The sequence below is a fragment of the Mobula hypostoma genome, unplaced genomic scaffold (assembly GCF_963921235.1).
Source record: "Mobula hypostoma unplaced genomic scaffold, sMobHyp1.1 scaffold_45, whole genome shotgun sequence".
Lineage (NCBI taxonomy): Eukaryota > Metazoa > Chordata > Chondrichthyes > Myliobatiformes > Myliobatidae > Mobula > Mobula hypostoma.
The window spans coordinates 546,646-618,734 of record NW_026948238.1 but is presented as its reverse complement, the minus strand read 5'-3'; the positions used below and the strand labels follow the sequence as shown (position 1 = coordinate 618,734).

General features: G+C 44.5%; 2 protein-coding genes across 5 annotated transcripts; one reads left to right on the top strand and one right to left on the bottom strand.

Annotated features, from left to right (window-relative positions):
* Positions 1–2,456: 2,456 nt before the first annotated feature.
* Positions 2,457–21,611, bottom strand: LOC134342117 (zinc finger protein 850-like). Of its 4 annotated transcripts, none has more exons than XM_063040053.1 (3): positions 21,484–21,611; positions 18,487–18,636; positions 2,457–8,121 (listed from the first exon to the last, which is right to left on the bottom strand). In XM_063040053.1, the coding sequence occupies exon 3, from the start codon at positions 7,816–7,818 to the stop codon at positions 5,116–5,118; it is 2,703 nt and encodes a 900-aa protein (XP_062896123.1). In that variant the 5' UTR covers positions 7,819–8,121; positions 18,487–18,636; positions 21,484–21,611; the 3' UTR covers positions 2,457–5,115. The 4 variants fall into 4 exon arrangements, with proteins under 4 accessions (XP_062896123.1, XP_062896127.1, XP_062896125.1 ...); XM_063040057.1 differs by having other exon boundaries at positions 18,487–18,632; positions 21,484–21,588; XM_063040055.1 differs by lacking the exon at positions 21,484–21,611 and adding an exon at positions 21,215–21,470.
* A 4,464-nt stretch (positions 21,612–26,075) lies between these two features.
* On the top strand, positions 26,076–43,739 carry LOC134342118 (zinc finger protein 850-like). Its single transcript, XM_063040058.1, has 2 exons — positions 26,076–26,599; positions 40,560–43,739. Exon 2 carries the CDS (start codon positions 40,968–40,970, stop codon positions 43,014–43,016), a length of 2,049 nt encoding a protein of 682 aa, XP_062896128.1. The 5' UTR covers positions 26,076–26,599; positions 40,560–40,967; the 3' UTR covers positions 43,017–43,739.
* The last annotated feature ends 28,350 nt before the right edge of the window (positions 43,740–72,089 follow it).

Sequence of the window (72,089 nt, the reverse complement as noted above, 5' to 3'; positions counted from 1 at the left end):
CCCGTGTTCTTTGCAAATCAATTTTGACAAGTTTTCTCTCATTCCTCTCTAATTCTCTTCATTTCACATCTGACTTTAGCTTCTCCTTCTCCAATGTCAACAGTACAGCACAATACAGGCCCTTCAGCCCACAATGTTGTGCCAACCCTCAAACAACTGCCTCCCATATAACCCCCCACCTTAAATTCCTCCATATACCTGTCTAGTAGTCTCTGAAACTTTACTAGTGTATCTGCCTCCACCACTGACTCAGGCAGTGCATTCCACGCACCAACCACTCTCTGAGTAAAAAACCTTTCCAATGCTTCCACATCCTTCCTATAGTGAGGCAACCAGAAATGGACACAGTACTCCAAGTGTGGCCTAACCAGAGTTTTATAGAGCTGCATCATTACATCGTGACTCTTGAACTCTGTCCCTCGACTTATAAAAGCTAACACCCCATAAGCTTTCTTAACTACCCTATCCACCTGTGAGACAACTTTCAGGGATCTGTGGACATGTATCCCGAGATCCCTCTGCTCCTCCACACTACCAAGTATCCTGCCATTTACTTTGAACTCCATCTGCCACTTCTCAGCCCACTTCTGCATCCTATCAATGTCTCTCTGCAATCTTTGACAATCCTCTACACTATCTACACCACCAACCTTTGTGTCATCTGCAAACTTGCCAACCCACCCCTCTACCCCCACATCCAGGTCATTAATAAAAATCACGAAAAGTGGAGGTCCCAGAACAGATGCTTTTGGGACACCACTAGTCACAATCCTCCAATCTGAATGTACTCCCTCCACCACCACCTTCTGCCTTCTGCAGGCAAGCCAATTCTGAATCCACCTGGCCAAACTTCCCTGGATCTCATGCCTTCTAACTTTCTGAATAAGCCTACCATGTGGAACCTTGTCAAATGCCTTACTAAAATCCATATAGATCACATCCACTGCACTACCCTCATCTATATGCCTGGTCACCTCTTCAAAGAACTCTATCAGGCTTGTTAGACACGATCTGCCCTTCACAAAGCCAAGCTGACTGTCCCTGATCAGACCGTGATTCTCTAAATGCGCACATATCCTATCTCTAAGAACCTTTTCCAACAGCTTTCCCACCACAGACGCAAGGCTCACTGGTCTATAATTATCCGGGCTATCCCCACTACCTTTTTTAACAAGGGGACAATGTTCACCTCCCTCCAATCCTCCGGTACCATTCCCATGGACAACGAGGGCATAAAGATCCTAGCCAGAGACTCAGCAATCTCTTCCCTCGCCTCGTGGGGCAGCCTGGGGAATATTCCGTCAGGTCACGGGGACTTATCTGTCCTATTGTATTTTAACAACTCCAACACCTCCTCTCCCTTAATATCAACCTGCTCCAGAACATCAACCTCATTCATATTGTCCTCACCATCAAGTTCCCTCTCATTGGTGAATACCAAAGAGGAGTATTCATTGAGGACCTCGCTCACTTCCACAGCCTCCAGGCACATCTTCCCACCTTTATCTCTAATTGGTCCTACCTTCACTCCTGTCATCATTTTGTTCTTCACATAACTGAAGAATGCCTTGGGGTTTCCCTTTACTCTACTCGCCAAGGCCTCCTCATACCCCCTTCTTGCTCTTCTCAGCCCCTTCTTAAACTCCTTTCTTGCTTCCCTGTATTCCTCAATAGACCCATCTGATCCTTGCTTCCTAAACCTCATTTATGCTGCCTTCTTCCACCTGACTAGATTTTCCACCTCACTTGTCACCCATGGTTCCTTCACCCTACCATTATTTATCTTCCTCACCGGGACAAATTTATCCCTAACATCCTTCAAGAGATCTCTAAACATCGACCACATGTCCATAGTACATTTCCCTGCAAAAACAACATCCCAATTCACAGCCGTAAGTTCTAGCCTTATAGCCCCATAATTTGCCCTTCCCCAATTAAAAATGTTCTTGTCCTCTCTGATTCTATCCTTTTCCATGATAATTATAAAGGCCAGGGAGTGGTGGTCACTGTCTGCCCACTGAGAGATCTGTGACCTGACCCGGTTCATTACCTAGTACTAGATCTAGTATGGCATTCCCCCTGGTCGGCCGGTCCACATACTGTGACAAGAATCTGTCCCAGACACACTTAGCAAACTCTGCCCCATCTCAACCCTTGGAACTAATCAGGTGCCAATCAATATTAGGGAAGTTAAAGTCACCCATGATAACAACCCTCTTATTTTTGCAGCTTTCCAAAATCTGCCTCCCAATCTGCTCCTCTGTATCTGTGCTGCTACCAGGGGTCCTATAGAATACCCCCAGTAGAGTAACTGCTCCCTTCCTGTTCCTGACTTCCACCCATATTGACTCAAAAGAGGATCCTGCTACATTACCCACCCTTTCTGTAGCTGTAATAGTATCCCTGACCAGTAATGCCACCCCTCCTCCCCTTTTTCCACCCTCTCTATCCCTTTTAAAGCACTGAAATCCAGGAATATTGAGAATCCATTCCTGCCCTGGTGCCAGCCAAGTCTCTGTAATAGCCACTACATCATAATTCCATGTATGTATCCAAGCTCTCAGTTCATCACCTTTGTTCCCCAAACATAACTGATCCCCAAGTGGATTCAACCATGAGCTGCTCTACAAAACCATCTTGTAGGAACTCTAGGAATTCCTCCTCTTGAAACCAACACCATGCTAATTTTCCTAGTCACCTGCATGACAATCCCCCATGACTACTGTAACATTGCCCTTTTGGCACACATTTTCTATATCCTATTGTAATTTGTGGCCCACATACTTACTACTGTTTGGAGGTCTCCATACAAATCCCATCAGGGATTTTTTTTGACATTTGCTGTTCCTTAATTCTACCCACAGATTCTACACCTTCCAACCCTCTGTCACCTCTTTCTAATTTTATTTAATATTTTACAAACAGAGCCGTAGAACCCCACTACCAGCTTGTTCTTTCAAGAAACATGTAAGTATCTGGGAATCAACAGGACCTGCAGATGGTAGAAATCTAGAGAACTACACACAAAGTGCTGGAGGAGCTCAGCATGTCAGGCAGCATCTATAGATGGGAATCCTCATTTCGGGCCAAGACCCTTCATCGGGACTCTTGATACCCACGTCTCTGGAATATCCACAAGCAAAGAAAATAGGAAGTCATAGTCATAGTGATACTTGACAAAATTGAGTTCAAGGCTTTAAAAAAACCTGCCAAACAGACCTCAAAGTTAACAAATACAACGAAGGCAGTAAACACTTTCATCAATACCGACATTGACTTTTCTATATAAAAATATCTTTGTCCCATTTCAATCAGTAAAATTTACAAAGATAAATAAGAACTTTAGAAAAGCCTATTTACACTCAAGCACACTTAGATTAACACTACCTTCGACAGAAGGAGGAAGAGAAATAACACACATGAAATAAAAAATCACACAACAGTAAGTGTATATTTTCAACAAAAGTGAACAGGATTCAGCACTCCATGTGTGTATATGCAATCGTGATAAGAAATACAGACCAGAAAACTTAAATGAGAGGCCAACTCAGAAAAATGAATCATCACGATTGAAGAAAACATTAACCAGTGGAATGAGTATGACCCTCCATGGGAGACATCCCAATGATCTGAGCAGACGAGATGGTGACAAGGAAGCATCGAGCACCTGACTGAGAGTTGGAGACCTCTTCCCAGAAACAGAGGGGTTCCTTGCAGAAATACAGGACAAGGTGGTTAACAAAAGGGGAAAAAAAAAACTCGAAAATACATGAAATATAAACAAACAAGGCAGTAAGTGCAGAAAATGCCAAGAGAAACCAGACACGATTCAACACATTCCAGGATCCTGCAGCAGTTTAATGCAATTTGATCACTTACAAAGATACAATCAAGTGGCAAATATCATTCACCAAACTCTTGCTTTAAAATACAAACTCATGAATGCCCTCCATCACTCCATAAAGGCACCATAAATTCAAGCCAGATCCAGTTTTAGAGTCAAAACCATACAAATTATATGAAAATCAAGACATTTATTCAGATAGGACAATCCATAATAACCATTCAGATATAATATTACAGTATAAACAATCAGGAACAACTCCTTCAATAGATAAAACCATTCCCAACACACACATGTCCCTCGACCAGTGGAGCATCTCACCACAGGTATTGTTTGTGTCATCAGTCAGACAACCGAAAGATTTTCTCTGTCAATCAGCTTCCAAATGTTGTTACTCTGTCATTCATTGCCACGACCCCGCTACTGATTCCCTTCTCCTCATCATACGTTCTTACCCTGACCATCGTCCAGAGCCCCAAACTCTGCCCTGTGCAGACCTGCCTCTGGTTTCTGACCCTACTTCACTGAACATCCAACTAATGGTTTCCCATTTTGATTTCAGTCTTTAGAGGACAGTGGTGTTTTCCAACAACCTTTTAGAAGCAGGGAAAATGACCCATAATGTGGAAGTGAGCCATGAATAAGGAGGTTATCTACCAATGTCATTCTTCCTCAGCCCAGAGATTAGAAGGGTGAAGAACATCTCAAACAGAACTGCAGTCAGCTTGACTTCTTCAGACTGCAGAGAGTTCAAGGGAAACCTCTTCACCCACAGAGTGGTGACTGTTTGGAACCCATCCCACAGGGAGAGAGAGATGAACAACAAGGGAGGATTTAAAAGACCGTCGTGGAACAGAATCACTGGCAGGGTCCAGCCGGCCTGAGTTGCATCTTTACTCTACATTAGGTGTGTTATAAATTCACTAAGTACCGGAGACAGACTTCAAAATAGAACTGATGTATTTGTCACAGACCCAGAATATTAAACTCCAGTCCCATTAAAGGTGAATGTGCAGCAGAAGAAACTCCTCTCATGCCCAGTGACCAAGATGCAGAACTGGGTGTGGTGAGCAGCAGCAATAATTGCAGAGTTCAGCACCGACAGTCACTCTCAAAATTGCATTCAGCAATGGTGATGGACAAATATCCAGCATGCAGCTCATTGAAACTTTATCCCCAGTGTGAGCCCCGTAGTGTGTCACAAGGTTGGATTACTGAGTGAATCCCTTCCCACAATCACAGCAAGTGAATGGCGTCTCCTCAGTGTGAACTCAATGATGCACATTTGGTGGACATGGCTGAGAGAACCTCTTCCCAATGTCTGAGCAGGTGATTGGCCTCGACCCGGTGAGAACTGACTGCTGTCTCCGTAGGTGAGATAATAAAGTAAATCCTTTCCCACAGTTTGAGCAGGTCAATGGCCACTCGTCACTGTGAACTGACTGGTGTGCCAGTAGTTCGGGTGACAGAGTGAATCCCTTCCCACGGTCTGAGCAGGTGAACGGCTTTTCCCCAGTGTGAACTCGTTGGTGACTCTGTAGGTCGGATGACTGAGTGAATCCCTTCCCACAGTCTGTGCAGGTGAATGGCTTCTCCCCAGTGTGAAATCGCTGATGTCTATAAAGGTTGGATGACCGATAGAATCCCTTCCCACAGACTGAGCAGGTGAATGGCCGCTCCCCGGTGTGAACTCGCTGGTGTGCCATTAGGGTAGATGACCGAGTGAATCCCTTCCCACAGTTTGAGCAGGTGAACGGCCACTCCCCAGTGTGAACTGACTGGTGTGCCAGTAGTTCGGATGACTGAGTGAATCCTTTCCCACAGTCTGAGCAGGTGAACGGCCTCTCCCCAGTGTGAACTGACTGGTGTGCCAAAAGAGAGGATGACCGACTGAATCCCTTTCCACAGTCTGAGCAGGTGAACGGCTTCTCCCCAGTATGAACTCGCTGGTGTCTCTGTAGGGTGGATGATTGAGTGAATGTCTTCCCACAGGCTGAGCAGGTGAATGGCCTCTCCCCAGTGTGAACTGACTGGTGTCTCAGTAGGTGAGATGACAAAGTGAATCCCTTCCCACATTCTGAGCAGGTGAATGGCCTCTCTCCAGTGTGAACTCGCTGATGTACCTTCAGCTTAGATGAGCAAGTGAATCCCTTCCCACAGTCTGAACAGGTGAGCGGCCGCTCCCCTGTGTGAACTTGCTGGTGTGCCATCAGAGTGGATGACCGAGTGAATCCCTTCCCACAGTCTGAGCGGGTGAATGGCCTCTCCCCAGTGTGAACTCGCTGATGTCTCTGGAGGGTGGAAGAGTGAGATAATCTCTTCCCACATTCTAAGCAGGTGAAATTCCTCTTTGCAGTGTGAATTGACTGGTGTCTCAGCAGGTGAGATGCCTGAGTGAATCCCTTCCCACAGTCAGAGCAGGTGAACAGACACTCCCCAGAGTGAACTGACTGGTGTCTCGGTAGCTGAGGTGACAAAGTGAATCTCTTCCCACAGTCTGAGCAGGTGAACAGCATCTCCCCAGTGTGAACTCGTTGGTGGCTCTGTAGGTCGGATGACTGAGTGAATCCCTTCCCACAGTCTGTGCAGGTGAACAACATCTCCCCAGTGTGAACTAGCTGGTGACTCTGTAGGTCGGATGACTGAGTGAATCCTTTCCCACAGTCTGAGCAGGTGAACGGCCTCTTGCCAGTGTGAACTGACTGGTGTGCCAATAGGGAGGAGGACCGACTAAATCCCTTTCCACAGTCTGAGCAGGTGAATGGCTTCTCCCCAGTGTGAACTCGCTGGTGTCTCTGTAGGGTGGATGACTGAGAGAATGTCTTCCCACAAGCTGAGCAGGTGAACGGCCTCTCCCCAGTGTGAACTGACTGGTGTCTCAGTAGGTGAGATGACAAAGTGAATCCCTTCCCACAGATCGAGCAGGTGAATGGCCTCTCTCCAGTGTGAATTCGCTGATGTACCTTCAGCTTAGATAAGCAAGTGAATCCCTTCCCACAGACTGAGCAGGTAAACGGCCGCTCCCCGGTGTGAACTCGCTGGTGTGCTATTAGGGTGGATGACCCAGTGAATCTCTTCCCACAGTCTGAGCAGGTCAATGGCCACTCGCCACTGTGAACTGACTGGTGTGCCAGTAGTTCAGATGACTGGGTGAATCCCTTCCCACAGACTGAGCAGGTGAAATCCCTCTCTGCAGTGTGAACTGACTGGTGTCTCAGTAGGTGAGATGACGAAATGAATTTCTTCCCACAGTCTGAGCAGGTGAACGGCTTCTCCCCAGTGTGAACTCGTTGGTGACTCTGTAGGTCGGATGACCGAGTGAATCCCTTCCCACAGTCTGTGCAAGTGAACGGCCTCTTCCCAGTGTGAAATCGCTGGTGTCTATGAAGGTTGGATGATCGATGGAATCCCTTCCCACAGATTGAGCAGGTGAACGGCCGCTCCCCGGTGTGAACTCGCTGGTGTGCCATGAGGGTAGATGACCGAGTGAATCCCTTCCCACAGTTTGAGCAGGTGAATGGCCACTCCCCACTGTGAACTGACTGGTGTTCCAGTAGTTCGGATGACTGAGTGAATCCTTTCCCACATTCTGAGCAAGTGAACGGCCTCTCCCCAGTGTGAACTGACTGGTGTGCCAATAGGGAGGATGACCGACTGAATCCCTTTCCACAGTCTGAGCAGGTGAATGGCTTCTCCCCAGTATGAACTCGCTGATGTCTCTGGAGGGTGGATGACTGAGTGAATGTCTTCCCACAGACTGAGCAGGTGAACGGCCTCTCCCCGGTGTGAACTGACTGGTGTCTCAGCAGGTGAGATGACAAAGTGAATCCCTTCCCACAGTTCGAGCAGGTGAATGGCCTCTCTCCAGTGTGAACTCGCTGATGTACCTTCAGCTTAGATGAGCAAGTGAATCCCTTCCCACACACTGAGCAGGTGAATGGCCGCTCCCCAGTATGAACTCGCTGGTGAACCATTAGGTCAGATGACCGAGTGAATTCTTCCCCACCAATTCAGCAGATGACCAGCCTCTGCCCAGTGTAAACTGACTGGTGTGTCCACAGGTGGGAAGACTGAGAACAGGCGAATGGCCTTGTCCCAGTGTGAACTTGCTAATGTACCTTCAGTTGAATTGACCGAGTGATTCCCTCCCCACAGTCTGAGCAGGAAGGATGATCGAGTGAATCCTTTGCTCCACTTCTTCAATATCTGGACAGGGACAGCAAAACTGGTGTGTTGTTCTCGAGATTCTTGTAGATAAATTCCTTGGTGTTTTTGACCTGAAAAAAGATTTACAAAATCCATCAGTGGGGAAGGACAACATTTCGGATGAGATCACTTGAGTTGTCAAGGTGTGATCTGACATCACACTGTTACAGTGAAGTTCAACCCAAATTGGAGACAGAAATCATCTTCTAACTGGGCACAGTGCTGGTATCTGGAATGACCATCAATTCCCTGATGCTCTTCTTCTCTCTATAAGAATGGGGCATTTCTGCCATCTCCTATCTGTGACCTGGCTCAGTTTGACTCTCTCCATTGGTATTATTCCCTGTTCCCACTGAGCTGCATGGGTTCCTGGCCCCACAGTAGCTGAAACACTCTCACACAAATAGCCTTTGTTAACTTGCAGCTGGGATTTTCTTTTATGTACTCTTAATTTAAAGTGCCACAGTTTTAACGCCATGTAAATATCTCCTGCTGAAATGTATGGTTGGTCTGCACAGTTGTAAAAGGAATTAGAGTGAATATTAGTATTATTTAAGGTTCTTGTTGCAGTCATAGAAAAGTACTTTATGGAAACAGACCCTTCAGGCCATCTAGTTGGTGCCGAGCTATTTAAACTGTCTACTCCCATACCTCTACCATCCAGGTACCTATACAAACCTCTTAAATTTTAAAATGGAGCTCACATGCAGCAGTTGTGCTGGCTGTTCATTTGACACCTGGATGACCATCTGTGTGAAGAAGTTTCCCCTCATGTTCCCCTTAACGTTTCACCTTTCACCCTTAACTCATGGCCTCTGGTTGTAGTCCCACCCAATCTCAGTGGAAAAACCCAGCTTGCATTTACCCTATCTATAACCCTCAGAATGTGATATACCTCCATCAAATCTCCCCTCAATCTTCTACGTTCCAAGGAATAAAGTCCTGACAACATCAACATAACATCAATCTCCTGTATTCAGTACTTTGGTTTATGAAGGCTAACGTGCCAAAATCTTTCTTTCCATCCTAATCGAACTGTGACACCACCTGCCATGAATTATGGACCCGTATTCCCAGATTCCTTTCTTCTACAACTCTCCTCAGTGCCCTACTTGTCACTGTGTAAGACCTACCCTGGTAGATCCTACCAAAGTACAACACCTCGCACTTGTCTGCATTAAATTCCATTTTCAATTTCTCAACCCATCATTCAGCTGGTCCAGATCGCACTGCAAGCCATTATACTCTTCCTCGCTGTCCACGACACCACCAGTCTTGGTGTCATCCATGAATTTGCTGATCCAGTTAACCACACCATCATCCAGATTACTGATATAGATGACAAACAGCAACAGATCCAGCACTGATCCCTGTGGCACACCACTAGTCACAGGCTTCCGGTCAGAGAGGCAACCATCTGCTACCACAGTCTGGCTTCTCCCAAAGACAGTGTCTCATCCAATTTACGATCTCATCTTGAATGCTGAGTGACTGAACCTTCTTGACCCACTCCCATATGAGACTTTGTCAAGTGCACGTAGACAACATCCACTGCCTTGCCTTCATCCACTTTCAGATAACTTCCTCGAAAGACTCCATAAGATTGGTTAGACATGACCTACCGTGCACAACGCCATGCTGCCTGTACTTAATCAGTCCACATCTATCCAAATACTTACATATCCGGTTCCTGTACATACATTTCAATAACTTTCCCCCTACTTATGTCAAGCTCACCAACGTACAATTTCTTAGTTTATTTTTAGATCCTTTCTTGAACAGCGGAACAACATTGGCTGTCCTCCAATCCTCCAGTAACTCACCTGTCACTTAGGATTATTTAAATATCTGTGATTGGGCCCTGACAATTTCTGCACTTGTCTTCTGCACGGTCGTAGGGAACAACTTGTCAGGCACTGGTGATTTATCCATGGTAATTTGCCTTAAGACAGCAAACACCTCCACCTCTGTAATCTGTACAGGGTCCATGAAGTTGATGCTGCTTTGCCTCACTTCTATAGACTCTGTGTCCATCTCCTGTGTAAATATGGATGCAAAAAATATCTCCCACATCTATTTTGTCTCCTCAGATGGATTATCATTCTGATCCTGCAGAAGATTAATTTTTTCCCTTACGATCTTTTCTCTCTTTACATATCTGCAGAATCCCTGAGGATTCTCCTTCACGTTGTCTGCTGGGGCAACCTCATGCCTTGTTTTATTTCTTTCATAAGTGTTCACTTGAATTTCCTGTACTTCATAAGTACCCCATTTGTTCCTATCTGCCTGTACCTGGTATGCACCTCCTTTTTATTGATCTGGGAGATGAAAGCCAAAGGGGTGATAGAGCTGCATGGTGGGAGGTGGGGGCAAGGGGGTGACACTAAAGTTGCAGGGGAAATGGGAGCCTGAATAACAGAACAGATAGTGGAGGGGTTGTGGAGACAGATGTTGTTCAGTTCTCAGACAAAGTCAGGAATGAAAAAGTTGAGCATGGTGCAGTGAATATGCTGAGCCCTGTATATTTCAATACAACGAGCAGTGTAGGAAAGGCGGATGTGTTCACGGCATGGATCAACACCTGGAATTATGACACTAGGATCTGGCAACTGTGGACTGGGACAGGCTGCTTTATGGCAAAGGTGTGCTTGGTAAATGAGAGGCCTTCGAAGTGAAATTTTGATCGTACAAAGCGGGTATGTGCTTCTCAGAATAAAAGGTAAAGATAGAAACTGTAGGGAACCTTGGTTTTCAAGAGATATTGAGACCCTGGTGAAGCACAAATGGAGTTGCAGAACAGGGATAGGCAGGCAGGTTCTTATGGAGTATAAGAAATGCAAGAGAACACATCAGAAATAAATCAGGATGGCTAAAAGAAGGCATGAGGTTGCTGGCACAGAAAAGATGAAGGATAATCCTCAGGGATTCTAGAGATAGATTAAAAGCAAAAGGATTGCAAGGCACAAAGTTGGTCCTCTGGAAGACCGGAATGGCAATCACGTGTGGAACCAAAGCAGATGGGGGAGATCATGAATATTTTTTCATCTCTATTTACTCAGGATATGGACAAAGGGTGGAAGAGCAGCATTAAAATCATGGACCCTGTACAGATTAAGGAACAGAAGTTATTTCGCTGTTCAAAATAGAACATAGAAATCTACAGCATATTCCAGGCCATTCAGCCCACAATGTTGTACCAACCACGTAACTTACTCCAGAAACTGCCTAGACTTTCCCTAGCGCATAGCCCACTATTTTTTCTAAGCTCCATGTACCTATCTAAGAGGCTGTTAAAAGACCCTATTGTATCTGCCTCGACCACCGCTGCTGGCAGTGCATAGTCCCATCACCTCACCAAGGATCTCACGTTGTCTGTACATACCGGCGGTGTTGTGAGGAAAGAATAGCAGCACCTCTTTCACCTCAGACGGTTGGAGAAGTCTGGGATGGGAACATTTTACACACCTGTCGCTGTAAATGTCCTGAATAGTGGGAAGTTCACATCTGCAGATGCGCTGGGCTGTCCGCACTGCTCTCTGCAGGTTCCTGCGACTAAGGGAAGTACAGATCCCATACCAGGCAGTGATGCAGCCAGTCAGGATGCTCTCAATTGTGTCTCTCAGTGAAGAAGTTCCCCCTAATGTTACCCCTAAACCTTTCCCCTTTCACCCTAAAGCCATGTCCTCTCATATTTATCTCTCCTAATCTGTGGAAAAAGCCTACTCGCATTTACTCTGTCTATGCCCCTCATAATATTGTAAACCTCTATCATATCTCCCCTCATTCTTCTTCTTATATGTATATAATTGACCAATATTGGTAAAAACTGTGTAGGAACACAAACCTGTCCTGCTGGGGTGATACAAAAACCTAGGTCGGGGTCTTTCTGGCACCCCATCTGGGAACACAGTTTGCGCTGCTCCTCAGAGGCGTCCCCCTGAAAAGTACGTACCTCCCGCATGTCTGGGTAAACTGTTCTGCTTAAGTCACGGAGCAGTGGGAGCAAGGAACGAGCTGCCATCTGACGTGGTAAATGTGGGCTCACTCTTAAGCTTTAAGAATAATTTGGATAGATACATGGATGGGAGAGGTCTGTAGGTTATGGACTGGTTGCAGGACAACGAGACAAGCAGAATAAAGTTTCAGCACAGACGAGAAGGGCTGAATGGCCTGTTTTCTCTGCTGTAGTGTTCTGTGGTTCTGGGAAAGGAGGGAATGGTTGGTAACCTGTACTCTGCACACCGGGTACGACTCCCTTACCAGGTGAACCCTCCTCGTGTCTACAAGTTGATTTTATTGAATTGCCAAGAATACATTGCTACAGATACTGCTTAGTTATTATAGATGCATTTAGTAGATGGATTGAAGCTATTCCAACTACCAATAATACTGCTATGACTGTTATGAAGGTATTATTATGGGAAGTAATTCCCAGGTACTGAGATACTGAGGTCTGACAATGACCCACACTTTGTGGTGAAGCTAAACGAAGAGGTATGTAACAAACTAGCTATGAAGCAACAATTAAACTGTGTACACCACCCACAGGCCGCTGGCATAGCAGAAAGAGCCAACGGCACTCTGAAGAGTAAATTGGCTAAACTAACAGTGGAGACTGGACTCACTTGGTTGAGGGTCCTACCGTTAGCCCTATTTCACATGAGGGTTACCCCACAGGGGAAAACAGAGTTGTCATCAGCTGAAATCTTTTACGGACGGCCCATGAGGACACCCTGGGGACCAAGACCTTGTGTACCATTGCTCCCAGAAAGTCTACTAGTAAAATTGGATTTGCATACCCTGGGGGAAGAGATGGGGAAATATATATGCCAACTAACCAAAATTCTCCAAGCATTACATTCGCAGGTACGACAGACTTACAAGGAAGAGAACTACCCCACAGAGAGGAGGGACTATCCCACCATAGAACTTAGGAATTTTGTCCTGATCAAGAACTGGGATCGAGGGAAACTCGGACCTCGGTGGAGAGGACCACATCAGGTGTTACTGACCACTCCCACGGCTGTGAAACTGAAGGGGCAATCTCGGTGGATACATCAAACAGACTACAAACATGTTACTGAAGGAACTGAGTAGAAGGACTCTCTCGGACTAAAGGAGAATGTATTGGGTGATGGTGGTATTCGTGTTTATGTTCCTGAGAGGGCTCACCCCAGCATCCAGGAGATCCCATGTTAACACCTTTCTGTCTCTCTGTCACACCTGTGCCAAACAGGTAGAACTAGGGGCCTGCTGGGTTTGTGCCGAAATTCCCCAGCATAGTAAAACTATGATTCCAATGTCAGTAATCCCGCTCAACCAGAGTGAGGAACTCTCAGCCTGGGCTTTCTCAAATAACACCCGGGGAAGTGAGGTGAGGAACTGTGGTTCAGTCAGAGATGACTGTGGCTGTCAGTGTTTTGAGGGACGGTATCTCAGGCCCCCACCAAACGGAACTTTCTATACAGGGAAACATGCATCCTGGCCATACTTGCAGGTGCCCAGCAGCGGAGAGGAATAACTGAGACTGAGCGATTTTGGATGATCACTTTTCTGGCGAGCTGGCCAATAATACTGCAGGGGTCCTGACAGAAACACAGGCCCTAGTAACAGAAATATCCACTGACATGATTGCAATCTGGCAAACAGCCCTACAGAATCGTAAGGCTTTAGATTTTATCCTGGCTGAGAAAGGGGGAACCTGTGCTATTATTGACACAGAATGCTGCACCTATATCCCTGATGACTCTACTAACATTACATCCCTCTCCGAGCACACTGCCAAGGAGATTGATAGCATCAAGAAAGTAGGGCAGGATTTACACCGGTTCACTGAAGTGTCAAAATGGTGTCTTCGAAGGTCTGTTCAGTAATACGTAGGGCGAGATATTGCATTATGGCCTAATAGTTGTACATACCTGTTGTATGCTGTTTTTACCCACTGATAAGTCAATGCTGTACTCAGTTGCTTTCTCTGTAAAAAATTACTGCTTTGTTGATCATATTAAGATCAAAAGGAGGGAATGATAAAGTATGTAAAAGGGTTAATACAACCTTAAACAACAGCAGCCTGTTTTTCTGAAAGAAACTGCTGATGATCAACAGATGTGCTAAGCCGTGCTGAGCCATATTTCTTCTTGAAGGTAGCTGGCTAGGGTTTCAGGATGCTTTATCTCCCTGTGCACTCATGCCCTGTAGAGTCCGGCCCTGTAGCTCAGAAGGGTAGGGAAAAGAAGAGGAGGGCAGTAGTAATAGGGGACTCGATATTAAGGGGGTCAGATAGGCAATTCTGTGGACGTAGTCCAGAGACCCGGATGGTAGTTTGCCTCCCTGGTGCCAGGGTCCGGGATATTTCTGATCGTGTCCAAGATATCCTGAAGTGGGAGGCAGAGGAGCGAGAGGCCGTGATATAGGGAGTTGAGAAGAAGGACCGCAAAGCTAGTAATCTCGGGATTACTGCCTGTGCTACGCGACAGTGAGAGTAGGAATGCAATGAGGTGGAGGATATATGCGTGGCTGAGGGATTGGAGCAGGGGGCAGGGATTCAAGTTTTTGGATCATTGGGACCTCTTTTGGCGCAGGTGTGATCTGTACAAAAAGGGTGGGTTACACTTGAATCCTAGGGGGACCAATATCCTGGTGGGGAGTTTTGTGAGGGCTACTGAGGTGACTTTAAATGACAATGTTTGGGGAGTGGGAATCAAATTAAAGAGACTAGGAGAGAGGAGGTTAGTTCACAAACAGAGAAAGCTAGTAGACAGTGTGTGAGGGAGGATAGGTAGAGGACAGAGATCGGGAACACTCAGACCGAAGATGTAGGGAATAAGGAAGAAAAAGATAACAAAGTTGTTTGCTCCATTAAGGATAAACAGAGAGTAAGAGGTGGATGTTTCTTAAATGCATCTATTTTAATGCTAGGAGCATTGTAAGTAAGGATGAGCTTAGAGCATGGATTGATACCTGGAAATATGATGTTGTAGCTATTAGTGAAACGTGGTTGCAGGAGGGGTGTGATTGGCAACTAATTGTTCCAGGATTTCGTTGCTTCAGGTGTGATAGAATAGGAGGGGCAAGAGGGGGAGGTGTTGCATTGCTTGTCATATAAATATAACAGCGGTTCTCTGGCAGGATAGATTAGTGGACTCATCCAGGGAGGCTATTTGGGTGGAATTGAGAAATAGGAAAGGTGTAGTGATGCTTGTAGGGGTGTATTATAGACCAGCTAATGGGGACCGAGAACTGGAGGAGCAAATTTGTAAGGAGATAGCGGATATTTGCAGAAGGTTGTGATTATGGGAGATTTTAATTTTCCACACATAGACTGGGAAGCCCATTCTGTAAACGGGCTGGATGGTTTGGAGTTTGTCAAATGTGTGCAAGATAGTTTTTTGCAGCAATACATAGAGGTACCATCTAGAGAAGGGTCATACGGTGGTGGCTGGGAACAGATCCAAGTGTAAGACACAGACACTGAAGTACTAGGGACAGGACTAGGATACAGGGCGATGGCCAGGACATTGACAGGAAAACCAGGAACCTGGAACAGGACTGGACAAGAGAGCTAGGAGCCCGGGCTTGGACTCCGAGCCAGAGACTGGACAAGGACCCAGTACCTGGGTCTTGCTTCTGGCTCGGACCCCAGAATTAGGCAAGGACGAGGCTGGAATCCTCAGGCTTGAGGCTAGAGGCGAGGCTTGGCAGGAGACAGGAGGCTGGAGTTTTCAGGCTTGAGGCTAGAGGCTAGAGACTTGGCTTGGCAAGAGGCTGGAGTCTTCAGCCTTGAGGTTATAGGCGAGGCTTGGCAGGAGGCAGGATGGACTCCAAGCCAGAGACTGGACAAGGATCCAGTACCTGGGTCTTGCCTCTGGCTCGGACACCAGAACCAGGTAAGGACAAGGCTTGGCAGAAGGCAGGAGACTTGAGGCGAGGCTTGGCAGGGGGCAGGAGCCTTGAGGCGAGGCTTGGCAGGGGGCAGGCAGGAGGCTGGAGTCTTTAGGCTTGAGGCTAGGAAGGCTCCTCCTGAGCAGGGCGCGGATCACCAGGAGGCATGGGACAGGAAGGGACAGAACCAACCCCAGGTAACGGCAAGACAGCCTGGCTTACCCGATGGAGGCAAGGGACAGGAAGGCTCAGAACCAACCCCAGGTAACGGCAAGACGGCCTGGATTATCTGGGCGGAGGCAAGGGACAGGAAGGGAGCTAGGTACATGGTGGCTCCAGGACAAGACAGCAGGCGAGACGAGGCGAGAGTTACCAGCAAGACAAGGCAAGGCTTCTGGCAAAGCAAGGGGAGACGAGAGTTACCAGCAAGACAAGACAAGGCTTCAGGCAATGCAAGGTGAGATGAGAACTTCAGGCGAGGCGAGAGTTACCAGCAAGACAAGGCAAGGCTTCAGGTGAGGAAACAGAAGGCAGAGGAAGAGATACAAGGAGTAAGGACAAGATGTAGGGAATAAGGAAGAAAAAGATAACAAAGTTGTTTGCTCCATTAAGGATAAACAGAGAGTAAAAGGTGCCCATGTGGTTCCATTGTTTAAAAAGGGTTCTAAGAGTAAACCTACCAATTATAGGCCTGTGAGTTTGACGTCAGTGGTGGGTAAATTGATCGAAAGTATTCTTCGAGATGGTATATATAATTATATGGATAGACAGGGTCTGATTAGGAACAGTCAACATGGATTTGTGCGTAGAAGCTCATGTTTGACAAATCTTATTGAATTTTTTGAGGAGGTTACTAGGAAAGTTGACGAGGGTAAAGTGGTGAATGTTGTTTACATGGACTTCAGTAAGGCCTTTGACAAGGTTCCACATGGAAGGTTAGTTAGGAAGGTTCAATCGTTAGGCATTAATATCGAAGTAGTAAAATGGATTCAGCAGTGGCTGGATGGGAGACGCCAGAGAGTACTAGTGGATAACTGTGTGTCAGATTGGAGGACGGTGTGTAGCAGTGTGCCTCAGGGATCTGTACTGGGTCCAGTGTTGCTTGTCATATATATTAATGATCTGGATGATGGGGTAGTAAATTGGATTAGTAAGTATGCAGATGATACTGGGATAGGTGGAGCTGTGAATAATGAAGTAGGTTTTCAAAGCTTGCAGAGAGTTTTAGGCCAATTAGAAGAGTGGGCTGAAAGATGGCAGATGGAGTTTAATGCTGAAAAATGTGAGGTGCTACATTTTGGTCGGACTAATCAAAATAGGACATACATGGTAAATGGTAGAGCATTGAAGAATGCAGTAGAACAGAGGGATCCAGGAATAATGGTGCATAGTTCCCTGAAGGTGGAATCTCATGTGGATAGGGTGGTGAAGAAAGCTTTTGGTATGCCGGCCTTTATAAATCAGAGCATTGAGTATAGGAGTTGGGATGTAATATTGAAATTGTATAAGGCATTGGTGAGGCCAAATTTGGAGTATTGTGTACAGTTCTGGTCACCGAATTATAGGAAGGATGTCAATAAAATTGAGAGAGTACAGAGGAGGTTTACTAAAATGTTGCCTGGGTTTCATCTCCTAAGTTACAGAGTTAGGTCTTTATTCTTTGGAGGCTAGAAGGTTGAGGGGGGATTTGATAGAGGTGGTTAAAGTTATGAGGGGGATAGATAGAGTTGACGTGGATAGGCTTTCTCCATTGAGAGTGGAGGAGATTCAAACAAGAGGACATGAGTTGAGAGTTAAAGGGCAAAAGTTTAGGGGTAACACGAGAGGGAACTTCTTTACTCAGAGAGTGGTAGCTGTGTGGAATGAGCTTCCAGCAGAAGTGGTTGAGGCAGGTTCGATGCTGTCGTTTAAAGTTAAATTGGATAGATATATGGACAGGAAAGGAATGGAGGGTTATGAATCAAGTGCAGGTCGGTGGGACTAGGTGAAAGTAGGAGTTCGGCACAGACTAGAAGGGCCGAGATGGCCTGTTTCCGTGCTGTAATTATTATATGGTCGTGCGTAGAGATAGGACAGCTTCAGTCTGTTCTGTGTGTGTAAGCCATTATGACTATTTTGTAATTTGTCTTTAGGGGCTGTCATGTAGTAAATAACTTTGGCTCCAGGATCTCTTGTGTGGGGCATATCTGAACGGATATATCTGTGGTGTAAGGGGAATTGTTAGTCAGTTAGTGAATTGGGTGGGAACAGTCACAGACTGTTCCTGTTTGAACAACTAACTGAGTCAGCCCCGCAGCTTGGAATAAAGAATTTGTACTTATACAGTCTCTGAGTGACTTTATCCATATTCAACTTCAATAGAATGGGAGTGGTTTCAAAGGGCTGGGCTGCTGGAAGCACATTACCAGACCTGGAGTGATTGCAACTGGGTCTGACAGAGGTATAATTGGTACCTCTGGGCACATTCAGTCTCACTCCAACTATTTCCTACCTTCCTTTGCACAGGTATGTAATGTAATGTCTCAAGGTCCAGTGTTTGAGTAAATGAGACTCACCAAACTTTCTCCTGACTGAATCACTGGGTTCTCTCCAGTTGATGCTCTCAATCCTCGGGCTGGTTCACTTGTTGCTGTTCCCTCGTCTTCAGTCGTGGTTTGCTTCCAGTTGGGGTTTTTCTTCCAATAAATCTCTCACCGCAGGTCTAACTTTAACAGGAAAGATAATGAAGCTCATTAACAGTACAAAGAAGAACCAAACATTTCTGCTTCATGTTACTAAGAACAAAACGGACTCAAATTTAAACGTTGAAGGGAGATATAATGATCTCAGTGAACAATCTTTTATTGTCACTCACACTTCACAAAACGATATGGGATAAGAAGGAGCCATCATTCAGTCATGGTAAGACATAAGACACAAGACACAGGAACCCATCTGGTCTGCCCCACCACCCAAAATGGCTGATTGTTATTCCAACACCATATTCCTGCCTTCCTCCTGTAACCCTGAAGCTACTTAGCAGTCATGAATATATTAATCTCTGTCATAAATACACCCAAATGGCAGACTCAACCAGCCTCTGCGGCAACAACTTCCACAGATCAGACACCTCATCTTAGTTTTTAAGGGAAGCCTCTTTATTCTGAAACTGTGCTGTCAGATCACAGACTCTCCGTCTAATGGAAACAACCTCTCCATGTCCACTGTATCCAGGCTTTTCAGCATTCGGTAGGTTTACTCAACTATACATCCCCCACCAACCCCACCGTCCCTCTGAACTCCACTGAGCACAGGTCCAGAACCATCAAATGCTCCTCATAGATAAAGCTGATCATTCCTGAGATAATTCTTATAAACCTTGTTATCAACAACTGTGCTGAACACATTTCCAGGAATAACAGACAAATTGGTAGCAGGACAATTTACAGGGAAAAGTTGTGCTTTCTTTACTGTTCTACTGTCACAGAACAAGCCATTTCCATTCCCAGCTTAAAACAGGTCCATTTCAGGAAGTATAAACCATTCCAGGGTGAATGTAATAAAAAGAAACTGGAATTACCAGAAATGCTCAGCAGGTAAGGAACAGCTGTGGGGAGAGGACCAAACATTACAATTCGGGTTAATAACCTTTCATCAGAATGACTGCGAACATTTTCAGCTTTCAGTGCAGATCTCCAGCAACTTGAGATTCTGCTTGATTTTCATTGAGTGACAGACAGGTGACAGTGAGGGGAGACATTTCCAAACACAGTTTGAACATCAAACTCACGGGTCTATTTCTACTGTTGTAAACACGGAACAGCCCATTTACTCATAGCCTCTCCCTGTGAGGATGGAATAGGAACTAATCCTCTCCTCAGATTAGCAGTCATTGCTTCCAAAGGAACTCCAGAAACAAACATCTGATCCCAGAACAGAAATACTCGCTCAACACCTCATAACCCAAGCAGCTCGATCCCCGGGTCCGTTTTACCGGGATCAAAAACTGTGATATCCCAGGACCCAACCTCACAGAGTCACACAGCTGAACCTGCCAATCACCGACCCTGAGAGTCTCACATATCATCCCCATATCTCACACTGTGTAGTGCAATCTGGGATTTCCCCACAACCATTGTCCAACTGCTCGAAATTTCTGCTTCACTGCAGAAAGACGACCATCCAGCCTCATCTGTAGAAGCAGTAACCAAAGTCAAAGCCAAAACACCAACAGTTCCACATGCCTGGAATGTAGATCACAGGATTATAGCCCAAGCACCAACTCTCCCAGTACTCTTTGCTGACAGTAAAATGCTGCAGTGTGTCAGACAGTCACAGTTCAGAAACTAGCATCTCCACACCAATGCACAACAGAACTGGAACCTGATGACCCTCTGGCATTCCAGCTAACAAAAACTGATTCTGGAAATAACTCAGCAAGGCCAAATGTGCAAAAGAACACTTCACAATGAAGACAAAGGGTAGAAGAAAGATTGCTGATATATAACATTGAGGAGGTAGGATGAGGTGGACCAAGGTGGACCCAGATGGTTAATGCATATCACCGAAGCGGGGGTGAGGAGACTGGACAGAGGTTGCACAAGATGGGCAGGGATGAGCAGATGGAACCAGGTGGGATAAGGGATCAAGTTTAATGACTGATGGTCCTCAAGCAATACACAGATACTGAATGAATAGTACATACTACTGTATAAAAGATTCTAAAATGACAAACTTAGAACAAACAACAAGAACTTTGTCATATTTACTTTGACCCTCACCAAATTTTTATCAACACACCATAGAAAATTTCCCATCTGGACACTTCTCGCTTTTGCATGGTAACTATTCTGCCCCTATCTGCGAGGAATGGCAGAGACCTTTGGGTATAGATCTTGTCTTGTGCATACTGCACCAACAACATTCGCTGGGTTATAAACGTGGAGGAGCAATGGGTGGTTAAGTGCTGCCTTGCTCACGGACACAAGATGCTGCCTGGACTGAGGCTCGAACTCACGACCTTCAGATTGCTAGTTCAACAGCTTAACCACTTGGCCATGTGCATATCACAGAAACCATTCTCCCCTCTAGACTTCCCAGTCCGTCGGTAAAGCAGTCAGCCGGATGTTCCCCTTTCTCACCCAGCCCAATCGGGGAGAAGACACAACAGACATGAAGCTCAAAGGACAAATGCGAGGAGCCTCAGGAAGCGAGGCGAGTAAGGGGAAGTTAACGGGACTCAGGGGCCAACATCAGATTCCCCAAAACATGGAGGAAGCATCACAACCCATCTAGGGACCTTACCTCACACCACGTGATCTTGCGTCACAAAGGGGAGGGCGGGGCAGAGCTGCGGTAAACAGCCTCACGTGACCTGTTGGCGGGACTCCCATTTCAATTCTGCGGAAATAGACGGTCTGGGCTCCTGGTTTGAATCGTTCAGTGCAGATTCAGTGAAGTCTGCACATTTCTGACGGGCCCAGATAACTGGGTACTAAATGAGTAATTGGCCCTTAGTTCGGGGCTCACGGACAACATCGGTCTCCCCGCTCCGAATCGGTCTCTATACTCACTGATGGGAAAGTGATATCTTCGGCCCGCAGACAGTGATCCCGACCCCCGGCTCCGCGACCCAAGAGGAGAGGCACTTTGCCGATCCCGCAGAAGATCCGCCTCAGCACTGAGCGGAAGGGAAAACACCGCCCACCTGCAGACAGTGGGCATGCGCAAAGCGATTGTTGCATCATCCGGAGGGCGGGGCCTCGGAAACAGACGCGCAGATGCTGCCCATCTGCGGTTAAATGGGAGGGGGGGCGCGCGCGCGCGCAAATGGGATCACGTGACTGGTGGGGCCTCCCACCTGAGGCAGAGGCTCCAGCTTCCCACTACGGTATTTAAGGAAACAAACTTGCTGCTCTCATCTCCTCTCACCTTAGACATTTGAACCCCCAGGAAAAATATATCGTCTGTCCATCTATTCCTCTCATCATCTTATAAACGTCTATCCAGTCTCACCCCAGCCTGCGCCGCTCTGGAGAAAACAACACAAATTTGCCCAGCCTCTCGTTATAGCTCATGCCCTCTAATCCAGACAGTATCCTGGTAAACCTCCTCTGCGCCGTCTCCAAAGCCTCGACATCTTTCCGAGAGTGGGGGCGACCAGAACTGTATGGAACACTCCAGATGTGATCTAACTAGATTTATAGAGCTGTGTTACGAACTGTAACGTTTTAGAAACGAACTAGCAGCAATAGAGTTCACACTGGATTCATCTCCTGTGGATTATATGAAGTGATAGCCACACACATTCGTTGTGGTTCCGTGTACCGATGATCAGCTCACTCTTGTGGGCATCGGAGAGTTCCAAGCCTCAGCTGACAAACTGAAGCTGTCAGCTTTTTCTCTCTCTCTCTCTCTCTCTCTCTTTAGACTGGCCGACTGCCTGTCTGCAGATCGCTCTCTCTCTCACTCTCTCTGTCTATATATATATGTATCTATCTCTCTCTCTCTCTCTCTCTCTCTCTTTAGACTGGCCGACTGCCTGTCTGCAGATCGCTCTCTCTCTCTCTCTCTCCCTCTCTCTCTCTCTATATATATATATATATGTATCTCTCTCTCTCTCTCTCTCTTTAGACTGTCCGACTGCCTGTCTGCAGATCGCTCTCTCTCTCTATATATATATATATATATGTATCTCTCTCACTCTCTCTCTCTTTAGACTGTCCGACTGCCTGTCTGCAGATCGCTCTCTCTCTCTTATGGTTAAATCCACAGTCAGCGCCGTCAGCCTGTGACTGACGTCATAGTCCCGCCTCCTCACTCCGGCGCTCTTAAAGACACAGTCACAGTCCGACCGCAGGCTCGCAACAGCCGCAACACAACTTCCCCACTTTTCAACTCAATATTTCAACTAATAAAGACAACCACGCCATTTGCCTTCTTAACCACCGATCAATCTGTGCAGTCTCTTTCAGGGAGCGGTGAACTTGGAGTCTAAGATCCCTCTGATCATCAACACTGTTCAGGGTTTTGCATTTAACAGTGTACTGTCTCATACATTCGACCTACCGAACTGCCAAGATGATCATCACTAATCAAATCTCACTGAGATTTCTCAGGTCCTGTTGAATTTATTGCCAAGTACACAAGTACGGGAAGGTACAGGTACAGAGAAACACTGACTTGTGGCAGCATCACAGGCAAGTACATTCAGATAACACACGGAACACAAATTATACGATTCTCTGTCAGTCACAATCTATAAATACGTTTTATGCCATTAACCGTATATAAAATACATTCTGTCATGATCAATATTAAAATGTGCAATAACAGACTTGAAAATGTTGAATTTGATCCCTGTCTCCATTCCTCCTGTAATCCACAACCAGCTCCTCTGTTTTTGTCACCATGAGGGAGAGGTTGTTTTCTGGACACCACTGTGTCAGGGTGATGATTTCTTCTCTGTAGGCTGCCTCGTTATTATTTGAGATTAGGCCAGTCAGTGTGGTGTTTTCAGCAAATTTAATGAGCAGATTGGAGCTGTGGGTGGCGACACAGTCATGGGTGCACAGAGAGTAAAGGAGGGGGCCAAGGAGACAACCCTGTGGGGTATGTGTGCTGAGGGTCAGAGAGACAGAGGTGAGGGAGCCCACTCTTACCACCTGCCGGTGATCTAACAGGAAATTCAGGATCCAGCTACACAAGGCAGGGTGAAGGCCGAGGTCTCTGAGCTTCTTGTCGACTCTTTACACTTTCGTATGGCTACTGCTCTGCCAATGACTGCAAGGAACTGCAGTGAACTTTGGAGAACAGAGAACATCAGAGAAATAAGCCCCCCCTCCATGGACTCTCCCTACACTCCCCTGCCTCAGAATAGCAGGCCGTATACTCAAAGATCCTCACAACCTGGACATTCTTTCTGCAAACCCACTCCCCCATCGGGGAAGAGATACAAAAGCCTTAAAGCACGTACCACCAGGCTCAAGGACGGGCTTTCGGTCTGCGGTTATAAACCAAATGAATGGTCTCCAGTCCGATAAAATGGACTCACATTGTAACTCGATATGACCCTGCACCATATGTCTATCTGCACTGCACTTCTCTGCAGCCATAATACTTTGTTACAGTTAATGTTTTGTCATATATCAGGTTAAGTTACTGTTGCGATGTATTGATCTGTGTGGATGGTAAGTCAGGCAAGATTTTCACTGTAGCTCCGTACGTGATAAAAATAAACAAATTCACCATTTTAATTGTGTGGAAATATTAGACAGATTGAGCTTCTGCTTTGGAAATTCAGAAGGAAACTTAACTGGACTATTGTCATTTCTGAGGAATGCAAATAAGTGGAAAAGGCTTCAATCTGGCATTACGATCTGCAGTAACTGGGATCAGGTGACCGGTGGTGGGTCTCCCATACCAATTATCAGAATCAGGTTTAATAGCACTGGCAAATGTCATGAAATTTCGTTGTCTCTGCTGCAGCATTAGAACCTAATTCATAACAATAGATTTTAACAACTATGAATTACAATAATATATATATATTAAGTAGTTAAATTATGTAAGTAGTGCAAAACTAAAAATAAATAATGTAATAAACTCTTAATTGTGTGGAAATTCTGGAGCAAAGTTTAACTAAACTGTACACATTTATGAGAAGCTCAGAAAAATAGAAAAGGCTAAATTCTCAAATTTAGCTCTGTGGTAAATGTTAAATGGTGACAGAAGGCAGCTGCAGGTTCATGAGGGACTGTTACTGTCAGACTCTGCAGTTCTTGCAGCTGCTCATCGCACCCAGGACTGAACCCTGGTCACTGAGCATTGGAGGAGTCCGTTCTGCTGATGTTAGCCTTAAACTGGACTGATGTTTAATATTGTGGATCTGTGAAAGATAAACTTGTTGTGTATCAAATCCTGTGTCTCAGGTTCTTACTGTCTCTACCACACTCACAATGTACACTAGAGAGGCCATTCGGCCCATCTTGTCCCTACCCATGTTTCTGTTCGGTGATTACAGGTTGCAGCTATTCACCACTCTGTGGGATGGGAGATTTCCTTTGAATTTCATAGAATCATAGAAATCTACAACACAGTACAAACCCTTTGGCCCACAATGTTGTGCCGACCATGTAACTTACTCTAGAAACTGTCTAGAATTACCTTACTGCATAGCCCTCTATTTTCCTAATCTCCATGTACCTATCTAAGAGTCTCTTAAAATACCCTATTGTATCCGCCTCTACCACCGTCGCTGGCAGTGCATTCCACACACACACACCACTCTTTCTTTAAAAAACGTAGCTCTGACATCTCCTCTGTACCTACTTCCAAGCAGCTTAAACCTATGCCCCCACGTGTTAGCCGTTTCAGCCCTGGGGAAAAGCCTCTGGCTATACACATGACCAATTTCTCTCATCATTCTATACATCTGCATGAATTTCCAGTCTGCTTCTCTCCAGGCTGAATAAGATGATGGTTTTAACGTTCTTCAGGGCTCTGGACTATGGCGGTTAAACTCCTTCTTCCCAGCTCTTTTCAACGTTTTGTGTCATTTTCACTCATTTCAAAGGACTGTGCCTCAGGCAGTTGGGTTGTTGTGATGCACCTCTAAAGTCTGACAGCAGACTAGCAAGGAGGAGGAGGAAGAGGAATCAGACCAGCAGGATGTGGCTATGGCTACAAATGAAAAATCAGAAACATTTGGAAACTGGTTGATCGAAAAAAAGGTGGCTAATTTCTTCAAAATACTGGTGGAAATCAACAGCTGTCCATTATATAGCTCCGCAATCCTATCACCATAGCAACTTACGAGCTTTTCTCTCTCTCTCTCTCTCTCTCTCTCTCTCCCTCTCTCTCTCTATCTATCTATCTATCTATCTATCTCTATCTCTCTGAATCAGCGGTACACTCTCTCTTTTTAAATGCACCGTCCATGATGAATAAACATTAGGTTTCGTCACAGGTCATTTTCACTAATGTCAAAGGACTGTGCCTCAGACAGCTGGGTTGGTGCACTGCACCTCTAAAGTCCGACAGCAGACCAGCGAGTGAATCTTCGATGGAGCAGTTGCCATTATGAGTCAGGGCTTTGGGGCTCCAGAAAGAGGTGGGACCTAGACTTCACAAGGAGAAGGAGGAAGAGGAACCAGACCAGCAGGATGTGGCTGCAAATGAAAGATGAGAAACATTTTGAAACTGTTTGATTGAAAAAAGATGGTTAATTTCTGCAAAATACTTTTGGAAATCAACAGATCAGGCAGCAAATGTGGAGAGGAATAAATAGAGAACGTTTAGGCCGAGTCCCTTCAGCATTCCTAGAATATGTACTCCTCTGCTTAGTTGCTGCCAGCATTTTGTGTGTGTGGGCGTCTCAGTATTTCCAGCAACTTCAGAATCTTTTGTATTTCATATCTGCATTTGTAAGAGGATTGTACCTTGGCATTAGATACACGGACTACCTGTTGGTATTGAGTATATTGCTTATGGGAGCCGCCAACACATGGACATGGAACCAGTGCTTGCAGAAACGTTTAATGATACCGTGATCACGCATGAGCCCCGCCGGCCTTGAGAATTTCGCCGTCGCCGCAGTACCGATCAAATGCGCAGGCGTCAGGGTTGTTGACGGTGCCGAAAATCACGCATGCGCGCTGTACACAAAAGGCTTCGGAATGATCGGAGAAGGTAAGAAACTACTGGGCTAACTTGCAGGGGCACAATGATTCTCACCCTGCTAAAGGAGTGTTGCAGGAGTGCTGGGAAAACGGGAGGTTTCAGAGGGATACCTTTAGTCGGGTAGGGAATAATATCACGAAAGAATGTGGAGTGTTTGATCTAAGGATAAGTCCTTCAGTAGTTTATCCGGTTGTAGCTCCATGGAAGCTTGTATGGCCTGACATAGACTGGCATTTGTTAGAGGTAAAAAGGAAAGGAAGATATAAAACTGATTTGGTAAATGCATTTAACTGTCATGGGATGGAAGAGTATAGTGATTATACTCACATTTATACAGATGGTGCGAAGGAACCTGAAACAGGAGTGACAGGGTTTGGGGTGGTTATACCAGCAAAAGAAATTGGAATCAGTAGGAGAACATCTAATACGTTAGGGGTGTTTACAGTGGAGATGCTGGCAGTGTTGGTTGCGTTGCAATGGGTGCAGAAAGCCAGACAAGCCAAAGCATTGATATAGAAACATAGAAACATAGAAAATAGGTGCAGGAGTAGGCCATTCGGCCCTTCGAGCCTGCACCGCCATTTATTATGATCATGGCTGATCATCCAACTCAGAACCCAGCCTTCCCTCCATACCCCCTGACCCCTGTAGCCACAAGGGCCATATCTAACTTCCTTTTAAACATATCTAATGAACTGGCCTCAACAGTTTGCTGTGGCAGAGAATTCCACAGATTCACCACTCTCTGTGTGAAGAAGTTTTTCCTAACCTCGGTCCTAAAAGGCTTCCCCTCTATCCTCAAACTGTGACCCCTCGTTCTAGACCTCCCCAACATCGGGAACAATCTTCCCGCATCTAGCCTGTCCAATCCCTTTAGGATCTTATACGTTTCAATCAGATCCCCCCTCAATCTTCTAAATTCCAACGAGTACAAGCCCAGTTCATCCAGTCTTTCTTCATATGAAAGACCTGCCATCCCAGGAATCAATCTGGTGAACCTTCTTTGTACTCCCTCTATGGCAAAGATGTCTTTCCTCAGATTAGGGGACCGAAACTGCACACAATACTCCAGGTGTGGTCTCACCAAGGCCTTGTACAACTGCAGTAGTACCTCCCTGCTCCTGTACTCGAATCCTCTCGCTATAAATGCCAGCATACCGTTCGCCTTTTTCACCGCCTCAGTTCTAGCAAGTTTAAGGTCTTTTCACACAAACAGTCGGCAAGATGTACTTTATGAAGTCCTTCAATTAGTTGCAAGAATTGCAAATCAGGGAGGCCACGTAAAATTTCTATGGGTTCCAGCACATGTAGGGGTGAGGGGGAATGAGAGGGTGGATGAGCTGGCAAAGAGGGCGTTAAAGAAAGAAAATGTGGAAATGCACATTAGTATCAGTAAAGCAGAGGTTAAGTGTGTAATCCGGGAAAAAAATCAACCAAATGAGGCAAGAAAGATGGGACAGGGAAGGGAAAGGGAGGCATTTATATCAAATACAAAAAAGTGTTGCAGGTACTAGGGTAGGTAGTGGAAACAGAAGAGAGGAAACTGTGTGGACTAGGTTAAGGCTGGGGCATTGTGTATTAAACAAAACATTGAAAATGATAGGGAAACACTAGACAGGATTGTGTGAGGAATGTCAGGAAGAGGAGTCAGTAGAACATGTAGTTCTGAGTTGCAGGAAGTATGGGAGACAGAGAGAGATGATGAGAATTAAACTAAGGGAATTGGGGGTGCAGGAATTCACTTTAAAAGGGTTGCTGGGCATGGGTGAGAGAGCACAGGTTAAGGTATTTTTAGCTTTCTTAAGGGGTACAGGGGTTTTTCATAGGATATGATGGATAAACAGGAATAGGGTACTAGGATGGCCAAAGATGGGAGGATAAAGTTAGGGTATGTGTGTGTGTGAGAGATTGGGTGAAGGGGTTTAGAATATATGACTATTGCACACTCCGGAGCAGAAGGTGGCGGTAATGCACCATTAAGTTGGGTGACAACTGCCGTAAAACAAGACATAGACAGACAAGAGAAGGTAAGAGCGCGTTTGCAGGAGGGTCAATCGCTGTGAGCTCCGGACACTGTGGCCCGCAATCCCGACACAGTCCGTCTCTCTCAGTCCCACGATCCATTCACAGGCCCTATGGAGCTTTCGGCTGATGAGGGAATGGGAACCGATGGATCTCTCAGACAGAGCTGAGCTCCAGCTGTCTAAATGCAAGGATTAGGAACTCGGAGAAAGGGAACAAAATCTTTTACATCAGCTGTTGAGAAAATCACCTTTGTTCTACCTCTAATCACAAACAAGAGAAAATCTGCAGATATTGAAAATTCAAGCAACACACACAAAATGCTGGAGGAATTCAGCATTAGTACTGTTTTCCAGAGATGCTGCCTGGCCTGCTGAGTTCCTCCAGCATTTTCTGTGTGTTGCTTGTTCTACCTCCTCTTGTTCTGAACTTTTCTGCCTGTGAGAACATGTGTTGACCCATTCTTTCTGGGTACATAATGATATCAAACACCTTTGTCCTGGGCAACAAGATAGATAGATAGATATACTTTATTGATCCTGAGGGAAATTGGGTTTCGTTACAGCTGCACCAACCAAGAATAGAGCATAAATATAGCAATCAAAGTAGCTTTCACATCACAAATGTGCCAGACTCCAATGAGACAGACTACTGCCCTTCCCTTCATATTCATTGGCATTGCCATCAATGAGTTCACCACCGTCAGTCACCTGGGGGAGGGTTCAGGGGAAATATTTATGTACAATACAGAACCTGGTGTTACCTGTGTGTATTGTGCCAATGCAAAAGTTGCTAAAAACTTTGCAAGTGGGAAGAAGTGGAATGATATTTGAAAATCTGACTTTTTAAAGCATCATTTAGCAATCAAACCACATATGGACAATATGCAAAAACTCTGGTAAGAAAATCCTTCATTACCCGTGACAGACCTGCTACATAGTTTGTGTGAGAGTGCGGATGAACGCAATCAAACCCAGAGGAGATCAAAGTTCTTATCGACAGTGATTTGCTGACTGTTGAAATGAATACCTTTCCATATAAAATTCACTGTGCACATAGAACCATAGAAACTTCAGCACAGAAACAGGCCCTTTGGCCCTTCTTGGCTGTGCCGAACCATTTTCTGCCTAGTCCCACTGACCTGCACACGGACCATATCCCTCCATACACCTCCCATCCATGTATCTGTCCAATTTATTCTTGTAGGTTAAAAAAGAACCCGCATTTACCACCTCGTCTGGCAGCTCATTCCATACTCCCACCACTCTCTGTGTGAAGAAGCCCCCCCCAATGTTCCCTTTAAACTTTTCCCCCCTCACCCTTAACCCATGTCCTCCGGTTTTTTTCTCCCCTTGCCTCAGTGGAAAAAGCCTGCTTGCATTCACTCTGTCTATACACATCATAATTTTATATACCCCTATCAAATTTCCCCTCATTCTTCTACGCTCCAGGGAATAAAGTCCTAACCTATTCAACCTTTCTCTGTAACTGAGTTTCTCAAGTCCCGGCAACATCCTTGTAAACCTTCTCTGCACTCTTTCAACCTTATTTATATCCTTCCTGTAATTTGGTGACCAAAACTGAACACAATACTCCAGATTCGGCCTCACCAATGCCTTATACAACCTCATCATAACATTCCAGCTGTTATACTCAATACTTTGATTAATAAAGGCCAATGTACCAAAAGCTCTCTTTACGACCCTATCTACATGTGACGACACTTTTAGGGAATTTTGTATCTATATTCCCAGATCCCTCTGTTCCATTGCACTCCTCAGTGCCTTACCATTAACCCTGTATGTTCTACGTTGGTTTGTCCTTCCAACGTGCAATACCTCACACTTGTCAGCATTAAACTCCATCTGCCATTTTTCAGCCCATTTTTCCAGCTGGTCCAAGTCCCTCTGCAGGCTCTGAAAACCTTCCTCACTGTCTACTACACCTCCAATCTTTGGATCATCAGCAAACTTGCTGATCCAATTTACCACATTATCATCCAGATCATTGATATAGATGACAAATAACAATGGACCCAGCACTGATCCCTGTGGTACACCACTAGTCACAGGCCTCCACTCAGAGAAGCAATTCTCTACCACCACTCTCTGGCTTCTTCCATCAAGCCAATGTCTAATCCAATTTACCACCTCTCCATGTATACCTAGCGACTGAATTTTCCTAACTAACCTCCCATGCGGGACCTTGTCAAAGGCCTTACTGAAGTCCATGTAGACAATATCCACTGCCTTCCCTTCATCCACTTTAATGGTAACCTCCTCGAAAAACTCCAACAGATTGGTCAAACATGACCTACCACACACAAAGCCATGTTGACTCTCCCTAATAAGCCCCTGTCTATCCAAAGGCTTGTAGATTCTGTCTCTTAGTACTCCCTCCAATAACTTATCTACTACTGACGTTAAACTCACCGGCCTATAATTTCCCGGATTACTTTTCGATCCTTTTTTAAACAACGGAACAACATGAGCCACTCTCCAATCCTCCGGCACTTCACTGTAGACAGCGACATTTTAAATATTTCTGCCAGGGCCCCCGCAATTTCAACACTAGTCTCCTTCAAGGTCCGAGGGAACACTCTGTCAGGTCCCGGGGATTTATCCACTTTAATTTTCCTCAAGACAGCAAGCACCTCCTCCTTTTCAATCTGTACAGTTTCCATGGTCTCACTACTTGATTCCCTCAATTCCATAGATTTCATGCCAGCTTCCTTAGTAAATACAGACGCAAAAAACCTATTTAAGATCTCCCCCATTTCCTTTGGTTCCGCACAAAACCGACCACTCTGATCTTCAAGAGGACCAATTTTATCCCTTACAATCCTTTTGCTCTTAATATACTTGTAAAAGCTCTTTGGATTATCCTTCACTTTGACTGCCAAGGCAACCTCATGTCTTCTTTTTGCCCTCCTGATTTCTTTCTTAAGTATTTACTCCCTGTTTCCTATACATTTCATACAACTCCCTCTTCTTCTTTATCAGAGTTGCAATATCCCTTGAGAACCAAGGTTCCTTATTCCTATTCAATTTGCCTTTAATCCTGACAGGAACATACAAACTCTGCACTCTCAAAATTTCCCCTTTGAAGGCTTCCCACCTACCAATCACATCTTTGCCAGAGAACAATCTGTCCCAATCCACGCTTTTTAGATCCTTTCTCATTTCTTCAAATTTGTCCTTCTTCCAGTTCAGAACCTCAACCCTAGGACCAGATCTATCCTTGTCCATGATCAAATTGAAACTAATGGTGTTATGATCACTGGAACCAAAGTGCTCCCCTACACAGACTTCCGTCACTTGTCCTAACTCGTTACCTAACAGGAGATCCAATATTGCATCCCCTCTAGTTGGTCCCTCTATATACTGATTTAGAAAACTTTCCTGAACACATTTTACAAACTCTAAACCATCTAGACCCCTAACAGTATGGGAGTCCCAATCAATGTATGGAAAATTAAAATCCCCTACCACCACAACTTTATGTTTCCTGCAGTTGCCTGCTATCTCTCTGCAGATTTGCTCTTCCAAGTCTCGTTGACTATGTTGTTGTTGTTACTGGGTAAAAAATGCACAGCACAAGATATTTGCACACACTTGTCATTACAAATTAGAGGAGACATTGGTGGGAAGGCGGGGAGACCTCTAGTGTCCCTGACACCCTCACCTACAAGATGTTGGAACTCGAAATGGATGAATTCCGGATCAACCGGGAGTCGGAGGGGGTGATAGATATGACATGAAGAGAGGTGAGTTACACCAAAGGTGCAGGAGACAGGAAACTGGGTGAGAGTCAGGAAGGGGAATGAGGTTAAATAGCCATCGCAGAGTAATCTTGTGGCCATCCCACACAACAACAGGTAGACCACTTTAGAAACTGTTGGGGGGAATTACCTGGCAGAGGAAAGTCAAAGGGCTGATAAGGGACTTGTTAGTTCGGGAATTAAAACTAGCAGAGGACTAATATCCCAGTGATAAGGCTTGCTTTTGCTAGTGTTGCGGGGAGGGAGTGATGTGGTTAAAATAAGTTATAGGGGGAATGGGAGCCAGAATGCCAGAACAGATAGTGGAGAGGGTGAATTGAATTGAAATGACCTTATTACTTATATCCTCCATATACTGTACATGAGTAAAACCTTTTATGTTTTATCTCTGTCTAAATGTGCAATTTATAGTAATTTATAATAAATAGTTTGTACATAGGACAGTTAATAGAACATAGAAATACAATTGTATCAGCATGAATTAATCAGTCTGATGGCCTGCTGGACGAAGCTGTCCCGGAGCCTGTTGATCCTGGCTTTTATGCTGCAGTACTGTTTCCCAGATGGTAGCAGCTGGAACAGTTGGTGGCTGGGGTGACTTGGGTCCCCAGGCCCTTTTTACACACCTGTCTCTGTAAATGTCCTGAATAGTGGGAAGTTCACATCTACAGATGTGCTGGGCTGTCTGCACCACTCTCTGCAGAGTCCTGCGATTGAGGGAAGTACATTTCCCATACCAGGCAGTGATACAGCCAATCAGGATGCTCTCAAGTGTGCCCCTAGAGAATATTCTTAGGATTTGGGGGCCCATACCAAACTTCTTCAACCATCTGAGGTGAAAGAGCTGCTGTTGTGCTTTTTTCACAACACAGCCGGTATGTACAGACCATGTGAGATCCTTGGTGATGTTTATGCAGAGGAACTTAAAACTGTTCACTCTCTCAACCCCAGATCCATTGATGTCAATATGGGTTAGCCTGTCTTCATTCCTCCTGTAGTCCACAATTTCTCCTTTGTTTTTGTGACAATGAGGGAGAGGTTGTTTTCTTGACACCAGTCAAATGTTGTTCAGACCTCAGATAGAGTCAGCAATCAAATGATTGAGCATGGTGTGATGAATGTGCTGAGCTGTGTATATCACAATGCAAGAAGCATCATAGGAAAGCCAGATGAGCCCAGGGCATGGAATTATGATATTGTAGCCATTATCAGAACTTGATTGCACCCAACAGTCTGAGGGATTTAGAGAAACAAATTTGGAGGCGATCACAAACTATGCCAAGAAACAAAGGTATAGTAAGCGATTTTAACTTTCCATATACAGTGGCATGCAAAAGTTTGGGCTTCCCTGGTCAAAATTTCTGTTACTGTGAGTAGTTAAGTGGAAACTGGAAACCTTAGATCAACTATGAGGTCAAGTCCCTTTTGAAGGCTAGAGCTGCGGCCTTTAGGTCTGGGGATACCAGTCGCTACATGGAATCCAGGTGTGAACTCCGGAAAGCCATTAAAGGCGCCAAGAGGCAATATTGAGCCAAGTTGGAAGCCCAGGCTAACCAGAGGGATGCCGGTCGACTATGGCAGGGTCTAACTGAGATCACTGGGCGCAAAGAAAAGGCTGGGCATATCAATAACTGTGGCGCTTCTCTTCCTGATGAACTTAACGTATTCTACGCAAGATTCGAACAGAAGAGGAGTGTCCCGCTCCCTCTGGATGATCTGGAACCTGGTGACACCGAGATTCATCGTCACCAAGGAGGATGTTAGAAGGGCCTTCCTGAAGATAAATCCAAGGAAGGCGACGGGCCTAGATGGCATCCCAGGACAGGTTCTCCGGGCCTGTGCAAGCGAGCTAGCTGGAGTGTTTGCTGACATCTTCAACTGCTCCTTGCTTCAGTCTAAGATCTCCTCATGTTTTAAGAAGGCAATGATAATCCCGGTGCTGAAGAAGAGCAAGGTGGCATGCCTGAATGACTATCGACCTGTGGTTCTGACATCAATTGCTATGAAGTGCTTCGAGCGATTAGTTATGGCACACATCAACCACAGCCTACTGGTCAAACTCAATGTTTTGCAATTCACCTACCGGAGCAACAGGTCAAAGGCAGATGCCATCTCTCTGACCCTACATTCCTCCTTAGAACACCTGGAGAATAAAGACACATATGTAGGGCTCCTTTTCATTGACTACAGCTCTGCTTTTAATACTATCATTCCAAATAATCTGATTCCTCAGCTCTGGAACCTGGGCCTTAGCACTCAGATCTGCAGCTGGATCTTCAACTTCCTCACAGACAGGACCCAGGCTGTAAAAATAGGGGACAAGCTCTCCTCTACAATCACTCTGAGCGCCGGTGCCCCACAAGGCTGTGTACTCAGCCCTCTGCTGTACTCAACTGTACACCCATGATTGTGTAGCCAAATTTCCATTGAATTCAATATATAAGTTTGCTGATGACACCACAATTGTAGGCCGTATCTCAGGTAATGATGAGTTTGAGTACAGAGAGGAAATTAAGAACCTGGTGGTATGGTGTAAAGACAATAACCTATCCCTCAACGTCAGCAAGACGAAGGAATTGGCTGTTGACTTCAGAAGGAGTAGCGGACCACATGACCCCATTTACATCGGTGGTGTGCAAGTGGAACAGGTCAAAAGCTTTAAGTTCCTTGGGGTCAATATCACAAATGACCTGACTTGGTCCAACCAAGCAGAGTCCACTGTCAAGAAGGCCCACCAGCACCTTTACTTCCTGAGGAAGCTAAAGAAATTTGGCCTGTCCCCTAAAACCCTCATTAATTTTTATAGATGCACTGTAGAAAGCATTCTTCTAGGATGCATCACAACCTGGTATAGAAGTTGTCCTGCCCAAGACTGGAAAAAGCTGCAGAAGATCGTGAACACAGCCCAACACATCAGACAAACCAATCTTCTGTCCTTGGACTCACTTTACACCACACGCTGTCAGAGCAGTGCTGCCGGGTTAATCAAGGACACAACCCACCCAGCCAACACATTTTTCGTCCCTCTTCCCTCCAGGAGAAGCTTCAGGAGCTTGAAGACTCGTACTGCCAGATTTGGGAACAGCTTCTTTCCAACTGTGATAAGACTGCTGAACGGATCCTGACCCGGATCTGGGCCGTACCCTCCAAATATCCGGACCTGCCTCTTGTTTTTTTTTTGCACTACCTTACTTTCCTTTTTCTATTTTCTATTTATGATTTATAATTTAATTTTTTAATATTTACTATCGATTTGTACTGCAGGGAGTGCGAAGCGCAGAATCAAATATCACTGTGATGGTTGTACGCTCTAGTATCAATTGTTTGGTGACAATAAAGTAAGTGAGTAGAAGATGAACTGATCTCCAAAAGTCATAAAGTTAAAGATGAAACATTCTTTTCAACATCTTAAGCAAGATTAGTGTATTATTTTTGTTTTGTACGATTTTAGAGTGAAAAAAAGGAAAGAAGCACCGTGCAAAAGTTTGGGCACTCCAAGAGATTTGAGCTCTGAGATCACTTTTACCAAGATCTCAGACCTTAATTAGCTTGTCAGGGCTATGGCTTGTTCACTATCATCGTTAGGAAAGGCCAGGCAGGTTATGCAAATTTCAAAGCTTTATAAATACCCTGACTCCTCAAACCTTGTCCCAATAATCAGCAGCCATGGGCTCCTCTAAGCAGCTGCCTAGCACTCTGAATATTAAAATAAATGATGCCCACAAAGCAGGAGAAGGCTATAAGAAGATAGCAAAGCGTTTTCAGGTAGCCGTTTTCTCAGTTCGTAATGTAATTAAGAAATGGAAGTTAACAGGAGCAGTGGAGGTCAAGTTGAGGTCTGGTAGACCAGGAAAATTTTCCAAGAGAACTGCTCATAGAATTGCTAGAAAGGCAAATCAAAACCCCCATTTGACTGCAAAAGACCTTCAGGAAGATTTAGCAGACTCTGGAGTGGTGGGGCACTGCTCTACTGTGCAGCGACACCTGAACAAATATGACCTTCATGGAAGAGTCATCAGAAGAAAACCTTTCCTGCATCCTCACCACAAAATTCAGTGTCAGAAGTTTGCAAAGGAACATCGAAACAAGCCTGATGCATTTTGGAAACAAGTCCTGTGGATTGATGAAGTTGAAATAGAGGTTGGCCACAATGAGCAAAGGTATGTTTGGAGGAAAAAAAGGAGCAGAATTTCATGAAAAGAACACCTCTCCAACTGTTAAGCATGGGAGTGGATTGATCATGCTTTGGGCTTGTGTTGCAGCCAGTGGCACGGGGAACATTTCACTGGTAGATGGAAGAATGAATTCAATTAAATACCAGCAAATTCTGGAAGCAAACATCACACCATCTGTAAAAAAGCTGAAGATGAAAAGAGGATGGCTTCTACAACAGGATAATGATCCTAATCATACCTCAAAATCCACAATGGACTACCTCAAGAGGCGCAAGCTGAAGGTTTTGTCATGGCCCTCACGGTCCCCCGACCTAAACATCATCGAAACTGCCTCAAAAAAGCAGTGCATACAAGACTGCCCAAGATTCTCACAGAACCTAAAGCCTTTTGCAAGGAAGAATGTGTGAAAATCCCCCAAACAAGAATTGAAAGACTCTCAGCTGGCTACAGGAAGCATTTACAAGCTGTGGTACTTGCCAAAGGGGGTGACCATGCAGGGTGGCCAGACTTTTACTTCGGGCCCTTTTCCGTTTTTTGTTATTTTGAAACTGTAAAAGATGGAAATGAAGAAGTAATCTTGCTTAAAATGTTAAAGAAATATATCATCTTTAACTTTATGCCGTTTGGAAATCAGGTCATCTTTTATTCGCTTAGCTATTATCAGCAACAGAAATTTTGATCGGGGTGCCCAAACTTTTTGCCACTGTATTGACTGGGACTCGCATGCTGCGAAAGGACTAGATGGGGTACCGAGTTTGTCAAATGTGCCTTAATCAGTACATAAAATTTTCGACTTAGAAGTGTGCAATCACCTATAGGAAATGGTCCAGAGCTAGTGTCAGAAATTTGTGTATGGAAACACTTTGTGTCCAGTGATCTTAAGGCCATGAAATTCCAAGTAAATATGGAAAAACAGGTGTCTGGACCTCTCTTGAGATTCTAAATTGGAGAAAGGTCAATTTTTATGGTATTTGCAAAGATCTGACAAGTATGGATTTGGACATGCTGTTTTCTGGCGAAGGAGAACTTTGTAAGTGGGAGTTCTTCAGAAGTGAAATTTTGAGGGTGTAGAGTTTGTATATACCTACCAAAATAAAAGTTGAATGGTAACTGGTGCAGGGAACCTTGGTTTTCAAGAGATATTGAGATCTTGGTTATTTTGTTCCTCTAAATGCCTCAGACTGTTGGGTGCAACCAAAATACACTAATGACTACAATATCATATTTCCACACCCTGAGCTCATCTGACTTTCTTTGGTTGTCTTCTGTTAGTTTCTAAAAGCTTCCCAATGTTTTTTGTTCTATTATTTGCCTCTTTTTGGCTATTATGTTGGATTTGGCTTCTCATTTCAGCCATGGTTGTGTCCTCCTGCCTTTACAATGCGCCGACTTCTTTGTGATGTGTCTATCACTCAGCTCCTGAATTGCTCCCAGAAACTCCAGCCATTGCTGCTCCATCGTCATTCCTACCAGTTTCCCTTCCAATCAAGTTTGGCCAGCTTCTCTGTCACAGAAACATGGAGATGGTCAGTACAGAAACATGCCCACTCTGGACGATCAGAATGGTGATCTATACGAGGAGAGAAAATAGATGGGGGAGATTTTAAATAGTATTTTTTGCATCTGTATTTGCTCAGGAGGTGGACACAGAGTCTATAGAAGTGAGGCAAAGCAGCATCAACTTCATGGACCTTGTACAGATCACAGAGATTGAGGGGTTTGCTGTCTTAAGGCCAATTAGCGTGGATAAATCCCCAGGGCCTGACAAGTTGTTCCCTGGGACCCTGCAGAAGACAAGTGCAGAAATCGTCGGGGCCCAAGCACAGATATTTAAATCACCCTCAGTGACAGGTGAGGGACTGGAGTATCGGAGGACAGCCAATGTTGTTCCGCTGTTAAAGAAAGGCTCTAAAATAAACTAGGAAATTATACGTTGGTGAGCTTCACATCAGTAGTGTGAAAGTTATTGGAACCTATGTGCAGGAACCATATATGTAAGTATTTGGATAGATGTGGACTGATTAAGGATAGGCAGCATGGCTTTGTGCATGGTAGGTCATGTCTAACCAATCTTATAGAGCTTCCCAAGGAAGTTATAAGGAAAGTGGATGAAGGAAAGGCAATGGATGTTGTCTACATGGACTTTAGCAAAGCACTTGACAGAGTCTCATATGGGAGGTTGGTCAAGAATGTTCAGTCACTCAGCATTCAAAATTAGATAGTAAACTGGATGAGACACTGGCTTTGGGAGAGGACGGAGTGTGGTAGCAGATGGTTGCCACACTGACTGGAGGCCTGTGACTAGTGGTGTGCCACAGGGATCAGTGCTGGATCTGTTGTTGTTTGTCATCTATATCAGTCATCTAGATGATAACGTGGTTAGCTGGATCAGCAAATTTGTGGATGAAACCAAGACTGGGGGTTCAGTGGACTGTGAGAAGACTATCTTGACTTGCAGTGTGAACTGGACCAGCTGGAAAAATGGCTTGAGAAATGAAACATGGAATTTAATGCGAGGTGTTGCACTTTGGTAGGACCTACCAGGGTAGGTCTTACACAGTGACTGGTAGGGCACTGAGGAGTGTTGTTGAAGAAAGGGATCTGGAAATACAGGTCTATATTTCACTGAAAGTGGTATCACCATTAGATAGGGACAGAAAGAAAGATTTTGGCACTTTGGCTTTCATGAACTGAAGGACTGAGTACAGGAGATGGATGTTATGTTGACTTTGTACAAGACATTGGTGAGGCCTAATTTGGAGTATTGTATGCAGTTTTGGTCACCAACCTACAGGAAAGATGTAAAAACAGTTGAAAGAGTTCAGAGAAAATTCACAAGGATGTTGTCAGGTCTGGAGGACTTGGGTTATAAGGAATGATTGAACTGGACTAGACTTTATTCCTTGGAATGTTGAAGATTGAGGGGAGATTTGATTGTGATAGTGGGGCATAGATAGGGTAAATGCAAGCTGGCTTTTTCCACTGAGATGGTGTGGGACTATAACCAGAGGCCATGGGTTAAGGGTGAAAGGTGAAATGTTAAGGGGAACATGAGGGAAACCTCTTCACACAGACCATCATCCGGGTGTGGAATGAGCAGCCAGCACAAGTGGTGCATGCGAGCTCAATTTCAACATTTAAGAGGTTTGTATAGGTACCGGGATGGTAGGGGTATGGGTGTAGACAGTTTAAATAGTTCAGCACAAACTAGATGGGCCAAGAGGCCTGTTTCTGTGTTGTACTTTTCTATCACTGAGACAAGAAAATGAAATAATACTAATATTCACTCTAATTCCTTTTAACAGCTGCGCGGACCAACGATTCATCTGGGCAGGAAATTTTTACATGACTTTAAAACTGTGGCACTTTAAATTAGCAGTACATAAAAGAAAATCCCAGCTGCACATCAACAAAGGCTATTTGAGTGAGTGTGTTTCAGTTACTGTGGGGCCAGGCACCCATGCAGCTCAGTGGGAACAGGGAATAATACCAATGGAGAGAGTCAAACTGAGCCAAGGCACAGACTGGAGATGGCAGAAACATAGATAAAAAACTACAGCACAATACAGGCTCTTTGGTGCACAAAGCTGTGCCAACCATGTCCTTACCTGAGAAATTACCAAGGGTTACCCACAGCGCTTTAATTTTCTGAGCTCCATATCCCTGTCCAGGAGTCCTTTAAAAGACCCTATCGTATCCACCTCCGCCACTGTTGCCGGCAGCCCATTCCATGCACTCGACACTCTCTGAGTAAAAAAACTTAGCCTGTTATCTCCTCTGTACCCATTCTTATAGAGACAAAGAACATCAGAGAATTTGATAGACATTCCAGAAACCATCACTCTGCACAGTTAGAAGAGGATTTCTCTGTCCAGGTTGGGTTGAACATCACTGTGACAGTGTGATTTCAGATCACACCTTGGCAACTCAAGTGATCTCATCTGAAATGCTGTCCTACACCCATTGATGGATTTTCTAAATCTTTTTTCAGGTTAAAAACAACAAGGAATTTATCTATGGGAATCTCAAACACAACCCACCAGTTTTGCTGTCTCTGTCCAGATACTTAAGAAGTGGAGCAAGGGATTCACTCGATCATCCTTCCTGCTCAGACCGTGGGGAAGGATTCACTCGATCATCTGACTGACTGACATGCCCATCATTTTACACAGGGGGGAACCCATTCATCTGCTCAGACAGTGGGAATGGATTCAGTCGGTCATTTCAGCTGAAGGTACATTAGCAAATTCACACTGGGACAAGGCCATTCACCTGTTCTGTGTGTGAGAAGGGATTCAGTCAGTCTTCCCATCTGTGGACACACCAGTCGGTTCACACTGGGCGGAGGCTGGTCATCTGCTGAATTTGTGGGGAAGGATTCAGTCGGTCATCTGACCTAATGGCTCACCAGCGAGTTCACACCAGAGAACAGCCGTTCACCTGTTCAGACTGTGGGAAGGGATTTAATTGGTCATCGAAACTGAAGGAACATCAGAGAGTTCACACTGGGGAGAGGCCGTTCACCTGCTCAGTCTGTGGGAAGGGATTCACTTGCTCATCTAAACTGAAGGTACATCAGAGAGTTCACACTGGAGAGAGGCCGTTCACATGCTCAGACTGTGGGAAGGGATTTACTTGTTCATCGGGACTGAAGGAACATCAGAGAGTTCACACTGGAGAGAGACCATTCACATGCTCAGTCTGTGGGAAGGGATTCACTAAATCATCTCAGCTACTGAGACATCAGTCAGTTCACACTGCAGAAAGGGATTTCACCTGCTCAGACTGCGGGAAGAGATTCACTCACTCTTCCACCCTACAGAGACACCAGTCAGTTCACACTGGGGAGAAGCCATTCACCTGCTCAGACTGTGGGAAGGGATTCACTCGGTTGTTTCAACTGAAGGTACATCAGAGACTTCACACTGGGGAGAGGCTGTTCACTTGCTCAGATTGTGGGAAGGGATTCACTCGGTCAGCCGACCTGCTGGGACACCAGTCAGTTCACATTGGGGAGAAGCCGTTCACCTGCTGTCAATGTGGGAAGGGATTCACTCGGTCATCCACCCTACAGCGACACCAGCAAGTTCACACTGGTGAGAGGCCGTTCACATGCACAGTCTGTGGGAAGGGATTCACTCAATCATCAACCCTACAGATACACCAGCGAGTTCATGTTGGGGAGAGGCCGTTTAAATGCTCAGACTGTGGGAAGGGATTCACTTCATCATCTCATCTACTGACGCACCAGTCAGTTCATACTGGGGAGAGGCCGTTCACCTGCTCAGTCTGTGGGAAGGGATTCAGTCAGTCATCTAACCTACAGAGACACCAGCGAGATCACACTGGGGAGAAGCCGTTCACCTGCTCAGTCTGTGGGAAGGGATTCGCTCGGTCATCCACCCTACAGAGTCACCAGCATGTTCACACTGGGGAGAGGCCGTTCACCTGTTTGTTGTGTGGGAAGGGATTCACTCAGTTACCTAACCTACAAGCACACAAGTCAGTTCACACTGGAGAGAGGCGGTTTACCTGCTCAGATTGTGGGAAAGGATTCACTTCGTCATCTCAGCTGAAGGAACATCAGCGAGTTCACACTGGGGAGAGGCCGTTCACCTGCTCAGACTGTGGGAAAGGATTCACTTCGTCATCTCAACTTAAGGTACATCAGAGAGTTCATACTGGGGAGAAGCCGTACACCTGCTCAGACTGTGGGAAGGGATTCACTCAATCATCAACACTACAGGTACACCAGCGAGTTCATACTGGGGAGAGGCCGTTTAAATGCTCAGACTGTGGGAAGAGATTCACTCTGTCATCTCACCTACTGACACACCAGAGAGTTCATACTGGGGAGAGGCCGTTCACCTGCTCAGACTGTGGGAAGGGTTTCACTCAATCGTCAACCCTACAGATACACCAGCGAGTTCACACTGGGGAGAGGCCATTTAAATGCGCAGACTGTGGGAAAGGATTCACTTCATCATCTCACCTACTGACACACCAGTCAGTTCATACCAGGGAGAGGCCATTCACTTGCTCAGTCTGTGGGAAGGGTTTCACTCAGGCATCTCACCTAAAGAGACACCAACGAGATCACACTGGGGAGAAGCCATTCACCTGCTCAGACTGTGGGAAGGGATTCACTCAATCATCCGAACTACTGGGACACCAGTCAGTTCACACTGGGGAGTGGCGTTTCACCTGCTGTGAATGTGGGAAGGGATTCACTCGGTCATCCCAACTACTGGCACACCAGCGAATTCACACTGGGGAGAGGCCGTTCACCTGCTGTGAATGTGGAAAAGGATTCAAGCGGTCATCTCATCTACAGAGACACCAGTCAGTTCATACTGGGGAGAGGCCATTCACCTGCTGTGAATGTGGGAAGGCATTCACACGATCATCTCATTTACTGAGACACCAGCGAGTTCACACCTTTGTCTGACGTATTGAGCTAATGGTTCCAGATATAATGTGAGGAGAAGCGGTGACCATGCACAACCCTGTCTCGTGCCCCTTTGTAAGATTGAGTAAAACTGCTGCTGGATCCCAGAATGTGCTAGATTGTGTCTGGTTTCTCTTGGCATTTTCTGCATTTATTGCGTGGTTTGTATGTCTTTTACGTATTTTTGATTTGTTTTTAAAATGTTAACCACATTGTCCGGTATTTCCCCAAGGTACCCCTGTTTCTGGTAAGAGGTCTCCAACTCTGATTCGGGCACTCGATGCTTCCTGGTCACCATCTTGTTTGCTCAGATCATTGGGATGTCTCCCATAGAGGGTTGCACTTATTCCACTGGTTAATGTTTTCTTCCATAGTGATGATTCATTTTTCTGAGTTGGCCTCGCATTTAAGTTTTCTGGTCTGTATTTCTTATCAGAATTGCGTATACCTGCATAGTGTGCTGAATACTGTTTATTTTGTATGAAAATATATACTTTAGAAATCTTATCAGACTTGTAAACGTAACTTTCCTGGATTAAATAACGACAGCACAAAAAGATCGTTACTTTTCACCCGTTTATTTCTTTCAGCTCAGCTGGCGAGTAAACTTGGACCCGACATCAGGGAGACAATCGTTTGTCATCCCCCCGGCGGTTCTACAAGTTCACTGCCTGATGTCAGAATTGTTAGAAGTTATAAGGCCACCGATACAAAAGAACAATCAGTTTGATAACCATTCCGGCCATATCAATGGACTATTGATACAAAGGTACAATCAATTTGTTAGCCACTCCAGCCACCTTAATTAAAGAAAGGAATGTCCTACCTGGATTGCTGGAGCCACAACTTAATGACAAAGATAAGAACATCTGTCAAATTTGTGCTTTATTTAAGAAAGGAATGTTCTGTCTAATTTCTATCAGGTACTGCTTTTTGTCAAACTCAAAAGGTGTGAAAAGCCCAGAGACATCTTATGTGGATCTGGGTGAACATTAACCTTCATCTTGCTCCAAAGAAGGCAGCTGTGAGACATTATTCAAACACACTGCAGTCACAGACATAGTCAGTACTTAATCCATTGTTTACAGGAATCAGAGAACCTCCTATTCCATTAAAACTTTATCAGACTGTTGACTGATTTTTTATATGTCTCTTATAGCTCTTCCTCCTTTTGTCCTCAGTAGTGTTAATCTAAGTGTGTTTGAATGTAAATATTATTTTCTAAATTTGTCATTTCCGTTCTTATTTTTTCTTTTTGAAGTTTCCAGACTGGAATGGAATATGTTGATGAAAGAATACGCAAATATAGGTATAACAAAAGTGCTTATTCCCTTTGTTGTACTTGCTATGCCATGGAGATCTGCTTGGGAAATCTTATTAAGCCCCGAAGTAAATATTGTCAATAGTTTTTTTTTCGTTTTTGCGTTATTTTCTATATTCTTTGCCTGTTAATATTCCAGATACCTGGGCCAAAACGTTGATTCCCATTGGTAGATACTCCCTGACTTGCTGAGCTCCTCCAGTGCATTGTGTGTGTTGCTCCAGACTTCCAGCAACTTCAGTATCTCTTGTGTCCCATATAATGGTATGTTTCTGAAAAGGACATACAGGTAGGCAGAGAGGGTGTTGTGGCTCTGTTGGTAAAAAATCAAATCGAATCGTCAGAGAGGTGACGTAGGGTTGGAAGGTGTTGAGTCATTGTTGGAAGAACTAAGGAACAGCAAGGGTGAAAAGACATTGATTTGTTGGAGACCCCCAAACAGTAGTAGGTATATTGTCTACAAATTACAATGGGAGAAAGAAAATGCATGCCAAAGCAGCAATGGTACAATAGTCTTGCAGATATATTGGGAACATCAGTTAGGTGCAGGATCCCAAGAGGGTATTTCCTAGAATGCGCACAAGATGGCGTTTTAGAGCAGCTCCTGGTTGAGCCCAGCTGGGTATCAGCGATACTCAACTGGGTGTTGTGCAATGAACCAGAATTAATCAGAGCACTTAATGAAAAAGTGCCTATAGGGGCAAATGATCATAATAACAGGGAATTCGCCCTGAAATATGAGAAGGAGAAGCTAAAATGAGTTGTAGCAGAAAAAGCATGGGATAAAGAGAATTACAAAGGCATGGGAGAAGAATTGGACAAAATTGATAAGAAAAGAACATGGCCTGGGATGACGACAGAATGGCTGGAATTTCTGGAAGCAATTCGGAAGGCACAGGATATATACATAAAAAAGAGGAAGATGTATTCTAAAGACAAGATGAAACAACAGTGGTTAATGAGAAGGCAAAGCCAACATAGGTAAAAGCCAAAGAGAGGGCATATAACTGTGAAAATGGTGGGAAGTTAGAGGATTGGCAAGCTTTTACAAAACAAGGCAACTTAAACAAAGTAATTAAGAAAAAGATGGAATACCAAGTTAAGCTAGCCAGTAATATTAAAGAGGATGCCAAATGTTTCTTCAGATACATAAACTGTAAAGGAGAGGCGAGTGTTGATATTGGACAATTGGAAACGGATGCTGGAGGGGTAGTAATGGGGCACAGTACACAGAACTGGCAAATGAACTGAATAAGTATTCTGCCTCAGTCTTCACTATAGAAGACACTAGCTGGATGGTGGATGTCCAGATGTCAGTGGACAGAATTGTGTAAAGTTACATTACTCAGGAGAAGGTTCTTGGAAATAAAATGGTCTGCAGGTAAATAGGTCACCTGGACCAGATGGTGTACATCTGAAAGTGGTGGCTGAGAAAATTGTGGAGGGATTAGTAACGATGCTTCAAGAATCAGTGGGTTCTGGTATGGTTCTGGGAGACTGGAAATTTGGAAATATCACTCCACTTTTCAAGGAGATAGAGAAGTAGAAGATACAAAATTATGGGCCAGTTAGTGTGACCTCACTGGTTGGGAAGATATTGGAGTCGGATGTTGAGGATGTGTTTTCAGGGTGTCTGGGGCACATGATAAAATCGGCCATTTTCAGTATATTGTCTTCAAGGGAAAATTTTGTCTGACAAGCATGTTGAAATTCTTTGAATTCATTGACAAAGTAACAAGCAAGATAGACAGAGGAGAATCGGTTGATGATGTGCACCCTGATTTTCAGAAAGTGCTTGACAAGTTGTCACCCATAGGTCTGCTTAACAAGTTATGAGCCGATGATATTACATGAAAGACTCTTGCATGGATAAAACAGTGGCTGATTGGCAGGAGGCAAAGAATAGTAATAAGGAGAACCTTTTCCGGTTGGATGCCAGTGACTAGTGGTGTTCCACAGGGATCTGTGTTGGGACCGATTCTTTTCATATTATATGGTAATGACTTAGGTGGCAGAATTGATGGCTTTGTTGCAAAGTTTTGCCGATGATACCAAGATAGGCGGAGGGACGGTAGTTTTGAGGAAGTAGAAAGGCTACAAAAGGACCTCTACAGGTTAGAGGAATGGGCAAAGAAACAGCAGATGGAATACAGTGTAGGGAAGTGTATAGTCATGCACTTTGGGAAAAGAAATAAAACTGGCAGCTGAAATACAGTGTAGGGACTGCGGGTCTGCAGTCAGGTACTCGGGTTCCCTCAGCGTAATGTTGCACGAACATTATTAGCAAAACGTTCCGATACAATACGGGTTTCATTTTGTTATGCCATTTTGGAACAACAAGTAAAGAACGTTTCCACAGTGGTGGAGAAGCGCTCTAATACTCCTCGCCATCTGTGAAAACCCTTACAACCCCTACACCGCACCCCATTTCTGTAAACTCCTCCGACCCCTACAGCACTCACTATGGCTGCAAAACCCTCCACAATCCACCCTGGTGCATTCAAGCGACAGCTGACCCGATAAAGACACTGCCCGTGGCAGATGGCAGGGCTCATTAAACACCCTGACGCTTTTTGTTAGTAAACCTACCGATTTGCATGGCTATCTTGAATAAACCTCCTTGCACTTTGCCTCCTGTAAAAAAAGCTATCTCCTTTGCTCAGTTCCTTCATCTCCACCACGTTGTTGACAGGATAAGGTTTACCTTTCCAGATCGTCAGAGATGCCCTCCTTCTTCAAAGAATGCGGTTTCCCTTCCACCACCATTGATGCCAATCTCACACCCAGTTGCTCTATTTCCTGAAAATCCGCCTTCATTCCATATTCCCGTCACCTCCACAACTTCTCTTATCTCCAACCGTCAATCACATCTTTTTCTACACCCCGCCACAACTCCCTGCTTTCCTTGTCCATTCGTCTCCCCCCACTAATCTATTTCCTGGAATGTAGCCTTGCAAAGTGAGGGAAGTGCTACACATTCCTACTTACCTCCTCTGTCAGCACCATTCAGGATTACCAACAGTCCGTCCAGGTGAGCAACACTTCGCCTGCGGGTCTGCCAGGTTCATCTACTGTATCCAGCGCTCCCAGTCCGGCCTTCTGTACCTCAGTGAGACCCGATGTAGATTGGAAAACTTCTTTGTTAAGCACATTCATTCTGTCCGCAGTAAAACGTATTTCCCGGTGGCCAATCATTTCAAAACAACTCTGCCTTCCCATATTGTCTGACTAACACAATGAGAGCCACAACTCATAATACATCTGTGTAGCTTCCAACCTGATGGCACAAACATCGATATCTTTAACTTCTGCCTCCACTTTTTTTTCCCACCCACAGCCCACCATCTCGGTTCTGTCTTCTCTCTTATCTCCTCTCTTGCCCACTCCCGGTCATCTCCCTCTGGTGCCTCTTTTCCATCCTTTTCTCCCATGGTCGGCTCTCGTCTCCTCTCAGATTCCTTATTTTCAACCCTTTGCATTTTCTGCCTACCACCTCACTTCATCTCCCCCTCCCCCACCCACTCACCTTCACTCTTATCTGGCTTCACCTGTCATCTGCCAGCTTATACTCCCTCTCCTCCGCCCAGCATCTTATTCGTCCCTCCTTCCATTTCCGATGAAGGGTCTTAGCAAGAAAAGTCTGTTATGCTTGTTCTGTAGATGCTGCCTGACCTTTTGAGTTCCTTCAACATGTTGTGTATGCTACTCTGCATCTCCAACATCTGCAGAATCTCATCGGGTCAGAGTGCAGAGACGACATCGGGTCTCCATAATGCAGAGGAGGCCACACCGGGGGAACTGAAAACAGTAGATGACTGCACCAGGCACGAAGCTGAAGTGTTGCCTCACACGGAGGACTGTTTGGCACCCTGAGTAGCGGTGAGGAGAGTGGTTTGGGGCAGATCTAGCACTTCAACCACTTGCAGGGTTATTTTCCAGTCCCCTACACCCCTCCGTATCGCTGTGACTGTCTCCCTTTTGTTGTCAGCACAGCCACATGGTGGTGATTTGCCACAATTACAGGCCCTCCTTATTTGTGGATACCATTGTCACCAGGTGCTGCTCTGCCACAATAACGGCGAGAGACAGAAATGTGATACTGCAGCCTGCTGAAATGTTTATTCAAGATTCAAGGTTGTTTAATTCCATTTCCAGCAGACAAGTGTAAATGAGATCGAAATAATTATTACTCTGGCTCTGGTGCAGCTATATATATGTATATATCTCACTCGAAACTCTGCACATGGACTGTATGTCCATCAAGTGACACAAGGCACAGGATGTCTGTCCATAAGATGACTGACAGGAAATGATAAACTAGCGGTGTGGAAGGGTGGGTTAGTTCGTGGAGTTGTTGGCCAGCCTTATTGCTTGGAGAAATTAGCTGTTTCAGTGTTGGTAGTCCTGTTGTGCATGCTACGTAGTGTCCTCCCTGATGGTCGTGGGACAAGCTGACCATGAGCTGGGAGGGTGGAGGGAGATTGTGAAAATCAGGCTGGTGCTTATTCTCAAGAGAGGGAATTTGGAGAATACCAATGAGATGGCTTTCTAGAACAGCTTGTGGTTGTGCCACTATGGAAAATGTAACTCTCGACTGGGTGTTGTGCAATGAATCAAATTTGATTAGGAAGTTCAAGGTAAGGGAACGCTGAGGAGTCGGTATTCACAAGATGGCAGAATTCACCCTGCAGTTTGAGAGGCAAAGCTACAAAAAGATTCATCATGATTAGTGGAGTGAGATTCACTGCAGATTCACGAGACTGACTCTCCCTAGTTGCCCTCGCCCTCTCCCTCAGCCTGTCTGTCTGTGGTCTCGCTGTCCTTTTCTACACCCTCCCCTCTCCCTCTTCCTTTCAGCTCTCTCCCCCCTCTGCTTCATCAAACTCTGAATGCTTTTATGTTCCGTTCTCCAAACGGAACACCAGGACAACTTATCTTGTAGACAATTGTGTCTGTGTCACTGTCGCACATTGAAAAGGACGCAGTGCTCTCTTAGAATAAACACGGAGAGAGATTCAGTGTCGGTCAGTGAAGGGGCGGGGAGGTGGTTTGTCGACAGAAAGGGGAGAAAGTGAGTGTGAGGGGTGTAAGAGTGGGAGGTGAGAAAGAGGGAGAGGGAGTTTCAGGGTGAGGGGAGAGGAGGAGAGTAGGGACCGAGACTAAGAGGAGGGTGTGCTAAGGAGTGAGTGCATGGTGAGGGGAAGGAAGGAAGAGGGAGACAGAAGGTGAGCGCACTGTGGAGGGAGATGGCTTGACGATGTCGAGAAAGCTGCACACACTCAGGGCGTTGGGGAGTTCTGTTCCCTCTGTCCCACTCACAGTAAATCTTCGAAGCATATATTTTCATCAAGGAAAACATGATTCAACTCTCGATGCGAGCATGTGCTTTTCTGGTAAGAAATACACACCACTGAACTGAAAATAAATCTCAACCCACAAATATGAATAAATTATCACCATAGAACGGTGGTTCCCAACGGTGGTGGGGCGGGCGGGTGTTGGTTACCATAAGACCATATGATATAGGAGCAGACGTAGGCCTTTCGTCCCATCGCATCTGCTCTGCCATTCAATCATGGGCTGATCCAATGCTTTCAGTAATCCCCAGGCCCCTGCTTCGCCCCATACCCTTTGATGCTTTGGTTTATCAAGAACATATCTCCTTCTAGCTTAAATACACTCAAAGACGGCCTCCACAGCCGCTCGTGGCAACAAATTCCGCCGATTTACCACCCTCTGACTAAAGTAATTTTTCCGCATCTCGTTCTAAAAGGACGTCCTGCAATCCTGAAGTCGTGCCCTCTTGTCCTATGTGTCTCAAGGAGACTTTCGGGTCAAATCACAGTCGTCGGGGGGCATTCAAGATTCTTGGTGGGGTGGTAATCGACAACGTAACTTGAGTCAGCAGACCTTACCGACTGTTAGTAGAGCAGGTACTTCCGAAAAAAAATCACGAGGCACTCGAAACACAGGAAGAACCATAGTACTGAAGGCGGTGAACACATGTTGTCACAGCCGTCTAAAACTCAGCAATACCATCCGACCTTATCAACCTAATAGATATTATTGTGGATGCATAAATTAGCAATCAGTGTAATCAACAGTTCCCCGGACTCACAGCACGGGAACTGCAATTTCAAAAATTAGCCCTGTTAATGATGAATAAGTACGTACCGCACGATCTCCATGTCTGAAGGCGGCGAAGCCTTGAATTCTAATCCTGCTAAGAAACAGAAACTACAGAAAGTGCGTCTTTAGAATGTTACATACATAGAAACATAGAAAACCTACAGCACAATACAGGCCCTTCGGCCCACAAAGCTGTGCCGAACCTGAACTGACCTTCGAAATTACCTAGGGTTACTCATAGCCCTCCATTTTCCTAAACTCCACGTACCCATGCAGGAGTCTCTTAAAAGAGCCTATCGTATCCGCCAACACCCTGGAGTATTGTTTTATTCCCTTTCCGTCAGATCAGCGACACCCCATGTGTCTTATTCGTAATACTGTACCGTACTGTCTAATGAAACCATCAAGATTGCAGGAACATTTCCATAAAAGACACACTGAAAATGCTACTGATGGTTTTACTTAGTTCCGGAAGATGAAAGAAGATTTGAAAAGTGTCGCACACTCGAGTCATTTGCAAGGAAAGCTGCAAATGACTTTGATCGTGGTCTCATTGCTTCTTATAACATTTCCAAAATGTTAGCAAAAGTGTGCAAAATCTCATCCAATTAGTGAAAGATTAATAACACCTGCCGTATCCGGTACTCACCACTGTTCTCAAAATGGATACCAGTATTTTATAATCTATTCATCTGACTAAGAACTCTGTAGCTCGTCACCTTGATGAAATGAGTAAGGACATTGAGTATCACTATGCACTGAGCTACAAAATAAAGCAGAATTTGCGAGCCAACTGTATGAGTCAACTGAGCGAGACAACGAGGCATTGATAATGGCATCTGCACGGTTCATCAAAAATGGAAATATTGATCAGGAGATTCTCAACTGGAAAAAGTTGAAAACATATTAACGGAGAATCAGTCCACGAAGAGCTCAAAGTGAAATTGATAACAAAATTATTCAGATTAGGAACATGATTTCTTGTGCAACTGATGGAGCACAGTAGATGACAGGTCACCATGCTGGTTTAGTGGAATTTATGAAAATGAAATTGCAAGTCTATTGTGTCATTTATCGTCAACATCCCTCACTACCCTACGGGGCACAGTTACTGTGAAAGCTAGGTTTAAAGATAAATAAAAAGTTAAAGCAGAATAACTTTACTCACATTAGCATATGGTAGCCACGTGTTTACACTATGGGGGCGATGGAAAGTATATCGGGCCTAAGAGGGGCGAGCATGGCAAGTATGAACATGTTTCAGAAGGGCGTCCGCAAGTATGGGGGCGTTGGTCTGAAAGGGTCGGGAAGCACTGCTACAGAAGAAAAAGTTAGCCAATGGATAAGCATCACTGTCCGTGGATGAGATCCCCACGATCTGCGTAGACCGAGAACGCATCCGACGACAGGCTCAAAATTGGAAACGTCTTCCCGGAAACTGAATGTTTCCTTGTGACAATACAGGTCTAGGTGGTTAAGACAAAAACATCAAAAAATGCATAATGAAAGACTAAAAAATTTAAGACGATAAAAGCAGAATGTGCCATGTGAAACCAGAAACTATCCCACGCGTCACAGGATCCTGCAACAGTTTAATTCAATCTGATTACTTACACGGGCACAATCAAGTGACAAACATCTTTCATCAAAATCTTGCTTTAAGATACAAAATCATGAATTATAAACTCAATCCTGATCCAGTTTAAGAGTCAGGGCCCTAGAGTTTTATTATGACTGATCCATTATTAGAGATCGGATAATACATGATACCCGTCCGGATATAATATTACAGGATAAACAGTTTATTTAATAGGAATGGCCATTCCAAATACACAGAGCACACGGAAATTAATAAGTGAAATACACCGGAATATGCTGACTTGAAAGAGGAAAATGAACGACTATCGTGCATGAACAGAGTATACATTGTCCCAGTTGTAATATATACGACTGGTGTCGTCCCAAAATCACTAGACAATAGCACTAAACAATTCCACCTGCAATACAATATTTATGTAAATCTCCAGAAAGCCACAACACCCAACACCACTAGACTGTAAATTCGTGTTAACTTTTTTTTTCATTTAGTTCTTATGCAAAAGACTAAAGTAACAAATGAGTTGCATTTTTGCCGATTTGTTCTTGAATGTCCCCAGAACCTGTCTCGCTTTCTCAGACCGAAAAGGGTCTGGCGGTAACGAGGGCGGGAATATGGTGGAAAACTGAAAATAAAAGGTAGGATTAGTTTAATAATTGGTAGGAGTGGAGGTCGCGGGTGCGGGTGTCGGAGAGTCTGTTCCTGTGCTGTGTTTCTCTCGGGCTCGAAACCAGATTTACTCTCCCCGCTGCCACGTTCTCCGAAGATCGGTTCTGTAGAGTCAAGATCGAAAACATTGCGACCGCCGCCGAGAAGAGCTTAGATATGTTGTTCGTTAATTAGTTGAATAATTGACGTGAGCGGATATTTCGCTGCGCTGACGAACTGCTCTCTGAATTTGGACTGAGTTACCCCATAAATAAACGTGTTTGCGTAGCAACTTAATATCATCAGCATGTCTCCGGTGTGTTGAAAAATGTGTTCAGAATCGTTGTAATTATTCTGATCCAGTCCGGTGATGGTGTAATAAAGCGATTCGGCAACACTCACCGACCACAGGGTGACGAAGCTCCCGGAGATGGTTAGAAGTGAGATCACAGACCTCCTCCTGCTCTCCATCTCCGGGTCACTGCGGTTCTCCGCCTTGCTCTGACCCCTCAGCCCCTTACGGACACGACTAGTCACTAAAATGTGTCTGACTGTCAGAGCGTTGAACAGTAGTATTAACACGAACGGGAATAATGGCGTTAGGACGGTAGAAAGCCGGTCATATCCCACCCACCCGGGATCCGTATAGTAGCCCGGTATTTCAATACAGTACCGGGGTATATTGTCAACCACTTCCACAGGACTATATATAAAGAATTCGGGCACATTATTATAGCAGAGCAGAACACCGTTGTTGTCAGAACCACAACCGCAGTTTTCCCGGTGCAATATTTTATTTTCCACTTCTGACAGCAAATGGCGAAAAACCGATCAAATGTAAAAGTGACGGTGAACCAGACCGAACTTGCTGTGACTGCCTCTCCCAGAACAGAGATCACACTGCACACGAGGGTGATGTCCAGGGAAGTCCCGGGGAAGAAATAATAACCGACCCGCCACAATATCACCGCAAACACGATGGTCAGTAGATCCGCCGCTGCCGTGGCCACCAGGTAGCGAGTGGTGCGGGTGGAGAAGCCGCACTTTCCCCGGGACAGGATCACCATCGCCTCTAAATTCACTGGGAAACAACAGAGAGACCGAGTGAGTTACTGTCTGTCCGCTCCGTGGGTCTCGGGGCAGGGAGATGCTGGAAATGGAGGGTGTCGAGGTTTTGCAAATGACAAGGAAGCGCCGAAGATTCTCCAAGGAAGTTTAAACTTTAATTTGCAAATCAAAGCTGAGACAGACAGTGGGCTAGGCTCTGTGAGTCTGCTACTGAATGCCCGCCGGTCTGTTTCACACAGCAATTTTTTATAGCCCTCCTTCTGGGTTAACAGTATTAGCATATCGCTGTATGTTTTACTCTAGCTAATAAATCAATTACTCTTATCTCTTTTACTTGGCTACATTCATTTTTCTCGAGGGGTCAAAAGTACACAGGTTTCATTCAATGGTTATATAGTTGAAATACCATAATAATCCCCTACACACTCAAGAACAGACACTTAATGCATAGTAAAGGCATGGTCAACATCTGAATAAACACTTGATGTGCAATAATAGCACACTTAAATATACACTTAGAAAACAGAGTGCTACAATGTTTTCCAATACAATCTGTCCTTTGAGATCTATAAGGTCTCACAGAGAGAGGAAACTACGAGTCCACACACAAAAGCTCAAATTTACTCCCAAATCTGGGTCAAACTATAATTTCTTGTGCTTAGAACTCAAAGTGTTCTCTCCCTACCTTCCTAGGCCACTGAGCCAAAAACCTTGTCCCTTTGTGTCTGAGACAGGAAAAAACACTCAGGAGCCTTTATAGTCTACTCCCACATTATCATTTCCCTCCTGTACAGCTTGCATGTCGTGTAAGCTGTAACAGTACATCATCGGTATTTCTCTTTCCACTGGGCTTGATTCAACAATTTCCAGGAGCATCGGAAAGCATTTCGTTGCGGCCCACACTATAAGAGACTTGAGACACGGAAGGAAACAGCCCAGAATAATAGCACAGTTTACCAATACAATACCTACAGTTATTGCTATCTTGGTTAACCATGCTCCCCATCCCCCTAGTTTACTATCCAACCAGTCAAATAACTGAAGTCCAAACCCTGCATTCTGTCTAACTTCTCTTCTCAGACTTTTCAATTTGTTCATTACTCTGGTAAATGATCCCTCCGGACTAGTGTTATTTGGTATAAAAGTACAGCACTGTTCTCCAAACATTACACGAACTCCTCTGTTTTCTGGCAACAGCCAGCCTAACACCTATCTATTCTGCCACACTACTCTACTAGTTGCATCCAGCTGTTGTCCTAGTGCCTCCAGTGCATCATCGGTGTAGTAAATGAATCTCTCTTGATTATAATATAAATAATTTATTCACTCAACGTTTTTGCTAACCCCTATTACAGGTATAATCGCTTCCCAGGCAGCAGCAATCTCGTTTCTTGCCTTAAACTCGTTAGGTATACCTCTTGGCTGTCCGATACTATCGATTCAGGTCGTTGGGTCAGGTTCATATTTTCGCTTCTTCCGCCGCAGTGTCTGCTGCTTCGGAGCGTCAAATTGTACTTCAGGGGATACTACAACTTCTTGAATCAGCATAACCCGTGTACATGTACCTACCCAACTAAGGGGAAGCGTGGATCTCAGGCCTTCCTCCATTCCGCACAACCACCAAGTGTCCGCTAATGGAATGTTCTGGACATCCAACGCACCTTCGGGTGGAGGGGTACCTACCATGTATCTTCGGCCTGGGGTTACATCCCAAGTCTGCACGCAGTTAGCCCTAAAATGGCCAACCGAAAAAGCACCTGTCCCTATAAAGCATTCATAATTCAAATGATCCTGTATTATCAATTTTCCTACTGCGGGGGTCTGACTTCTTTTACTAATGACCCAAGGTCTGCTATAATTACGTTTATGGGGGAGCACATTTCGATCGAGTTGCGAGGAGGCTTGGGATAGCATACACCAATAAGGGCAATATGGGGTGTTATCAATACATTTCTGATAACAAGGATCTGTCCCGCTACAAATTTCCATGCTGCAAGTCTTGACTACACTTGGACACTGCCGCGCACACTGCCCCCTCTGCTCCTTTTGCCATTGCATGCAGGTAGAGGAGTTAAAAGGCATGGGGGCTATGTGTTGCACGGGCTTCGCCCTGGAGCACAGATACATATTGGGACCAACGACATAGGCAGGAAGAGGGATGAGGTCCTGAAGTGTGAGTTTCAGGAACTAGGCAGAAGGCTGAAGAACAGGACCTCAAGGGTGACGTTCTCAGGATTGCTGCCAGTGCTACGTGACAGTGATGGTAAGAATTGGAGGAGATGGCAGTTGAATGCGTGGCTGAGGAGTTGGTGCAGGGAGCAGGGTTTTAGATTTTTAGATCATTGGGATCTCTTCTGGGGAAGGTGGGACCTGTACAGATTGGATGGGTTGCACCTGAACTCGAGGGGGAGCAATATCCTTGCAGGTAGGTTTGCTAGCATGGTTTGGGAGGGTTTAAACTAATTTGCGAGGGGGATGGGACCCAGAGCGATAGAGTAGTGAAAGAAGTGCATGGAGTAAAGCCAGATCTAACATACAGAGAGGCTTTGAGGAAAGAGAAGCAGAATAAACGGTGTAAAGACAGTAAGGTAGAAGGGCTGAAATGTGTGTACCTCAATGCAAGAAGCATCAGGAACAAAGGTGATGAACTGAGAGCTTGGATACATACCTGGAATTATGATGTAGTGGCCATTACAGAGACTTGGCTGGCATATTCCTGGATTTCAGTGCTTTGAAAGGGATAGAGAGGGCGGAAAAAGGGGAGGAGGGGCAGCATTACTGGTCAGGGATACTATCACAGCTACAGAAAGGGTGGATAATGTAGCAGGATCCTCTTTTCAGTCAATATGGGTGGAAGTCAGGAACAGGAAGGGAGCAGTTACTCTATTGGGGGTATTCTATAGGCTCCCTGGTAGCAGAGGAGCAGATTGGGAGGCAGATTTTGGAAAGGTGCAAAAGTAACAGAGTTGTTATCATGGGTGACTTTAACTTCCCTAATATTGATTGGCACCTGATTAGTTCCAAGGGTTTAGATGGGGCAGAGTTTGTTAAGTGTGTCCAGAACGGATTCCTGTCACAGTATGTGGACAGGCCGACTCGGAGGAATGCCACACAAGATCTAGTACTAAGTAATGACCGGGTCAGGTCACAGATCTCTCAGTGGGTGAGCATCTGGGGGACAGTGACCACCGCTCCCTGGCCTTTAGCATTATCATGGAAAAGGATAGAATCAGAGAGGACAGGAAAATTTTTAATTGGGGAAGGGCAAAAAATGAGGCTATAAGGCTAGGACTTGTGGGTGTGAATTGGGATGATGTTTTTGCAAGGAAATGTACTATGGACATGTGGTCGAAGTTTAGAGATCTCTTGTGGGATGTTAGGGATAAATTTGTCCCAGTGAGGAAGATAAAGAATGGTAGGGTGAAGGAACCATGGGTGACAAGTGAGATGGAAAATCTAGTCAGGTGGAAGAAGGCAGCATACATGAGGTTTAGGAAGCAAGGATCAGATGGGTCTATTGAGGAATATAGGGAAGCAAGAAAGGAGTTTAAGGAGGGGCTGCAAAGAGCAAGAAGTGGGCATGAGAAGGCCTTGGCGAGTAGGGTAAAGGAAAACCCCAAGGCATTCTTCAATTATGTGAAGAAAAAAAGGATGACAGGAGTGAAGGTAGGACCGATTAGAGATAAAGGTGGGAAGATGTGTCTGGAGGCTGTGGAAGTGAGCAAGGTCCTCAATGATTACTTCTCTTCGATATTCACCAATGAGAGGGAACTTGATGATGGTGAGAACAATATGAGTGAGGTTGATGTTCTGGAGCATGTTGATATTAAGGGAGAGGAGGTGTTAGATTTGCTAAAATACAATAGGACAGATAAGTCCCCGGGGCCTGACGGAGTATTCCCCAGGCTGCTCCAGGAGGTGAGAGAAGAGATTGCTGAGCCTCTGGCTAGGATCTTTATGTCCTCGTTGTCCACGGGAATGGTACCGGAGGATTGGAGGAAGGCAAATGTTGTCCCCTTGTTCAAAAAAGGTAGTAGGGATAGTCCGGGTAATTATAGACCAGTGAGCCTTACGTCTGTGGTGGGAAAGCTGTTGGAAAAGATTCTTAGAGATAGGATCTATAGGCATTTAGAGAATCATGGTCTGATCAGGGACAGTCAGCATGGCTTTGTGAAGGGCAGATCGTGTCTAACAAGCCTGATAGAGTTCTTTGAGGAGGTGACCAGGCATATAGATGAGGGTAGTGCAGTGGATGTGATCTGTATGGATTTTAGTAAGGCATTTGACAAGGTTCCACACGGTAGGCTTATTCAGAAAGTTAGAAGGCATGGGATCCAGGGAAGTTTGGCCAGGTGGATTCAGAATTGGCTTGCCTGCAGAAGGCAGAGGGTGGTGGTGGAGGCAGTACATTCAGATTGGAGGATTGTGACTAGTGGTGTCCCACAAGGATCTATTCTGGGACCTCTACTTTTCGTGATTTTTATTAACGACCTGGATGTTGGGGTAGAAGGGTGGGTTGGCAATTTTGCAGACAACACAAAGGTTGGTGGTGTTGTAGATAGTGTAGAGGATTGTCAAAGATTGCAGAGAGACATTGATAGGATGCAGAAGTGGGCTGAGAAGTGGCAGATGGAGTTCAACCCGGAGAAGTGTGAGGTGGTACACTTGGAAGGACAAACTCCAAGGCAGAGTACAAAGTAAATGGCAGGATACTTGGTAGTGTGGAGGAGCAGAGGGATCTGGGGGTACATGTCCACAGATCCCTGAAAGTTGCCTCACAGGTGGATAGGGTAGTTAAGAAAGCTTATGGGGTGTTAGCTTTCATAAGTCGAGGGATAGAGTTTAAGAGTCGCGATGTAATGATGCAGCTCTATAAAACTCTGGTTCAGCCGCACTTGGAGTACTGTGTCCTGTTCTGGTCACCTCACTATAGGAAGGATGTGGAAGCATTGGAAAGGGTACAGAGGAGATTTACCAGGATGCTGCCTGGTTTAGAAAGTATGCATTATGATCAGAGATTAAGGGAGCTAGGGCTTTACTCTTTGGAAAGAAGGAGGATAAGAGGAGACATGATAGAGGTGTACAAGATAATAAGAGGAATAGATAGAGTGGATTGCCAGTGCCTCTTACCCAGGGCGCCACTGCTGAATACAAGAGGACATGGTTTTAAGGTAAGGGGTGGGAAGTTCAAGGGGGATATTAGAGGAAGGTTTTTTACTCAAGAGAGTAGTTGGTACGTGGAATGCACTGCCTGAGTCAGTGGTGGAGGCAGATACACTAGTGAAGTTTAAGAGACTACTAGACAGGTATATGGAGGAATCTAAGGGGGGAGCTTATATGGGAGGCAGGGTTTGAGGGTCGGCACAGCATTGTGGGCCGAAGGGCCTGTACTATGCTGTACTATTCTATGTTCTATAACAATTCTTTCTCTCCAGCATTCCTGCTGTGTATTGTGCCCATTGGTACCACTGGCTAGTACGTGTCTGTTGCCACTGCAAAGAGGTAATTGTTGCGCTCCGCATACTCCTTTCTTTTAAGGTTTGCGGAGTCCTAAAATTCCTATGCCATATCGGCCAAATTAATGGTTTCCAAGTCCGTACAGGGGTTGGTGGTGTATCATCCCAAGGGGTAAGACTGGTCGCTCCCAAGTCATCCTCACTGTCTGAAGGAGTACTACTATCCACAATCCCATCCTTAGGGTCATTAGACCTGTTCTCAAAATCAAAAACTTCCCTTATCGTCTGATCACACTCCTGTGGTACAGTGACAACTTTTCATTCTTCTTGTCTGTCCCCTGCTATCCGTTCCTCTTCACCACTTACCTCAGGCTCCACCCCTGACTGTACCTGCGGGACTGCTCTGGTGCAGTGATTGAGATGGTACCAGGTGGAACGTCCCTCTACTTGAACTGCGGTGGGTGACGCCTTGGTTACCGTAAAAGGCCCTTCCCTTCTTGATTTGTTCCACTTTCTTCGAAAAGCTCGCACATAGACCTGATCTCCTGGCTTGATTGGTCCTTCCCTTTGCACGACCTTCGGCTCTTTCTGTTTTTCCTGTGCATAGATAGACTTATGTATCATGGTTAGTTGCTGCATGTATTGTTTTAGTTCTACTTCCAATTGTTCGAAGCTAGGTCCTTTGTATGGTGCTCTCTACTGGGGCACTGTCATGGGCCTTCCGGTTAGCATTTCATGCGGTGTTAGATACGTCACTCGATTAGATTGCATGCGGTAACTCATTAAAGCTAACGGCAGCGCGTCAATCCAGTTGAGTTTAGTACCCGCACAAATTTTATTCAGTTTGGTTTTTAGGGTCCCATTAATTCTTTCCACCATGCCCTGCGACTGAGGGTGATACACACATCCAAACCTCTGCTTTATCCTTAGTGCTTGCAGTACTAATTTGACCACCTTTTGGATGAACGCTGAACCGTTGTCTGAGCTAACTTCTGTAGGTATTCCAAATCTTGGGATCACCTCACTTGTCAGAAATTTTACCACTGTTCCTGCCCCTTGATCTTTCGAGGGTACCGCTTCTACCCATCTACTGAATCTGTCAATTACTACTAACATGTATATTTTCCCTCTTACTGTCCTTACCATGTCTACGTAGTCGATCACTAAATGTTTAAATGGCTCTTCGATCACGGGTATATGACCTATTGGGGTTGTAATTCCTTTCCAAACATTATTCTGTGCACATACCTCACACTGTGACAGCACATAATCTACTGAAGCCTGTAAATAAGGTGACCAAAGACCGTCCTTTTTTATTTTCCTTATCACTTCCCCCCTTGCACAATGATCCATCCCATGCGCATATGCCGAATCAGTATAAATATCTACTTTCTCAACTTCCACCATTTCGCACGCTTCTGTCAGGGCTTTCATTTCTGCTAATTGGGCAGAACACAGTGTGTGAGTGGTATTCGGTAGCAATGAATATTGACGACTTTAAGGATTCGCTTGACCCGGAATTTTTAGCGAATGCGAGAAATCCTGTTGTATGGGAGATTGCTAGGAGGTTAGATATTAATGGAATTACGAAGAATACCACAAACCCCTTAATTCAGAGAAAAATCGCTGAGCATCAATAAGTTTGAAAACGTTTGAAAGGGTGTTAGATAGGTTTCCAACGAGTAATCTGGAAATGCAGTTACATCTTGAACAAATAAAGTTAAAGCAATTAGATGCTGATTTGGAAAGAAGTCAGTTAGAAGCTGATAATAAACAGAAGGAATTCGAGGCTAGAGAGACCCATAAAATAAGGGAATTTAAAGAAAGAGAATCTGAAAACTAGAGGAAATTTGAGTTAAAGATGAAGAAATTAAGAATAGGAAATCAGTCTTCTGGTTCTAAGAAACAGTTTATTGCTAGTCGTGAGGTTATTTTGGTTCCTCCATTTAATGAAGCTGAAGTGGACAAATATTTCCAGCATTTTGAAATTGTTGCTCTGAGTTTAGAGTGGCCGAAAGATCAATGGCCAGTGATGTTACAAAGTGTAATTAATGGCAAGGCACAACAAGTTTATACAGCTTTAAATGCTGAGCAAGCACTGGATAATGATATATTGTTAAACAGCATATATTGAAGTCATATGAGTTGATTCCGGAAGTGCATAGAGAAAGATTCAGAAATTTGAAAAAATCTGTAGAAAAAACTTATGTGGAATTTGCCTACGAGAAATCTGTGTGTTTTGAGAGATGGTTTTCCTCTAAAAATGTGAATGGGGAGTATAATAAATTAAAAGAGTTGATTTTACTGGAGGAATTTAAAAGAAGCATTCCTGTTGAAGTGAGAACATACTTAAATGAAAGGGACACTGCTACATTGCAGGAGACTGCTAAATTAGCTGATGAGTATGCTTTAATTCATGAGAATAAATTTTCTCCAGGTAGAACTTTTAAAAGGAAAAATAGCACAGAGAGTCAAAGTAAACCAGAAATTAAATCTGAAGCTAATGAGAAAGGTAAGGATGAAGGGAGACATGTGAATGAAAGACATTTTGGTATTATTTGTAATTATTGTAAGAAACCTGCACATGTAATAGCTAACTGTTTTCGATTGAAAAAGAAAGAGATGGAAGCAGTCCCAGATGCTTGTGTGCAGCATATTAAAACACCTGTTCGATAAGTACCAATGAAGTTTTGACAGAGTCTGACCAAGTTAAGAGGGGATATGAATATATTATAATAGAAGGATTTGTATCCTTGAAAGAAGGATCCAATTCAGTACCAATAGAATACTTAGAGATACTGGAGCTTCTCAATCACTAATATTAGACAGTGTGCTAAAGTTTAGTGATGAGTCTGACAGTGATGAGGTAAACTATATAAGAGGAGTAGGGAGTGCCCTTATGCCAGTACATTTACATAGAGTAAATTTAAGGTCAGGATTAGTTACAGGGGTTGTTAAAATAGGACTACAATCCGGTTTACCTGTGAATGATGTTTCTCTTTTGTTAGGGAATGACTTAGCAGGTGGTCAAGTTTTTCCTGAAGTGCATTTGACAATAAATCCTAATTCTAAGGAACCACAGGGGGATTCTAGCAGATTCTTCCTGTGTTGTAACAAGAGCTATGGCTAAAAAGACTGATGTACAGGATGTGGTTGTTACCCATGACTGCTCAACTGAAGAATCGAATTTTGAGGATGTATCAGAAACTTTCTTACCTATATTATTTGGTCAGGATTTTGGTAGTAAGTCTGACCATGAAGATTTGTCTTTATCTCGGAAGAAGATGATAGCAGAGCAGGGTAGAGATCCTGAGATAGTTAAACTAAAGGAACAAGCTCTTCCAGAGAGTGAAATTAAGAAGGTGGCAGTAGGATATTATTTTGAAAAGGGAGTATTAATGAGAAAGTGGAGATCGCCTATAATTCCTGCTAGTGAGGAAAGGGAAGTTAATCATCAGATAGTAGATCCTAAAGTTTATCGAAATGAGATTTTAACTATGGCTCATAGTATTCCTTTGGGTGGTCATTTAGGTGTAAAGAAACCTATGAACAAGGGTTTTAAACATTTTTATTAGCCTAGTTTAAGAAAGGATGTGGTGACATTTTGCAGAACATGTCATATGTATCAAATTGTGGGTAAACCTAATCAGGTAACTCCAGTGGTCCCACTGCAACCAATTCCAGCATTTGGTGAGCCGTTCTTAAAAATCATTGTAGACTGTGTAGGTCCTTTGCCAAAAACTAAAACTGGACATCAATATTTGTTAACTATTATGTGCACAGCATCTAGATTTCCAGAGGCAATACCTCTTGGGAATATAATAGCCAAAACTGTGACAAAGGCTCTTATAAAATTCTTTACTTATTTTGGGTTGCCTAAGGAAATAAAATTACTACCTTGATCCAATTGTATGTTTGGATTGTTTCAGTAGATCGTTTATAAACTGGGAGCAAAACAGGTTATCTCATCACCCTATCATCCAGAATCGCAAGGAGCCTTGGAGAAATTCCATTCTACATTAAAAACGATGATTAGGACATATTGTGTGGAAAATGAAAAGGACTGGGATGAAGGTGTACATTTGCTACTTTTTGCAGTAAGGGAGGCAGTACACGAATCATTAGGTTTTAGTCCTTTTGAACTTGTGTTTGGGCATAGAGTTCGAGGACCTTTGGCCTTGTTGAAGGAACAATGCATTAATAAAGAGGTACACACTAATTTGCTAGATTATGTTTTAAAATTTAAAGAAAGATTATATAAAGCTTGTAGCTTGGTAAAGGAAAATTTAAAATTGGCTCAAGAGAAAATGAAGACTTGGTATGATAAGGAAGCTGGAATGAGGTTATTTAAGCATGGAGATAAGGTGTTCGTTCTTTTCTTTTCCCAGTGCAAATGAACCCATTGCAAGCTAAATTTCATGATCCTTATGAGATTAAATCTAAGGTAAATGATGTGAATTACGTGATAAGAACCCCAGATCGAAGAAAGCCAACACAGTTGTGTCATATAAATATGATAAAACCGTATTATGAGAGAGAAGCTGCTACTATGACTGTTGTGGTCAATAAATTTTATACCTTTGTATTTTTTTGTGTAAATTGTTAATATTTTGTTCCTTGAGAGACCAAATGCTTTTGGAGGGAGGTGTTACGTACCTCAAGGAGATCTTGTGACTTTCTTGTGAGAATGATGTAATGGTCTTTTGGAGGTCACCTGATGTAATTTTCCTGCCAACGTGAGGTCACGTGATGATATGTTCACCACAGGTATAAAAGGGAAGACCCCTGGTGACGCAGTTAGTTTTCCAGCTAGAACATTAATCAGTGTCTCCGTTCCATTGCATATTTGTTTTATGACACAGTTTCATTTTTAAAACTGAGTGTGACGTTCTTTTGTGAGGTACAATAGTGCTGGATTGGCAGTTTACCCATTTCTGCCAGATTTGTCGATGTACCTTTTCAGTAGTATTGGAGAGTGAAGACTTTATCGAGTACAGGACCTGAAGGATTAAGAGAAGTTGCTATCATTCGGCAGTTTAACAAAGGATCGACCTTATTGAGGCTTCGTTGAAGAAGTAGCGACCTGCATCGAGAACAACTCCTGCCAAAAGAGCTGGGTAGTTCATGCAGGATTTGCTCGCCAGAAGAAAGGTCAGTTGATTTAAGCCATTTATTTCCTTCATCGTGAATCCTTTTGGACAGAACCAGCAGGAAAGTCGCGTCTATGAAGAAATCCTTCTCCAGAGAAGTCGCTCCCAATTGAATATATAAATGTGTTTGACTTTCGAATTTACCATTTTAAGGACTGTTTTTGACTTTACCGTTTTAAGAACTGTTTTCGCGTTTATCGCTTTAAGAACCAGTACTGAGGGGCGATTTGTTGAACGGCCACATAGCAGTTAACTTCCAGTTAAGATTTTCGTTTGTTTTTTTAATTGTTTATCCGTGTTTAATAAATGTTTGGTTGTTTTTATATAAACTGTCTCGATTGATGTTCATTGTTGCCGATTACGTAATATTACTTCAAGCATCCTTTCCTTCCTCATCGTCGCCCCCCTTCTCTTTTCCGGTATGTTCGGTGTAATGATCTTGCTGTTGGCCCTTTCCAGAAAGCTCACGTTTTCCCGGATGAACCTGAGGTCATCCAATTGCTTCTGCAGTGCTGCAACATGGTCCTTCAGAAGCTGAATCTGGACACATTTTCCACAGTTGTAGGAGCCAGAAGCACCATCACTGTCCCTGACCTCCCACATCATGCACGCAGCACACTGAATCAGCATAGCGGTCATTACCTCACCATTTCTCCCCCTCTCCAGCTGTGGCGTAGTCTCCTCTCTCAGCCTCCTCCCCGAAGACTCTCGAGCCAAAGACTCGCACTTCCCTCGACAAGGCCGCTCCCCGAGAGCAAACCTTGATTATATTAGCTGATAATTTGAGTAATTAATTTCAGCTGCCGCGCCTCCGCCGACCTTGAAGGTCGACGTTGCTGGTTGCTCACGACCGGCTTTTAAATCAACCGCTCCTTCTCAGCCAATCCCCGCACTTACTTCTTCACTGCCGCGCCGCCGCCGACCTTTGCGGTGATATTGTGGCGGATCAGTTATTATTACTTCCTCGGGACTTCCCTGGACATCACGCCGTGTGCAGTGTGATCTCTGCCCTGGGAGACGGAGTCACAGAAAGTTCTGTCTGGGTCACCGTCACTTTTTCGTTTGATCGGTTTGTCGCCACAAATCCGAATAATTACACCGATTCTGAATACATATGTCAACACACCGGAGACATGCTGATGATATTAAGCCTTGCATAAACACGTTTATTTATGGCTAACTCAGTCCAAGTTCACAGAAAAAAATCATTAGCGCTGCGAAATTTCCACTCATGTCAATTATTCAACTAATTAACAAACAACATATCTAAGCTCTTCTCGGAGGCGGTCGCAATGTTTTCGATCTTGACTCTACAGGATCAATGATCATCGGAGAACGTGGCAGCGGTTTCGATCCCGAGAGAAACACAGCACAGGAACAGACTCTCCGACACCCGCACCCCGCGACCTCCACTCCTACCAATCATTAAACTCATCCTACCTTTTATTTTCAGTTTTCCACCATATTCCCGCCCTCGTCACCGCTAGACCCTCTTCGGTCTGAGAAAGCGAGACAGGTTCTGGGGATATTCAAGACCAAATCGGCAAAAAATGCACTCATTAGTTACTTCCGTCTTTTGCATAAGAATGAAATTTTAAAGAAGTCAGCAGTCTACACGAACTCACAGTAAATCTTGCACTTGTCCGTCGCATTAGACAAAGATGTTACAAGGAATATTTAACACCACAACACATATTCATAATTGTGCAAATTTTTACGGCAAATTCCGGTGCCTACTCTGCTTCAAGAAAAATAATGTCATCTCACTTCCTGATTTCTAATAAATTTCCATCCGATCAAATTGAACATAGAACATAGAACAGTACAGCACAGTACAAGCCTTTCGGCCCACAATGTTGTGCCGACCCTCAAACCCTGCCTCCCATATAAGCTTCCACCTTAGATTCCTCCATATACCTGTCTAGTAGTCTCTTAAACTTCACTAGTGTATCTGCCTCCACCACTGACTCAGGCACCAACCACTCTCTGAGCAAAAAACCTTCCTCTAATATCCCCCTTGAACTTCCCACCCCTTACCTTAAAGCCATGTCCTCTTGTATTGAGCAGTGGTGCCCTGGGGAAAAGGCGCTGGCTATCCACTCTATCTATTCCTCTTATTATCTTGTACACCTCTATCATGTCTCCTCTCATCCTCCTTCTCTCCAAAGAGTAAAGTCCTAGCTCCCTTAATCTCTGATCATAATGCATACTTTCTAAACGAGGCAGGTAAATCTCCTCTGTACCCTTTCCAATGCTTCCACATCCTTCCTATAGTGAGGTGACCAGAACAGGACACAGTACTCCAAATGTGGCCTAACCAGAGTTTTATAGAGCTGCATCATTACATCGCGACTCTTAAACTCTATCCCTTGACATATGAAAGCTAACACCCCATAAGCTTTCTTAACTACCCTATCCACCTGTGAGGCAACTTTCAGGGATCTGTGGACATGTACCCCCAGATCCCTCTGCTCCTCCACACTACCAAGTATCCTGCCATTTACTTTGTACTCTGCCTTGGAGTTTGTCCTTCCAAAGTGTACCACCTCACACTTCTCCGGGTTGAACTCCATCTGCCACTTCTCAGCCCACTTCTGCATCCTATCAATGTCTCTCTGTAATCTTTGACAATCCTCTACACTGTCTACAACACCACCAACCTTTGTGTCGTCTGCAAATTTGCCAACCCACCCTTCTACCCCCACATCCAGGTCGTTAATAAAAATCACGAAAAGTAGAGGTCCCAGAACAGATCCTTGTGGGACACCACTAGTCACAATCCTCCAATCCGAATGTACTCCCTCCACCACCACCCTCTGCCTTCTGCAGGCAAGCCAATTCTGAATCCACCTGGCCAAACTTCCCTAGATCCCATGCCTTCTAACTTTCTGAATAAGCCTACCGTGTGGAACCTTGTCAAATGCCTTACTAAAATCCATATAGACCACATCCACTGCACTACCCTCATCTATATGCCTGGTCACCTACTCAAAGAACTCTATCAGGCTTGTTAGACACGATATGCCCTTCACAAAGCCATGCTGACTGTCCCTGATCAGACTATGATTCTCTAAATGCCTATAGATCCTGTCTCTAAGAATCTTTTCCAACAGCTTTCCCACCACAGACATAAGGCTCACTGGTCTATAATTACCCGGACTATCCCTACTACCTTTTTTGAACAAGGGAACAACATTCGCCTCCCTCCAGTCCTCCGGTACCATTCCCATGGACAACGAGGACATAAAGATCCTAGCCAGAGGCTCAGCAATCTCTTCTCTCGCCTCATGGAGCAGCCCGGGGACTTATCTGTCCTAATGTATTTTAACAACTCCAACACCTCCTCTCCCTTAATATCAGCATGCTCCAGAACATCAACCTCACTCATATTGTCCTCACCATCATCAAGTTCCCTCTCATTGGTGAATACCGAAGAGAAGTATTCATTGAGGACCTCGCTCACTTCCACAGCCTCCAGGCACATCTTCCCACATTTATCTCTAATCGGTCCTACCTTCACTCCTGTCATCCTTTTGTTCTTCACAGAATTGAAGAATGCCTTGGGGTTTTCCTTTACCCTACTCGCCAAGGCCTTCTCATGCCCCCTTCTTTCTCTTCTCAGCCCATTCTTAAGCTCCTTTCTTGCTTCCCTATATTCCTTCATAGACCCATCTGATCCTTGCTTCCTAAACCTCATGTATGCTGCCTTCTTCCTCCTGACTAGATTTTCCACCTCACTTGTCACCCATGGTTCCTTCACCCTACCATTCTTTATCTTCCTCACCGGGACAAATTTATCCCTAAACATCGACCGCATGTCCATAGTACATTTCCCTGCAAAAACATCATCCCAATTCACACCCACAAGTTCTAGCCTTATAGCCTCATAATTTGCCTTTCCTCAATTAAAAATTTTCCTGTCCTCTTTGATTCTATCCTTTTCCATGATAATTATAAAGGCCGGGGCGTGGTGGTCACTGTCCCCCAGATGCTCACCCACTGAGAGATCTGTGACCTGACCCGGTTCATTACCTAGTACTAGATCTAGTATGGCATACCCCTGGTCAGCCTGTCCACATACTGTGACAGGAATACATCCTGGACACACCTAACAAATTCTGCCCCATCTAAACCCTTGGAACTAATCAGGTGCCAATCAATATTAGGGAAGTTAATTTTTGCACCTTTCCAAAATCTGCCTCCCAATCTGCTCCTCTGTATCTCTGCTGCTACCAGGGGGCCTATAGAATACCCCCAGTAGCGTAACTGCTCCCTTCCTGTTCCTGACTTCCACCCATATTGACTCAAAAGAGGATCCTGCTACATTAGCCACCCTTTCTGTAGCTGTAATAGTATCCCTGACCAGTAATGCCACCCCTCCTCCCCTTTTTCTGCCCTCTCTATCCCTTTTAAAGCACTGAAATCCAGGAATATTGAGAATCCATTCCTGCCCTGGTGCCAGCCAAGTCTCTGTAATGGCCACTATATCATAATTCCATGTATGTATCCAAGCTCTCAGTTCATCACCTTTGTTCCTGAAATTGCATGTTGACTCTCCTCTACATTCACTCCAGTAGAATCGCATGTTTATTATTATTTTTTATTTTTTTATCTCAGCTCAAACTGATAAAAATTGCGGTATGGACGTGGACAAGCCCACTGATTTCTCCATCGCTTGGAACTTTCGGCCGATTCTGATGGTGTTGTGTATTGTGGCTGTCTGGAAATGTACATAAATATTGTCGTGCAGGTCGAATAGTTTAATGCTATTTTGTAGTGACTTTGGGATGATACCAGACGTGTATATTACAAATAGGACAATGTATACCCTGCTCGTGTACTATAGCCTTTCATTTTCCTCTTTAAGGTTAGCATATTTCTGCTGTTTCTCACTATTTGATTTTCATGAATTGTGTGTGTTCAGAATGGCCAGACCTATTATGCTGTAATATTAGATCCGGACGGGTACCAGGTATTGCCCCATCTCTAATAATGGATTGGTTGTAATAGACTCCAAAACTGGATCAGGATTGTATTTATTATGATCTGTAGAATGTTTCATGATTTTGTATGTTAAAGCAAGATTTTGGTGAAAGATGTTTGTCACTTGATTGTACCTGTGTAAGATTGAATCAAACTGCTGTAGGATAATGTGTGGGATATTTTCTGGTTTTACATGGCATGTTCTACTTTTATCGTCTTGAATTTGTTAGTTTTTTTAATTGCCAATTTTTTGATGTCTTTGTCTTAACCACCTGGTCCTGTATGGCTACAAGGAAACATTCTGTTTCTGGGAAGACGTCTCCAACTTTGAGCCAGTCTTTGGACGCTTTCTCGTAGACACCTAGTCTACTTAGATCGTGGGGATCCCATCCATGGACGGTGATGCTCATCCATTGGCTAACTCTTTCTTCTATAACAGTGCCTGCCAATTTTTTAGCCAACACCCACATACTTGCCAATGCAATCCTGAAGCACCTTCATACATTCCAATGCCCCTCTTAGGCCCAATATACTTTGCATTGCCCCCATAGTGTAAAAACATGGCTACCATATGCTAACATGAGAAAAAAATATTCTGCTTTAACTTCTTTAAACGTAGATTTCACAGCACCTGCCCGCTGCACAGTAGCTGTGGGATGTTGATGATAAATGACACAATAGACTTGCAATTTCATTTTCATAAATTCCACTAAACCAGCATGGCAACCTGTCATATACTGTGCTCCATCAGTTGCACAAGAAATCATGTTCCTAATCTGAATAATTTTGTTATCAATTTCACTTTGAGCTCGTCGTAGACTGATTCTCTGTTATTATCTGTTTTCAACTTTTTACAATCGTGAATCTTTTGTTCAATATTTCCATTTTTGATGAACCGTGCAGATGCCATTATCAATGCCTCGTTGTCTCGCTCAGTTGACTCATACAGTTGGCTCCCAAATTCTGTTTTTCTTGTAGCTCTGTGCATAGTGATACTCAATGTCTTTACTCTTTTCATCAATATGATGAGCTACAGAGTTAATAATTAGAGGAATCAATTTTAAAACACTGGTATCTATTTTGAGAACAGTGGTGAGTACCTGATACGGCAGACATTATTAATCTTTCACTAATTGTATGAGATCTTGCAGACTTTGGTTATCATTTTGGAAATGTTATGAGAACAATGAGACCACGATCAAAGTCATTTGCAGCTTTCTTTCCAAATGATTCGAGTGTGCAACGCTTTTCAAATGTTTCTTTCATCTTCCGGAACTGAGTAAAACCATAAGTAGCTTTTTCAGTGTGTCTTTTATGGAAATGTTCCTGCAATCTTGATGGTTTCATTGTTTTATTAGACAATGCAGTATAACAAATCAGACACATGGGGCGTTGCTGATCTGACGGAAAGGGAATAAAACAATACTCCAGGTATGTAACATTCCAAAAGCGCACTTTTTGTAGTGTCTATTTCTCAGCAGGATTAGAATTTAAGGCTTCACTGCCTTCAAACCATAAGACTATAAGATATAGGAGCATAAGTGGGCCATTCGGCCCATCGTGTCTGCTCCACCATTCAATCATGGGCTGATCCAATTCTTCCAGTCATCCCCATCCCCCTGCTTTCACCCCTACCCTTTGATACTCTGGCTAATCAAGAACCTATCTATCTCTGACTTGAAAACAACTGATGACTTGGCCTCCACAGCCGCTCATGGCAACAAATTCCACACGTTTACCACCCTCTGACTAAAGTAATTTCTCTAACCTATCTGTCCTTTTGTAGCCTCTCTATTTCCTCAAAACTTCCTGTCCCACCAACTGACTTGGTATCATCTGCATCTTTGCAACAAAGCCATCAATTCTGTCATCCAAGTCATTGCCATATAACATAAAAGAATCGGTCCCAACACAGATCCCTGTGGAACACCACTGATTACCAGCAGCCAATCAGAAAAGGTTCCCTTTATTACTATTCTTTGCCTCCTGTCAATCAGCCACTGCTTTATCCATACGAGAATCTTTCCTGCAACATGGGCTCATAACTTGATAAGCAGCCTCATGTGTGGCATCTTGTCAAGGACTTTCTGAAACTTCAGGTGCACATCATCAGCTGAATCTCCTTTGTCTATCTTGCTTGTCACTTCTTCAATGAATTCAAATACTTTCAACATACTTGTCAGGCAAGCTTTTCCCTTGCTGAAAACGGTTGATTTTTTCATGTGCCCCAAATACCCTGAAAACACATCCTTAACATCCCACTCCAATACCTTCCCAAAGAGTGAGGTCAGACTAACTGGCCTATAATTTCCATTCATCTGCATCCCTCCCTTCTTGAAGAGTGGAGTGATACTTCCAAATTTTCAGTCGTACGGAACCATGCCAGATTCAATTGATTATTGAAACATCATTACTAATCCCTCCACAATCTCTTCAGTCACCTCTTTGAGAACTCTGGGTGGCCTGTTTACCTTCAGACCTTTCTGTTTCCCAAGAAGCTGCTCCCGAGCAACGTACTATAAACATTTCTGACCACTGACATCTGGACTTCCACCATCCTGCTGGTGTCTTCCACGGTGAAGACTGATGCAAAATACTTACTCAGTTGATCCGTGAGCTCCTTGCCTCTATTACCACCCCTCCAGCATTGTTTTCCATTGGTCCAATATGCACTCTGACCTCTCCTTTACAATTTATGCGTCTGAAGAAACATTTAGTGTC

What these genes read in the sequence shown, in the direction of transcription:
- LOC134342117 (XM_063040053.1), bottom strand. Translation starts at nt 7,818, where the DNA reads ATGGTTCACCAGCGAGTTCATACTGGGGAGCGGCCATTCACCTGCTCA.
- LOC134342118 (XM_063040058.1), top strand. Translation starts at nt 40,968, where the DNA reads ATGGCTCACCAGCGAGTTCACACCAGAGAACAGCCGTTCACCTGTTCA.